General features: G+C 38.5%; 1 protein-coding gene and 2 long non-coding RNA genes across 5 annotated transcripts; 1 reads left to right on the top strand and 2 right to left on the bottom strand.

Moving 5' to 3' along the window:
- Positions 1-7,961: 7,961 nt before the first annotated feature.
- On the bottom strand, positions 7,962-11,555 carry LOC130721382 (uncharacterized). The gene is made up of 3 exons (XR_009013431.1): positions 11,161-11,555; positions 9,683-9,759; positions 7,962-8,136 (listed from the first exon to the last, which is right to left on the bottom strand). It is a non-coding gene; the product is annotated as an uncharacterized LOC130721382 (long non-coding RNA).
- A 25,902-nt stretch (positions 11,556-37,457) lies between these two features.
- LOC130716900 (L-arabinokinase-like) lies at positions 37,458-52,632 on the bottom strand. Its single transcript, XM_057566937.1, has 29 exons — positions 52,142-52,632; positions 51,793-51,900; positions 51,589-51,657; positions 51,413-51,496; positions 51,003-51,079; positions 50,505-50,571; positions 49,526-49,583; positions 49,348-49,415; positions 49,201-49,263; positions 47,280-47,333; positions 47,071-47,173; positions 46,885-46,994; positions 46,681-46,800; positions 44,605-44,661; positions 44,300-44,466; positions 44,064-44,205; positions 43,770-43,853; positions 42,948-43,073; positions 42,593-42,723; positions 42,427-42,508; positions 41,549-41,636; positions 41,271-41,314; positions 41,070-41,165; positions 40,910-40,986; positions 39,733-39,930; positions 39,339-39,504; positions 38,868-38,939; positions 38,189-38,392; positions 37,458-37,786 (listed from the first exon to the last, which is right to left on the bottom strand). The coding sequence occupies exons 1-29, from the start codon at positions 52,247-52,249 to the stop codon at positions 37,592-37,594; spliced, it is 3,018 nt and encodes a 1,005-aa protein (XP_057422920.1). The 5' UTR covers positions 52,250-52,632; the 3' UTR covers positions 37,458-37,591.
- A 7,180-nt stretch (positions 52,633-59,812) lies between these two features.
- LOC130718843 (uncharacterized) lies at positions 59,813-62,162 on the top strand. Of its 3 annotated transcripts, none has more exons than XR_009012843.1 (4): positions 59,813-59,952; positions 60,055-60,135; positions 60,827-60,903; positions 61,252-62,162. It is a non-coding gene; the product is annotated as an uncharacterized LOC130718843 (long non-coding RNA). The 3 variants fall into 3 exon arrangements; XR_009012844.1 differs by having other exon boundaries at positions 60,827-60,953; XR_009012842.1 differs by having other exon boundaries at positions 60,827-62,162.
- Positions 62,163-72,089: the final 9,927 nt, after the last annotated feature.

Below are 72,089 nucleotides of genomic sequence, written 5' to 3'. Positions count from 1 at the left end.
ACACATTTTATATATATATATATATATATATATTATATTGTATAGTTAGATTGTTAGTGCGTATTTGCCTATTCCGACTTTCTAGGGTTTCGTATCTCCTATGAGGTCGTTACCTGGTTGGTGGGATGTTATAGAGCACAGAGCGTTGAAGGAAAGTTGAGAATGAGAAACCATGATGCTAGTAGAAGATGAATTCACTAGCGGTTGTGGAAACACTATTTGCCTGTTGGAGGTAGTTATGGGATGAGTGAACCATGATGTAATCTTCTATCTGCTGATGTCACAACGGCAATTAATGATGATATAAATAAACTAGCCGTTAACACAATATGACACGATAATTGCTATGCCTCAAAAAGGCAAATCCCAAGACTTCCTCTTAATTTTTCAAAAGTGCTTGCATCAAGGGGTTTTATTAAAATGTCAGCCAATTGCTTGCAGTTGTAACATGCTCCAAATTGACAATTTTATCCTCCACCAAATCCCTAATAAAATGATGTCTAATGTCAATGTGTTTGGTCTTGCTATGTTGTATGGGATTCTTGGAAATATTGATTGCACTGAGATTGTCGCAGTACGATGTCATGACATCCTGTTTAACATCATACTCCTTCAGCATTTGCTTCATCCACATGAGTTGAGTGCAACTGCTTCCTGCTGCAATATACTCTGCTTCAGCAGTAGATAAGGAGACACAATTCTGCTTCTTACTAAACCATGAGATCAAGTTATTCCCTAAGAAGAAACACCCACCAGATGTGCTCTTTCTATCATCTGCACTTCCTGCCCAATCTGCATCACAGAATCTAACTAAAAAGGAATTTGTATCATGAGTATATAGAATACCATAGTCACTTGTGCCACTTATGTACTTGATAATTCTCTTCACTTGTAACATATGACTTGCCTTAGGAGCTGCTTGATATCTTGCACACACACCAACAACAAAGGTGATATCTGGTCTACTAGCAGTAAGGTACAACAAGCTTCCTATCATGCTTCTATAGAGACTTTGATCAACATCTTCTCCTTGATCATCCTTGGTCAATTTAATATGTGTAGCAGCAGGAGTTCTCTTGTGACCAGCCTTTTCTAGGCCAAATTTCTTGACTAAACCTTTAGCATACTTACTCTGTGATATGAACATAGAGTCCTCTATTTGTTTGACTTGTAGACCTAGGAAATAATTCAACTCACCAACTAAGCTCATCTCAAATTCAGATTTCATTTGTCGGACGAAATGCTCCACCATCGAGTTCAACATCCCTCCAAATACAAGGTCATCCACATAAATATGTGCTATCATGAGCTTACCTTTGTCATTCTTCACGAACAAAGTTTTGTCAATTCCACCCTTGCAGTAACCATTGCTGACAAAAAACTCAAAGAGCCTCTCATACCAAGCCCTAGGTGCTTGCTTCAACCCATACAAGGCTTTCCTCAGTTTGTACACATGGTCGATCTGAATGATGTGGATCTATGAATCCTTTAGGTTACTCAACATAAACTTCTTCACTCAAATACCTATTTAGAAAAGCACTCTTCACATCCATCTGATAGAGTCTGAACTTCAAAAGACAAGCAACACCTAACAAGAGTCTTATAGATTCCAGTCTAGCTACTGGAGCAAAGGTCTCATCAAAATCAACTCCTTCTATCTGAGTATATCCTTAAGCAACTAGCCTTGCTTTGTTCCTTGTGACTGTTCCAGTTTCATCTGATTTGTTCTTGAAGATCCACTTGGTGCCAATGATGTTTACTTCTTCAGGTCTAGGCACTAAATCTCACACTTCATTTCTCCTGAACTGCTCTAGCTCTTCTTGCATAGCATTTATCCAGTATTCATCAGTGAGAGCTCGTTGTCATTTTTGGGTTTTATCTTAGAGATGAAACAACCATGAGCAATAAGACTTCTGGATCTGGTAGTCACCCCTTCTTGAAGATTACCAACGATGTTTTCTTGAGGATGATTCTTCTGAACTCTGATTGATGGAGCTTTGTTTGATGTGGTCTCTTTGTCTTCTTGTTCATTTGCACTTGTCTCATAATCATGGTCGAGGACGGTTGTTGAAGCATCAGCTGGAACATCTGCACCATCATCATATTCATTCATATTTGTTTCCTCCTTCTTACTTGGTTCATCATCCATAGTCACATTCACAGATTCCATCATGGTTCTTGTGCGTGAATTAAAAAACCCTATATGCTTTGCTGTTCATAGAATACCCCATGAAAATCCCTTCATCACTCCTTGGATCAAGCTTCCTCCTAGGATCACGATCTGCAAGAATATAACATTTACTTCCAAATATGTGAAAGTTTTTTACAGAGGGCTTCCTACCTTTCCATAGCTCATACTGTGTAGACGATGTCCCTGCCCTAATGGTGACCCTATTATGTATGTAACAGGCAGTACTCATAGCTTCAGCCCAGAACTGGTGTGGAATCTTCTTAGCATGTAACATTACTCTTGCTGATTCCTAGAGAGTTCTATTTTTCCTTTCAACAATTTCATTCTGCTGTGGAGTGATGGGGGCAGAAAACTCATGACTTATAACTTCTGATCCACAGAACTCCAAGAATTTTGAATTCTCAAACTCTCTTCCATGATCACTTCTGATTCTCACAATCACACAATTCTTCTCATTCTGAATTCTCAAGCATAGGTTCTTGAATATCTCAAAAGTATCTGATTTTTCTCTCATAAATTCAACCCATGTATATCTGGAAAAATCATTTACACAGACGAACACATACCTTTTTCCTCCCAAGCTTTCAACCTGCATAGGGTCATCCATGTGAAGCAATTCCAGAACCTTTGTCGTGGTCTGATGTTGGAGCACCTTGTGATACACCTGGGTTTGTTTTCCAATCTGACATTCTCCACAAAGCTTTCCTTCTCCCCCCCAGTTTAGGCAGACCTCTTATTGCTTCATCAGCAATAACCTTTTGCATGCTCCTGTAGTTGAGATGTCCTAGTCTCTGATGCCATACATTCACCTCATCTTCCTTGGTTATCAAACATCTAGAAACTTGAGCTCTTTCCTCTGATGTCCACATGTAACAACTGTCTTTTGATCTGACTCCTCTCATCACAATTCTGTCATCATCAGTAGTCACAACACATTCTATTTTATTGAACTTCACATCAAACCCTTGGTCACAAAGTTGACTTATGTTGATCAGATTAGTAACACATTATTCAAGTTAGGAGATTCTGTGCTCAAAAGCTTTCCTACTCCCTTGATCTTCCCTTTAGCTCTATCTCCAAAAGTGACGTAGTTGCTGGAGTGACTTCTGATGTCTTGCAAGAAGCTCTTGTGTCATGTCATGTGCTTTGAGCAACCACTATCAAAATACCAATCTTCCTTTGATGATGCTTTGAAAGATGTGTAGGCTACCTGATATCTGACTTCACCCTTGGGCTTCCATTGCTTGCTCATCTGAATAGGCTTTGAAGGCTTGATATTATCATGCATCTGAGGATAGCCATATAACTTGAAATAATAGGGCTTTATATGACCATTCCTACCACAGTAGTGACACTTCTAAGGTACAGTTTTGCAAAACTTAAGCTGGGGGTTTACATGCTGAGGCACATGTCGGGGCAATGGATCTGGCAACTGATAATTCCTGGGCTTCTTGAATTCAGTTTGTTTTGTAGCAGCAACAAATTTCTTTGATCCTCTCTGATCTTCTTTGTTTGATGTCCTGTAGTCAAAACCAATTCCCTTGAAACTCCCTCCTTGCTTGCTAGTTTCTTTCAGAATTTCATCAAGCATGTCAGAACCACTGTTCAACATCCTAAGAGATTTGTGAGTAGCTTCAAGCTTTCTTGTCAGAGTTGCCACTTCCTCTTGAAGTCCTGCATTAATCAACATCAGGTTAGCCTTTTCCATAATGTCATCATTATTAAACTTACTTTTCCATTCCTCTAGGTCTTCCTTCAGCTTACTTTCAACCTTTCATTCTGAGAAACAAGTTGTTCTATGTCACTTTGCTTTTCTCTCACAAGTTTACATGCTTCTTCCCACTTGTTATGCAGCAGCTTGTAAGTCTTAGCCAGTTCCTCATCTGAGATGTCCTCATCACTTGTCTCAGACTCAAACAGTTCTGGAGAAAGCATTGACTTTGTTTCCAGATATCTCCTCCTCATCTTCAATGTCTTCATCTGACCAAGTTACCATCATACCTTTCTTTTGCTTCTTCAGATAGGTAGCACATTCAGTCCTGATGTGTCCATATCTTTCACATACATGACACTGCACTCCTTTATTCTGACCAGATCTTTCTTCTTCCTTGGTCCTCCTCTTTGAATTAGAAAACTTGGGTTTGTTGTCGAACTTCATGTCCTGGACATTAGGCCAGGTTCTTTTGTCAATCTTCGTTAATGCTCTGTTGAATTTTCACCCTCACAGTCTTCATCATCACCTTCATCAGTGTTAGAAACAAAAGCAATACTCTTATTCTTCTTTTCAGACTTCTCACTCAGTTTCAACTCAAATGTCTGCAAAGAGCCAATAAGTTCATCAACTTTCATGTTCTCAATGTCTTGAGCCTCCTCAATTGTAGTAATTTTCATAGCAAATTTCTCGGGAAGGGATCTCAAGATCTTCCTTACAAGCTTCTCATCTGACATAGGTTCTCCCAAAGCAAATGAAGCATTAGACAAGTAACGGACACGCATGTGGAATTCTGAGATAGTCTCTTCTTCAGGCATCATCAAATTTTCAAATTGAGTAGTAAGCATCTGAAGTCCTGACATCCTTACTCGAGTAGTTCCTTCATGTGCAGTCTTCAAAATTTCCCAAGCATCCTTTGTCACAGTACACGTATTGATAAGCCTAAACATATTCTTGTCAACTCCATTAAAGATAGCATTTAGAGCCTTTGAGTTTCCAAGAGCAGCTTCATCTTCAACACTGGTCCATTCTTCTTCAGGTTTCTCCACAACAGTGGTAGAGGTGCCTTCAACCTGTGGCTTAGTAGGGTGCTTCCAACCCTTGAATTGCTTTCCAAGCCTTGTTGTCAATTGACTTGAGAAAGGCTGTCATGCGAACCTTCTAGTAGTCATAGTTAGTACCATCCAGAATGGGTGGCCTATTGACTGATCATCCCTCCTTGTTATCCATGAGAACTGAATCAAACTCCCTGGAGCTCACCCAACCAGAACAGGGTGCCTGCTCTTTTGCCAATTGTAATTTAGTTCCCTATAGAACGAATGCCCTGCATGATGCTGAGACAACATGTTCGACAATCGCTTAACGGTGAAAGCAGAAACATAAAACAGAAATAACAATACACAGGAATTGTTAACCCAGTTCAGTGAAAAACTTTCACCTACGTCTGGAGGGTTTGCACCCAAAGAAAGGAAATCAACTATCTCAAGATTTAGGAATTACAGACACTCATGAACACGACAGTTCATAGTTCACTTCCTAATCTACCCAGTGTATTTCTACTTAGTATCTCAACCTAAGTATGAGAGCCCCTCACTTTCTCTCAATCACTGCCACAGTGATTGGTGAACACAATCAACAATCAGAGTTTGAAAGTAATCAAACACACATAACCCTTCTTTGCTTTATAGAATTAGTGAGCAAATAGGATTCACAGCTAACAAAGGACAAACCACAATGAACAATCCTAAAACACTTGATCTCTCTCAATAGCTTCGGTGATCTTCAAGTTTTAGGTCTTCATCCTTTTTATAGACTTCAGCAGCGGCAGCATGGGCTCTGGGGTTAGTGTGGGCTGAAGTAACAGATTGCAGCAACAACAATTCAAAACACAATCTTGATAGATCTTGTTACGTATTGTACAAGAAAAGATAGAAACCACTCTTTTAACAAAGATTGTTTCAACAAATAACAACCCACATATAAACCCTTCTGGTACAGCTACTTGATCCTCAAGTAACTACAAAAAAACATGTCTTCATATAATCTTCAAGGGCCCACAACTAAAACTCAAGCTGGGGATTGATGCCCTAGCTTCACAGAATCAGATGTCACGGCATCTACTTCGACAATCGGTTGTTTTGACAAAATGCAAGACAACATGTAACAACAAAGATGAAAAAAAGATGAAGATCTGGGAGTGGATGAAGAAAGATGAAGATCTGTGTCTTTACCATATTATTTTTCTAGAATTTGGGGTTAATTTATGGACTTGGAATTAATTTGGGAGGGAAATGAATTTGTTATTTTAGTTAATTAGAAACTGACATGTATTTTTTTAAAATTTTTATTTCTTTTTTAAATTCACATCACCTCATTAAACCCAGTCAGCATGCCATTTAAGAACTCACCGGAGCTCCAGCCTCCGGCGAGGATCCGCTCCAAAAAAATTTCAAAGATGAGGACCATTTACAATAAATTTTCCGGCGAGGGACCTAGATCAGACGGCGACACAAAGATAGGGACTAATATGATGCTTAACCCTTTTTTTTATATGTCGGTACCTGACTGATCAAGAATATCTATTTGATATGTTCTTGGTTGCTTCTTTACTATTCTTCTTCTTCCTTTGCATGAACTTTCGTTTATCTCAAACGCCTTTTTTGTTCACTATATCTCTACATCTCTTTTTTTTTTCTCAGTTTTCTTGATTTAGTGCTTACCATTTTGATAATGCCAAAGGGGGAGAGTTAGAGAAAACAACAAGCTAGAATAGTATATAGTTAAAAGGGGAGAGTGTATAAAGAACCAAGTTCTGTTTTATAAAGTAAAAGCATTTCTTTTTGGCTGGATTGAAAATCAATATCTCACAATCTCCTTTTCATAAAAAGTTAATGATGTGAGGGGGAGCACATAAATAATAAACTCAGGGGGGAGTCTTGACTTGTTTTCTTTCTTATGGTCTACTAGTTTGTCTTAGATTTCAAAAGGACAGTCTAAATAATTAGTCTTCCGCTAAGACGATTCCTTTAAGGAAAAGCCATATGTTGTGTTGGTAGGCATGCTATATAGCCATAATTGTGGAATTAAGTTGAGATATTGTGATTATAGCGGTTGTAAGCACGCAGTGGTTACGAAAGTTAGCAAGTAGAATCTGACGGGGTGTCTGAGCTACTGCTGACGTTGAGGATCGAGGCTTTCTCGGGAAGACTACTTTGGGAAAGAGGGGATATTTTCGAATGTTAGATTTTGAAACAAACAAAGGGATAAGACTTCAAACTTTGAGAATAAATTCAATAGTGAAACTAAACCAAGATAGAACGCTTTTAAATGATAAAGGGGATCTTTTGGAAGAAGACTTAGGAACTGAAAATGAGTTTTGAAACCAGGAAAGGTCGACGATCCGAGTTTCGGGGAAAGAAGAGAACTTGAGTTGCGGGCATCAACAGGATGAGTCGTTGTGACGATAGAAGTCACTGAGGTGCGGGAGGCACTCCCTACTAATGTTTGTTCAGTCAAGGACCAACTCTTACCTAAGGGTACCATGGAGATGATGAATGTTCTCTAGACGCGCATGCTCTAAGAGGACCATTCTTGGTTTATACTAACCTTCATGACATGTTTGTTATTGATCGGTTAAGGCAATAGACCTTAATCGTGTTTGTTGATCGGTTAAGGGGATGTGTAACACCCCAACTTTTAGGGGTCACAAATAGTAACCTATTAAATAAAATGGAATTATTTTCCAACAAGGATTTAATAAAAGCGGGTATATTTTTTTTTTTCGTTTGCTTGATTTCCAAAACATTTCCAAAACCTGATATGTATACTCTTACCCAAACCCTTACATCCGGCCTCGACAAGGCAAGCACCCGTGAGTGACGACGGATGTTCAAGACATATAAAATATACAGTGAAGTAATGTCTTAACCGACAACAAAGTTCAAAATGCGATAACACCCTAAGTCCAATATACTTCCTACAATCCCCTCACTGGAGATTCGCAGAAGAGTAATGCATCGGAACCTACCCAAGACCAAAGTAAGTAATACAATCATCCCTATGAGCTTCAACCAATGACGGTAAGCTTCTCTACCCAAGGCTCTAGCCTTACATCTAACTATTACTTCCACAAGTCTTCAGTTGGTTCACTCACTCCAAGGAAGTCTCATCGTCAATTAGCCCAATCACCTTCTTGCAGCAATCAACAGCTCCTCAGAGACACACCTGTTAGGGCCTGGCAGTTTGCCGACCGCCCAAACACAAACAAAGCAAACAAGGCAGAAAGGGTCAACTTCCTAGAGTAATGTAATATAAGTCCTAGCTTGATTTAGCATAGTTAAGTAGCGTGTGAATAATAATTAGACACAACATAAGTCAATCTCTATCCTTTGAACGTCAAGTCATCAATCCATCACTCGCCGTCTACGCCTAGATGTATCTTCATTTCCTTGCTAGGGTAGCATCACGTCTCACTAATGGAAATGCACGACTCAACGGTCAATCATCTAGCACGATGAGCTCTATACTCTCTAATCAACAAACAAATAACAGGATCAAGGACTAGCCCCTTAATCGATCCAAGTAATAGGAGTTAAGGTCTAACCTCTTAAGCAAATAACAATTAGTATGACTAAGGTCAATCCTCTAAATCAACTAACACATAATAGGATTAAGGTCCAACCACTTTAATCCAAGGACAAATAATATGATTAAAGTCCAACCACTTTAATCAAATAGCAAAAATAGGATTAAGTTCCAGCCATTTTAATCCACAAGCAAATAATGGGATTAAGGTCCATCCTCTTTAATCCATAAGCAAATAATAGGATTAAGGTCCATCCTCTTTAATCCAATAACGAATAATATGATTAAGGTCATACCCCTTAATCAAGAGTAGTTAATAGGATTAAGGTCCAGCCACTTTAATCCAGGGGTAAACAATACGATTAAGGCCCATCCTCTCTAATCGATGGATAAATAATATGATTAAGGACAAACCTCTTAATCAAAGAATAATTAATAGGATTAAGGACAAGCCCCTTAATCAAGTCATGCAGGTATGCAAGAGCTAGCAAACCACGATTCGTCCTCACCCGGATACGTGTCTAGCTATGGTTCATGTCTCTATCGTTTTTCCCTAAGGTAAACGTCGGTCCTTTGACCAATCAGTTCACAACAAGGAGTAGCACCTGCACTTAATGGCGGTTCTACTCATAACGGCTCCTCTTCATGATGTTCACAACTCGAATCATTATCTTTCCTCGAACCTCGAATCTTCGACCCTTCCCATTTTCGAACTCATTTCATATCCTAAGTTTTCCTCAAAATGGGTTATCTTTATTATTCGAAGTGTTCTATTTTGAGTTAATTCATTATGGAATTTATTCTCAAATCAAGTCTTATGCATTCATTTGTTTCAAAATCTAACAAGTCAAAAGATCAATATCATCCCCAAGTTCTCTTTCCTGAGGAAGCCTCGATCCATCACGTCAGCAGTAGCTCAGACCTTCCGTCGGGTCCTACTTGCTAATTCTTATAACACTCCGCATTTACAATCGATATAATCATAAGGTTTTGGCATAACTTCATGTTTATGCACATACCTAATTCAAGAAATAGCAAATGTCTATCCATTAAAAGAAATAAGACTGAAATCTCAGTAAACGGCCGAAGCCTCAGCAGTCAACAGAAGCATAAGCCTCACATATCAATATCATTTAACAATTGCCGATTCTTCGACACCTAAGCATATAGCTAATAGCTAGGAGAGTTGCCCTTACCTTGGGTTATTCTCCTCTATCCTGAAACTTCACAGCTTGTTCTGAATCTTCCTTCTTTAGCTCAACTCGATCCAAACCTTAAGCAAAATATTCATGCTTAGTCGCTAAGAAACAATTCGATCTAAAAATGCTCACTAACGTCGGAAAAGGCTTCCTAAACTTCAGAGTTAGACACGTAGGCACGAATGGAAGAGTTACCCCAAATGGGTGAGTTTGACTCTACTCAAGTTTCACACATAAGCACTTAGCACATAATAAAGTAAGGTTCTGACTCCATCTTAAAACACAAATCATATCATCATATTCATGGAATAAACCTAGTCATGTTCCTAGTACATGCTTAACCATTTAGCTTGCCTAGAACATAAGAAAACACTTGGACACATTTCACATATTCAAGTTTAGACTCAACCCAACAAATAACCAAATACTAGCAACTCATTTTAGCATATAATTTCATCTTCATTTTTACGCATGCCATCACCGAAACATGGTAAACAACAACAATAAATAGCAACAGTAAAACAGCAACAACAGTTACAGCAAAACAGCAACAAAAACAGCAATTACAGCAGATCAGCAATAGGAATTACAGCAAAAACAGAAACAGTGACAGCAACAATAAAAACTGAACAGCAACAGCAATTACAGCAAAAACAGAAACAGTACAGCAACGTTAAAAACAGAACAGCAACAACAGAACTTAAAACAGAACAGAAACAGCAGCAATTAAACAGCAAAGTGCCATTTACTTTCTCATTAATGTACAATTCATGCAACTTGATTATGCTTCAAACCTGGACAGGTCTCTATAATTTTTCCCAAAGCTTCAGCTCATTTTTAAATCACCATGCTTATAGTTGAATCTAAATTCCTCATCATGCATTCATTTATGCCATAAAATGCACTTACTTAAGAAACAAGTAGCACTTAGCATACCCAATCATTTAAACACAAAATCAACCTCAAGCTTACTCCAAAACATATCCTAAAAACATGCATCAATTGATTCAATTCTAATCTTCAAAGGAGGAATTTTCCTCCCATCAACACACAAACAAGCTCACGGCCCCCACTCCAAAAATAGGGTAATCCAACTTCTCTTTTGAATCTAATTAATTCTTAAGCATATTTATACCCTAACTAGGGTAGGAAAACCATCCAAACACTCATACAACTTCATTTGTGAATTAACATTTTTCCATGCCCAATTAAAACCTAAAAATCCAAAGTTGATGTTTTCTCAAAATTGATTGCACATAGCTCATTCTCAGACATATACTAACAACTAATGTGAAGACCCTAAGCATGAATATGACTCTAACATAATTAAAGCTTAAGAATTGAGAAAAATGGGTATTTCTATCCCTTTTCCACATAATCATCAAAGAACATAGCATCTATGCATATAAGTTATCAATTCGAACACTAGAGCATGCATATAAGCTAATTGAAGCAAAGTTTGAAGCTAAACCAACCTCTAACTCAAAAGCTCAAAATTGAGATGAGAAAAGTTGAAGGAAATGGAGGTGGTGGCTGCCTTTGGTGGCTTGCTCCCGGTGGTTGTGGTGCTTGCGTGGAGTAGAGGAAGAAGGAGTAGCAGCTTGGTGGTGGTGGTCTCACGGCTTCCATGAAGAGGAGAAAGTGATGGTGAGTGTGTGCAGCAGAAATAAATCAAGAAGAAGAAGAAGATATGTTGGTGGTGGTGTTTTAATGGTGATGGGAAGGAGATGAAAAGAAAGTGGTGAGGGTGCTGTAGGGACGTGAATGAGAGAATGGGATAGTAGTAAATAAGAAGAAAATGTTGGTGATGAGAAGGAACGGTGGCAGGTTGTTGCTGCAACAAGAAGGAAAATTTGAGAAAGGAGAAGAAAAGAAAGGAAAATGAAGAGAAGTGGGGAGAAAAAAGACGTCGAGAATATATATATTATAAGATGATAATTACCGGTACGAATTGGTTTAGACACTGTAGTATTTAACTCGTAGAGTTAAGAGAAAAATATAGAGTTGATATATTATTATCCTAAAAATTATGAGGATCTTTATGAAACAGTAGAATATAAATTATGATCACTTTGAGCAAATTAAAATGATCTATGAACCAAGAAATGAGTAAAAACCGAGTTAAATAATAATGGTGAGACAATTGGAATAAATATGATGTTGTCACATTGGGCATCTAAGCTAAGTATCTCCCCATAAAGGTCGATACTTATTTCAAGTTTATTTCAATGGCAAGATGGCTTGAACGCAGTCGGCATCAAAACCTGCCGCAGAACTACTTTTTGCGATTGACATCGGATGAGAAAACTTCCTTCATAAGAAAGATTCCTAGTAGCGAAGGAATTTAGACTACGCGGATGGAAACTTCGTTAGAAGCCCCGAATAGAAAAGCCTTTTGTTAGGGGTCTCACTTAAAGTCCTTGCGGAGATAAAGTCTAACTTTATCGAGTTTCCGATAAGTGAACACTACCGAGTTTACAACCGAAAGTTCTGTAATGGAACACGGGTCCAGGGAAAAATACCCTGAAGGTCTTATTCTCTTGCCGTTGTCGAACTACATCTTAAACAGTGCTCTAGTAGCGAAAATAACCTTTTTCGAACATTCTCGAGCCTAGTCGGGTGTGAATACGGCCTGTGCTATATTTTAAACTGACTATAGTGGCATAATTAAACATATATTGAGTAGTCTATAAAGTTTCAATCGACAAATCATCAAACTCTAGTTCAAGTTCCTCTCAAGCTTACACAGCATCCTAGGCGTGAGTCAGAATTTAATTAATTATTCTAATTCTAAAAATGTGGGTCTTACAGGATGAACCTTAATCGTGTTTGTTGATCGGTTAAGGGGATGGATCTTAATCGTATATGCTGATCGGTTAAGGGGATGGACCTTAATCGTGTTTGTTGATCGGTTAAGGGGATGGACCTTAATCTTGTTTGTTGATCGGTTAAGGGGATGGACCTTAATGGTGTTTGTTGATCGGTTAAGAGGATGAACCTTAATTGGGTGTATCTGATTTGTTAAGGGGTTGGATCTGAATCGCATTTTGATGGATCAGTTCGGAAAATATTTCTAATTGCGTTAAATTAATCGATTAACCATTAGGTCTTGCATTTACTGTATTGGCACACGGTGCTGCTCTTATGAGTACATGAATATATATGTAGATGACGAGCTTGTGAGCTGATGGCATGATTTATATAGTTTACCGGAAACGAACATATGTTGTTTATAATTACCTTTACATGATGTCTATTACTCTACTAAGTTATGTCATGTATTATACATTACCCTAGGAAGTTGGCCCTTGCATGCCTTGTTTGTGTTGTTTGTAGTTGTGTGGTCAGCAAATTGACAAGCCATGACAGGTGGTGCTGTGAGTAGATGTTGTGTTGCTGAGAGGACATTGCATTTTGGATTAATTGTCAAACCAAACTCTATTTTGTTGTACTCCTTATGTTATGGGCATGTGTTGCTACCTCCGAGTACTTGCCTTGTCGAGGCTTGATGTATGGTAATTTATGGGCAGGTGTATGCAAGACATGTTTTGGAAGTGTTTTGAAAAGAGAAAAAAAAAATATCCCCGTATTTATAAACTTTTTGTGAAAATCATGACATATTTTCTTCAGTAGGTTAATATTGTGACACTTGAAAGTCCGGGCGTTACATTTCCCTTCCTCCTTCCAACCATGACATACATGTTTTAACGGTATTCATAAATGGGATAGTTGTAGCTTAAGTGTCACTTTTTTTTTTCTCTTTTTTGTTGTTTTCGACATTTTCTTTCCTCTAAACGTAACATTTTCTTTGATATATACATTACTTTCGATATTTTTTAGGTTGTATTTATACTATTAGTATCGTGAGTTTGTCAAGAGAGGGTACGTCCCTAACCTACGGGCCAATTGATTTCTTTCCCTCATCGACACACACACATTTTCAGCATTCTCAACGATTTACCGAAATAAAGGTGCACGATTCACAAAATTGTATCCTCTTACACCAAGTTACCACACAAAATTTACACTCACATACATCAAGGTTTGAAGCTCAATTTAATCAAGTCAAGAGGTGAGGCTTGACCTTCGTTAGTAATCCAACCTCACATGTGGATTTTAAACCATGAAGCAAGTGTGTTTTCTTGTACTGAATCAAAGCGATTGTGGAGAGTCGTGGTAGCAATGGTGGAGGGTTGTGGTTGAGGCTTATACGTCACACTATTATCATGCCTTATCCATCATTTATGGGGTGGTTAAATAATCCATAATTTTAATGTATAAGAGAGGATTGATGTATAAGCTTATACAATACAATATTACCACCAAACAATGGATAAGTCCACAATGTATTGTATAAGCTTATATTATTATGCCAAATACGGTGTGTCAAACGAGCCCTGATAGTTATTGGGTTTAAATATCCAAGATGCTGCCTAGTTCTGCTTGATTCAACGTTGTTAGTCTATACGCTTAGGGTCATGATGATTTTGGTGCCGTCAATAGCGACAAAAGCCTGAAGAACGATGGCACTAACTTTAGCATTTGCAGAGTTCTCTTCAGCATCTGGAATGAATTCAACAGTGTCATTTACTCTTTTTTCTTTCTTTGTCTTCTGGAAGAGGAATGATTAGATTTTGTTTGGTTTGAGAAAAAAATTTCAATTTTCATTTTAAAAAATTTTAAATTTAGAAAACATGTTTGTTTTGACATTTTGTTTTCATTTTTACCATCATCATCACCGCCACCAATGTCACTTCCACCACCACCTCACCTCCACCACCGCTACCACTATCATCGCTACTGTAATTGTCAACGCCACCATTTTCACAACCTCTGACCTCATCATCGCCGCAGCCACCACCACCTCCACCGCCATTACCAACGTCGTAGCCAGTTGTAGCCACCATCACTGGCGCCGCCACCGCATGCCATCGGCGCCGCTATCGTTGCCACCGCCACCGTTACCACTACAACAACCAACTCCCGCTTTTCATCTCTCGGTTTGGTGGTGGTGGGTGCGGAGGATGCAAGACCCTGAAATAAATAACTAGTTTATTCATTTGATTTCGTTATATTAATTAATTAAGTGTTTATATTATACTCTTTTTATATTATTTTTCCTGACTCGAATTTAATTGCGAATCACGGAAATGATTTAAATGATAATTAATTTTAAAATATTCTATTTAATAGAGTTTCTTTGAAAATAGAAATAATCATATGGCTTTCTAATTTTAATAAGCCATAAAACTCTTTGTTTTATTTGATAAGCTCAATTCAACGCTTCGTGAGTTATCTAAAGTTTGTCTTTTCCTCTCAAATGATAATAATTATTATTGTCATTTTCTTATAACTTATTCTAGCTTAGACGCACAATATTACAACGTCATATTTGTTCTAATTGCCTCACAATTATTCTTTAGCTTAATTTTTACTCATTTCTTTGTTCATGAATCATTTTAGTTTGCTCAAAGTAATCCTAATTTACATTGGCAAATTCTGTGGTACCCTGAAATTCTTTTGGGTACGGTACCCTGACTAGATGAAATTGTGAAATTAAAGGGCAGAGAAAGAGAGAAGATTAGACCTTTTAACTTTTGTTGGAATCTTAGACGTCATGTTGGTTGTTGCAGCTCTTTTTAAGTCAGAATCTAGAGGTGGAAGTGGAAATGTATGCGATGTAAGAACAAGAGAGTTATTGACCACAATAAGATTGAGATATGGAAATTGGTGTCTGGCGAACGACAAGATAATGAGATAATCTACTAAAATGTTTATGAATGATGGTGCTAGAGGCTTTTAGGAGTTAAAAAATTGGAGATAAAGAGGTTTTACATCATTTAAGGTATCATACCCTCATTTAAATTAAGGTACCATAGCAAGCACCATTTACATTTTACTATTTCATAGAGCTCCCCATAATTTTTGGTATAATAATATAACATCCTTATATTTTTTTCTTAACTCTTTGAGCAAAATCTATCAGTGTCTAATCAATTTGTACTGATTTTGAAAATATCTTCTTCCCTCAACTACTCAAGTTGTGACACGTGGCTCCCAAAGGATGGGAAAACCACGACCACCACTTACTAAAGCTAGAGAGAATTGGCCACTGTTCATACCGGGTTCTGGGTCGGGTTTGGGTCGGTTTTTCCGGAGCCTATTCAAAGGATCTGATGCAGCTATCAGGTACGACCAATCTTCTGCTGCATATTGCAATCTTCACCTCTACTGATCCTCTCTATGCAACAAATGTCCTAGGGTTTATATGGTCATAGAATTTGTACCCTAATTACCTCTCTCATTAAGGTTAAATATCTGAAATTGGTTGATGATGGTTGCAATAAAAATTGGTTTGAGCTTCATTTACTGGCACGTTTGGACCAATCTAATTCCCTTTTCTTACAACACCACCACCATGACCAAAGAATCTCCGCTCAACCTTTTCTCCAACGCATCCAAAATTTCTCTAGATTGCATAGATGCATAGCCTTAGATTTTTCTCTCTCTACCAAATCATCTTCCTGATTCAAGCTTTAGAGAGGGAACCAGGAAGATGATTAACCAAAACCGCTTCCTAATTTTATTCCGGATCATCGTAGGCCCTCATGCTTTTGATTAACCTAGCGGCGGCGGCGAGAAGAGGAATGAAGTTGAGTGGTTAAAGCACCTCAGCCGTTTTTCTTCAATGTTATGTGGCTGATTCTCTGCCTCTTTCACAGGTTACAATTATTTCTGATAATGTTTCATTCTAATTAAGATGGTGCACACAACATGTTCGATAGTTTGCTTCACTGAAATTCAATTTGTCAACTGTTTTTTTTTCTTTCAGGGATCAGATCGTGTTTTCATTCACCACTCTTCACCCAAAATGAGTAGCTCAAGGGAAAACACGCCAGATTGGTTGTGTTCTTTTCTGAAACATATGGAAACATAAGGTATGTTGCCTTTAACTATGTTAGCTGGTTGTTTGATATCACTATAATTACTCATTGGAGCGGGTGGGCTATCACAAGCCCATAACCCCGCCCGGTAAAGAGGATGCCCGCCAGGGGAAGGGACAACCGACCTGGTGATTATAAGGACGGCGAAGGGATACACAGTAAAGATGTGGTCCCAAGCCTATTTTGTCTTATTTGTACTTGTCTTATATGTATTTGTCTTATTTGTATTGGGATTTGGACCTTGGTTGTAAGGCCGAAATCCAAGAATATTCTACATAAGGACCATACCCACTATAAAACGGGGTCCTCACCTTTTACTAGGTGTTTTGATGATTAATGAGATAATTCCCTTATTCTTACATCATTCTTACATTTCATGCTCTGCTACCGTTTGATAAGGACATTGCATATTCCCTTAATAGACCTTAGACCAGAACATTGGTGTTGTCTGTGGCTCTAACTCAGCGGTTTCTTCCACTGATGTGATAGAGGCGGACTTAAGGTTAGATGGAGACGCGTTCTTGCGGTGGACGTGCACCACGTCGACGTGTTGGTGGACATCATAGTGGAGGTAGGAGTCAAGTTTAGGAGATCCAGCATGAATCGGAGGGGGAGCAGGAGGCTTCCTTTGATGGAGCCTCGGTGGAGATGCGATCGCATTCCACTACGGTGCTGGAGATTCCGGTCCAGCACTCAGGTTTGGCGGAAAGGTCAGACTTGGATCTTAAAAGGAAAATTTCTACTCAGGACAACGTTGGTTTGGGTGACCAACAGGTGGAAAGCTTGTGCAAGCCCAGGACCAAGTGCATGGATCACACTCGACAGAGCTGAAACATGTAATGGACACCATCCAGGCGGTGCAATGTCAGAACGAGCATTTGCAGGCTCAGGTAGAGTATCTTAATCAAATGAGGGATCTGAGACGTGGCCAACGTGTGGATGCAGAGGATGTAGTGGACTTTCAACCTTTCGCGCCCATGGTTGCGGCGGCTGAAATTCCAGAACATTTGCAGACTTTGACACTAGATATGTATTCGGGCGACTCTGACCCAATAGATCATTTACGGTATTTCAACACCAAAATGGTCATTGGCGGGGTGACTGATGCAGTAAACTACCCTCCACATTTAAGGGCGTGGCGATGACATGGTTTATCAAGCAGCCCCCATATTCCATTTCTAACTTTACCGATTTGTCAACAAAGTTCTTAACTCAATTTTCTGCCAATCAAACCCAAAAGGCGACCCATGCTGGCTTGTTCAACATACGTCAGCAACCGGGCGAGCGCATTAAAACTTATATGGCACGACTTAGTAGAGTTTCGGTTCGATTGGAGGATGCCAGCCCTGAGGTGTGTGTGGCGGCTTCAAAATGGGGCTTAGGTGTGGCTCATTAAACAAAGACTTAACCAGAAGGCCAACCAAGGACATGATGGATTTACGCGCTAGAGCGAAAGAATTCATCTTGGTCGAGCAAGATGAACAAACAAAGAAGGATAGAGACAACTAACGCAATCAACCAGACTCTACAGTGGAAAGGGGGCTCGCATCCAATGAACAACGGCCAGCTCAAACGCCACGATCAGCACCCTACCAATCTGCGAGGCAAGAACCGCAAAGCAACACTTGGCATAGGAATGCCCAAGCTATTCCGAAAAATCAGGCGGCACAGGGGGGAAGCGCTGCATACAGGGGAAGCAAACAAAGTTAAACACCCCTCTTAGCGCGATCTTGTGAGCAATTGGGCAAAGAAACGCAATTCAGTACCCAAGGCCACCCAGGCGACCTCTGGCGAATGTGGATACAACAAAGTGGTACGATTTTCACAAAGCTATGGGACACACCATAGATAATTGTTGGACTTTACGCAAGGAGATCGAGCGGTTGATTAAAGTTGGACACTTAGCAAATTTCGTGTCAAATGAACCCGCCCAACTTGAGGTAGCAAAGGCCACTGAGGTGAGAACTTCAAAAGGCAAGGAGATAGTTGAAGATCTGGGCATACCTGCTAGGTCATGCTCATCAATCGCTGGAGGATTTGGTGGTGGGCGATTATCTAGCAAAGGAAGGAAAAGATATGTAGAAGCAGTGAATTCGGTGCACAAGACCTATGAAGAGGAGTGTTGGTTGAACCACACCCCTATTACTTTCACACCCAAGGACTTTGATCATGTTACTCCACATGATAATGATCCTATTGTGGTGACAGCTTTCTTCACTCCCTCGCCCCCGACTTCTTCTTCTTCCTCTTCATCTGACTCTTGCATGAAAGGAAGGCTACTCACATCAGGATCGGCGTGCCCCATGACCTAGCCGTCAACGATCATATTCATGAACCCAAACTGAGAGCAGTCGAGCTTAGGGCAGAGTATTTGAAGCTGGGCCTTGGCATCCAAAAACCCTAGAATATACTGGCGAGAACTCTTCTCCAAGAGAGTCTTGTCAGATTTGTAAGACCTGGATTTGCAGAACAAGTTAATTTCCGACTCACGCGTAGAATCAGGGTAAGCGTGACAGGAGCTTGATGTTTGAGGAAGATCAATGAAGAAGAAAGTTCAGGAATTGCTTGAGGAATGTTGCGTAGTCGCTGGAGGAATTAGTGCGAGTCGTCTGCACACCTGCCTTATGGCAAGCGTGTCCAGAATAGGCTAATTTCGCTTTTAAAGCAACGTTTTAAGTGAGATTTTAAATCCTTGGAAAATTTAAAGGTTCTCTTTATTTTTCCTTCGACCAGCGTTTCATTTCGGAACTCTGGACTGTACGCACGATAGTATTCACTTTTCGGAAGTCCGACGACGCTAATTTCTTTGCTTCGAAACCCTAGATTCGAGCGATGGATGAAGACTTTTTTTATTCGGGACTTCTAACGAAGTTTCCGTTCACGTGGCCAGATTTGTTTCGACATTTCCAATCTTTCTTCAGAAGGAAGTTTTGTCGTCTGACCATCACAACAAAAAGTAGTTTTTCGGGACAGATTAACTTACACCGCTTTTGGGATTTTAGATATCGTTTTTCCCAAATGTCAGAGATTTGTTTTGAGTTCTGGAATTCTGACGCCAGAATCTCTCTTAGGATTCATCGGTGAATGTGCTGCAAAAATCGGAATCACGAAATTTTCATTTTCCCGCGATTTCACCTGCCTATAAATAGTCGAAAAAGCAAAATATCTCACATTTCCACCAAAGGGAGCCGCGGATTGAGGAGAGAAAAGGGAGAGAAGATTTTCGCCGAAACTCGACCGATCTTCGCGCAGTTCGTCCCTACTTCAAGGTACCGAGGTAACTAGCTTGATACTTACCTCTGATCGCTGTTTCTACTGCGTTTCTGTAGTCGTTTATGTGCTCAAAGTTTTGAGCTTTGTGTAAAACTGTCCGTTTTTCCTGATTTCTCTGTTGGGGTTTGTTCTCTACGTGCCCAAGAGCCTAGAACCTTTGTCGGTATTCGCCGATATGGATCGAGTTGTCCAAGATCTGAAAAACTGTTTCAAAACCCTTTTTGCACACATTTCGAAACTTTATTGTCGAAAAGTCGTAATCTGACTTTGTGCCTTTAGGATTAGTTGTTACGGATGTCGTTAGGATCATTGCTGTCAAATTTGTTTTCCGAACTGATAACTTTGAGGTTTTGAGCTTTTATTTTGGACCAAAACGCCCCTGAACAGCCGTATTTTGATCGGATTGTCCGAAAATTGTTCCGACAGTTTCTTTGCCTTAGTTTTACCCTAAAACTACCTTGTGAACTGATTAGATCGAAGAAAAAGAGCTTTTTCCTTTTTGGCCGAGAGCTATGTTGTGAGGGGGGGAGTTTTCGTTTTCGAAAACTTGTCTTTTCGTATCCGATTGTTGTATTCTGAAGCTTTAATGCTTTGTCTATCATTTATGTGTTGTATTGCGATCGAACTAATCGATTTTGTTTGGATTCTGCTTTTTTTCTCCGAGGTTCAGTTGAAGGAACTTTGGGTTTTGCAGAGCAATCGTGTGAAGGGAACTTTAACCACGAGACTGGAGCAGCTCGAGGTTAGGGCAACTTACTATTAGCTATGACTGCATGATAGGCGTCGATGAATTCGACTTATGCTTTATCTGATGTTGATTATGATGATGAGTTGATGTTATGATGTTTTTCCATAACTTGTGATATTGTGATATTGTTGGATTGTGCGTTTTGACGCGACTTCGGAGTGGGGATTCATTGATCTGGTGATCTTTGATATTTCGGGTTGGATGAACAACCCTAGGCAAGTTCAAACTTGAGTTTTGAGACTTAGCCATTTGTTCGTATTCTTAGACTTTCCCCGGGAAATTTCTTTTGGGTGGTTGGTCTTTGGAAACTTAGAATGATTAGAACTTCGAAAACTAGAGACTTTGGGAGACTTAGACTTTGAGAAATAAACTCATAACTTGACTAATTCAATCCGAAACGTTTTTACTAAACGAATAATCATAGGAGAACTAAAGGGGAAAATAATTGCGAAAGACGGGGAAAAGTCGACTTTTGTTGTGGATTTTGGAATTGGGGAAAGCCACTGAGGTGAGCTACGGTGATGATTGAAAGTCACCGAGTACTCTAGTACTCTTGTTATTCGAGTTGTGTTGTATTGACCGACACTAACTCTGGGCTTTGGGTGTTGGGGTTGTGTTGTACTGACCGACACTAACTCCGAGTCGTGTTGTATTGACCGACACTGACTCTGGTTTTGATCTTGGGTTTTGTTATGGGAGTTGTGTTGTATTGACCGACACTAACTCCGAGTTGTGTTGTATTGACCGACACTAACTCTTGGGTTTGTTTTGAGTTTGGGTTTGAGCTAAACACTTATGTGGTGAGGATGATTCGATGTTTGGCTAACCATATTGCATCAATCGGGTGAATAACGGGAATGGTTCACCCGTGCATCTCATGGTGAATAACGGGAATGGTTCACCAATGCATTAATGATGAATAACGGGAATGGTTCATCATACGGTGAATAACGGGAATGGTTCACCAAGGATGAATAACGGGAATGGTTCATCCATAGTGAAGAACGGGAATGCTTCACTTGTGGCGAACGGGAACGCGTCACAATCCGGATCACATTCATTGCATTTCACGCATACATTCATTCTGACTGGAATCGTGTGCTGTTTGATTTATTGAAGCATTGTTAGAGCCAATAACATGCTAGGATTGTTTATATATATATATATATATATATATATATATATATATATCAACATATATATCTATACCCCATATCACATGTTGAGTGTATATCTACTTATTTCCGTGAGTTGACCCTAGCGCCTTGGCTTTGGTTTCATGTTTGTGTTTGGGCGGTCGGCCTGCTGCCAGACGTCGACGGTGGATTGGGTTTCGATGGTCTCTCCCTCGGGGGGATCAGGTTTGAGCTGGTTGATCGACATGCCCCACCGCTTGGGTGATCTATCTTGTCGGTCATAGAGCGACGTACCGGGGAAGGGTCATGGAGGATCGGATTGACGAGCGTGGACGTCTGACGAAAGGAGTTCTACGACGCATGGAGCTGAGCTTCAACTTGCCGACTTCAGTTCACTGTGGACTTCGTACTGGAAGGGTAGGTTTAGGCAGGCGTCATGGTTTGTGTAGAGCTCTGATTCGTTTTGCTTTTGGGACAGGGTAGGTTCCCGACCCGTGTGGTTCTCTTACTGAGGGATCACAGTGAGTCAGTCGGACCGTAGGAGTCTTTGCTTAGGCCATTTTGAGGCCGACTTTCTCCTAGTGGGTTGTAATTATAAACTTTCTTACTCACACTTCGAGATCTGTATATATTTGCCTACGGGCACACTACTTTAGAGTCACTGCGAGTGCGTGTGACGTGGGAGTGCAGCTGAGGCTGTACGTGTTTATATTTGATGTATATTGGTTAGTTTAGTGGTTGGGTTATGCCTTTATTTTCTATTGCTTTATCTAAAAGGAATCAAACGGAAAAAAAATTACCTGTTTTCCACGTAGAGTTTATTTTTGGTTACTAAAGTGGCACCCGGAAATCGGGGTGTTACAAGATTCTTCCAAGCTTAGGGCAGAGTATTTCTGCTCGCGTGTCTCTTATACCACACAAAGCGTAGTCAGATCAGCAGTGAACCCGAAGGTCTGCCATTTCCGTCTGCTACTAAGAATCACCGCAGTGTTCTTATATGGAAATCCGGGTCTTATGACCATTTTGGAATCCACCGAGGTCCGGTATCCCGCCATGTATTAACCTCAAAATGAGTGCATGAATGCAAAGTGATTAGCCAAACAACGTCTCCGACCTCACTCGACACGTCGCCACGTGTTCTAGCTAACTTATTGTCTCTAAAAAGAATACCCTAAGGTGAATGTCGATTCTGCGACAAAATACAATTAATCATAAAAAGAGTGCAAACACTCATGATAACTCTTCGAATCATCGATGCTTTCACGAAGTCTCACGCTTCAGTGAAGTCTTATACAATCACGAAGTCTCACGCTCCAGTGAAGTTTTATGCTTTCACGAGGTCTCACGCCTCAGTGAATTTACACACTTGCACGAAGTCTCACGCTTCAGTGAAGTTTCATGCTGTTCACGAGGTCTCACGCCTTAGTGAAGATCCATGCTTTTCACGAGGTCTCACGCCTCAGTGAAGCTTCTCGGCTCATCCCTTGGATGGCTAAACAAACTGCTCCAAGAGCGAAGGAGTATCAACATACTCAGAACTTACAATTTCCCTAAAACTTGGATTCGACGACACTTCTCATTTTCCAAAACTAATATTTCAGTCCTAGGCTTGCATCCGAGATTGTTATCATTATTTAAAGGTTTAGAGGTTGTTTAATATCTTATGAATTTTCCTTGTAAAAATAGTTTCCTTTTAGTCTTATCGTATTTCCTATGAGTTTCAAAGATCCCATAATCCCAAGTAATTCCCAGAGAATGTCTCGATCCACTAAAACATAACAAGGCCCGAACTCCGTTCGTCCCGTCAAACTTTCTCAAAATCTCATAAAAATTTGGCATGACCTGCCCGTTATCCTCACTCTCTAGTACCACAGATATATGTGTAATAGCATAGTTAAAGTAGCACAGTCCAACAATCATAGCTCATATATCAACACATCCTAGATTAACCACGTAGCACTTAGCATATATAGCAGATATCACACATCCTAGATTAACCATTTAGCACATAGCATGTGATTCAAACTCAAAAACAGTTAATAGATGACTAATCATCATTGTCAGCCGAAGCCTCAGAAAACATTTTCCCAGTCAAACACAAACAAGTGCATAAACAGTAAATCAAGTCGAATGCGTCGACACCTAAAGCATTAGCTAATAGTTCAGTGAGTAGCCCTCACCTGTAGCTCCTCCAGGGTTCTCTTCAAACGCTCCTTCACAATCAACTCCTTGTTCTTCGGGAAATTCCTCAAAAGAACCTTTAGAGCAAAAACCACAGAAATCAATCATAATGAGTCAGAAACTCAGCAAACAATAGATACTAGGGTTACACGAAGTAGCATATACTCCGAGGTACGATAATCTAACGAAATCGGACAAGTTTTCGAAAAAGAAATTTTCCCCCTCCCCTAGGTAGCTCACGGCCACACACAACAATTGTGTGCGCCGACTTTTCTTCGATCAAACTTGGTTCCTAGGTTATTATTAGTCGTAACTAAGGTGAATCTAAACTCGGAAAAATTATCGGATCGAAAACTGCCGCAGGGGTATTTTGGTCATTATTTTCAGCTCAGAATTTCAAAATTGAAATTTCGAAAAACAAATTTTAAGTCGATAGTTTTCAGCTTAAAGGTTGCAACTTTGCTTAAAAATGGGTATTTCTCATAGAAATGGATTCCGGCGACATTTCGGCGACATTCGGCAAAATGTAATCCGCTAGAAGTACTATTGGGCACGTAGGGAAGGAGTTTAGACACTAAAATCAAGCTATTTGGACAGTTTTACAAAAAGCTCCAAACTTTGAGCACATAAAGACATAGAAGAAGTCGACAGAATTGACGATCAGAAGTGAGGGATAGTAACTATACCTCGTAGTCTTCAAGTAGCAACGAACTGTGAAGCAATCGGGCAAGAAACGGCGAAAATCTTTTCTTCCTCCTCCTTCCTCCAAGCTCGCGGGTTCAAGAGAGAAAATGGGTAAGTTTTGTGAAAATTTCTCATTTTCTTGCTATTTATAGGTTTTGGAAAATGCGGAAAAATGAAAATTTCGCGATTTCGATTTTTCCAGCTTCATTCTCCGTGAATTCTAAGATAGGTTTTGGCGACAGAATTCCAAAACTCAAAAGAGGTTTCTTGGAATTAAGGTAAACGATTCAAAGTCGGTGTAAATCTATTTTACCCGAAAAACTACTTTTTGCAGTGAATGTCGGAAGAGAAAACTTCCTTCTGAAGAAAGATTGGAAACATCAAGAGAAATGGGTGTGCGCGTGTGGAATCCTCATTTGAAGCTCCGAATAGAAAAAGTCTTCATCAACCGTTCATTTTAGGTTTCTTGAACTATTAGTGATTCGGTTTCGGCAAACTTCCGAGTATTGGAATTTGATGTTCGTACATTCCAGGGTTTCGTATCGAAACGCTTGTTTATAGACGAATAAGAGAAGTTCTAACATTTCTCTGAAGATTTTTGGAATTAGTTTCCATCGTGTCTTAAAGTGTAAATTAGCTATTTACTAGTGTTCTTGACCTAGGTTTAAGCGAATATTAGTCGTGCTATAACTTCTATCGATTTTGATACAATACTTAGACTTTTTCCTGAACTTTCTCCTTCATAAATTTATTCCATTCAATAAACTCTTGTTCAGGTTTCCCTTCACGATACATCAAACCTAATCGTGAATAAGAATTTTATTCACTTATCCTAAACTTAAAAACTTGGGTCTTACAATTGAAGAAGGGATTAGAGTGGGAGGCGTATATATTAGATGAATAACTTTTAGAGGATTGATGTTTTGGAAATAATTTGAATAAGAAGATGGTGATGTTTGGATGATGAATGTTCTAGAAATAATTTGAAGAAGATGGTGTCAGGATGTTTGGGGAAAATGAAGAACCTGATTAATTTGGGTTTTCTGGGTAAAATCATGAAGATGATGATAAAGGTTGTTTGAAGAAGATGAACAATCTTCATTTTCTAGAGTTTTGTTTTTTAATTAATTTTTTATTAATTTAGGGTGTTTAATTAGTGTGTCTTAATATTTTTTTTTTAATAAAAAAGAAAAAAATCCAGCGAGGCTCATTAATTGATGTGGCAAGGGCCACATCAGCTGGTGGAGCTCCGGCGTTGACCCAATCGGCCGGAAGGACCAAAGCCAATCATTTTGCCAAAAACTAGGGGACCATTCCCCACCTTTACTCCAACGAGGGACTAAAGCCATATTTATGGTAAAGGTTAGGGACCAAAAATTGGATTAAGCCTTTATATAATGATGATAACCTCTTGGAAAAGACTTAGGGTCTGAAAATGGTTTGGAAAATGGGAAGGGTCGACGATCTAAGTGTGAGGAAAACCTTGAGTGCGATAGCACCTTTTGCTCCTTGAGCAGTTTATCTAGCGATCCAAAGGATGTGCCAAGGTAACTAAGACAGTACCTTAATGCGATTAGCACTCTTTCTTGTTGAAGCTTCGTCGATAAATCGACATTTACCTTAGGGTATTGTAGAGACAATGAACTCTAACTAGACACGTGTGAGTCTGTAGGTTCAACCGGGCAAGGTTGAATCGACTTGACGATGTATTGTAGAGACAATGAACTCTAGTTAGACACGTGTGAGTCCGTAGGTTCAACCAAACAGGGTTGAATCGGCTCGACGATGTATTGGAGAAATAATGGAATCTAGTTAGCCACGTACCTGGGTGAGGATGAATCGTTGTCTGACTAACCATATTGCATCATGCATTCATCCTTTTGGAACGTACGAATCTGTGTGTTCAACCCGATGGGTTGGATCGATTCGGCAATAGTTGTTAAGACACGCGCGAATCAGTATGTTCAACCCAATGGGTTGGATTGATTCGGCAATAGTTATTTAGACATGCGCGAATTCGTGAGTTCAACACGATGGGTAGGATCAATTTGGCGATGGTCACCTAGACACGTGCGAGTCCTTATGTTCAACCTGATGGGTTAGATCGATTCAGCGATAGTCATTGGATGTGCGCAAGTTCTGTGTTTGACTCTAGTGAGTTGAATCGACTTGACATTGTATATTTTGCGTGTGCGAGTCCGTGTGTCCAATGACAATAGGTTGGATCGACTTGACATGCCTATTTATCAGGATCATCTTCTTAGTATAACATATGTAACACCCCGATTTTCGGGTGTCACTTTAGTAACTCAAAAATAAAATAAAGCGGAAAAGCAGGTATTTTTTTTTGTTGTCTTTTTAAATAAAAAGACTTGTCGAAATAAAGACTCAACCCATTCGCGATTAAAAAGGCTTGTCGAAAAAACAAAATAAAAAGATTTTTTTCAGTCTGGGTCCTCGTCGAAACTTCAGTAATGGTCATTACGCTCCTGGTCCTCCCTGAGTGATGAATCATCTCGAACCAGCTGTCGAACGTCTGGCAGCAGGCCGACCGCCCAAACACAGACATACAAACAAAGCCAAGGCGCTAGGGTCAACTTACAGTATACAATAGATAATACAAGCAACATGTGAAGAATAGGGGGTATATATATATATATATATATATATATATATATATATATATGTTGTATCTATAGATATAAGTTATGTATTGCCTACCCTAAGGTATATACATAGCATGTTATCAATCTCTAACAACAGTTCAATATGCAATATCTCAACAATTCAATCCTCAACAACTTAAACAATTCAATATTAACCAACTCAATAGTTATAGTCAGGGTGCATGATGTATCATGCAACGTTAATTCAAAATGTTTCGGAAGAAGTAGGCTGGGCACGATCGAGTCGGTCCTAACACTGGCATTGGGTCGACCATAACCCTCGGGTGTCACTTATAGCCTTGACATAGCCGGATCAGTCCCAACCCTGTGGGTCGACTTTTCCCTCCGCTATGCCTGACATCAACAGGTCGATCCTAACCATACGGTCGATCATATCCCCCATCGAATGCCCGAGTTACCCGAAGGCATGCTGTACCCGAAGGTATATACTATACCCGAAGGTATATACTGTACCCGAAGGTATACTGTACCCGAAGGTATATACTGTGGTTCTTGTGAGACCCAAGTTTTTAAGTTTGGAATAAACCGAATAAAATTCCTTTTCACGATTAATTTGGTGTAACGTGAAGGAAAACCTGAACAAGTGTTTATTGAATGGGATAGATTTGTGAAGGAGAAAGTTCAGGAAAAAGCTAAGGATTGTATCAAAGTCGATAGAAGTTATACCACGATTAGTATTCGCTTAAACCTAGGTCAAAAAGGCTAATAAATAGCTAATTTACTCTTTAAGACACGATGGAAACTAATTCCAAAAATCTTCAGAGAAATGTTAGAACTTCTCTTATTCGTCTATAAACAAGCGTTTCGATACGAAACCCTAGAATGTAAGAACGTCAAATTCCAATACTCGGAAGTTTGCCGAAACCGAATCACTGATAGTTCAAAACCCTAAAATCGACGGACGATGAAGACTTTTTCTATTCGGAGCTCACTCTAATCGACGTTCCGAATCTTTCTTCAGAAGGAAGTTTCTGCATCCGAGGTCAAAACCATAAAGTGCATTTTTAAGCCGGTAAACATTAAAAACAAGCCTCGAAAACCAAAAATCATACTGATATTTCTTTGGAGAATTAGAAGATTCAGCGGGAAGAATATCATGTCTAAAATACGTAGGAATCTGTAGGAAAAATCAGAATCGCGAAATAATCATTTTCTCACGTTTTCAATTTCCTATATATACTTTGAAAAACGAAAAAAAAAAACAAAATCTTCACAACACACACACACGGCCGAGGCATTGGAGAGGAAAAGGAGGAAAAGTGATTTTTGATTATTCTTGACCGATCGTCGTTCTGTTCGTTGCTACGTGTAGGCCTCGAGGTACTGATATTATTTCTTTCTTCTGATCTTAAATTCTGTCGTTTTTCTCTATGTCTTTCGGTGCTCAAAGTTTTGAGCTTTTTGTAAAACTGTCCAAATAAGCTGATTTCAGTGTCTAAACTTATTCTCTGCATGCTCCTGAGCGTGTTTAGCGGATTACATTTTGCCGAATGTCGCCGAAATGCCGCCGGGATTCATTTTTGTTGGAAAAACCCATTTCTGGGCAAAGTTTCGTTCTTTAAGCTGAAAATTCACGACTTAGCTTAGCGCTAGTAGGATTAGTCGTCATAAATGTCGTTGTTGACATCCCCATCCAATTTGTTTTTCGAAATTCCAATTTTGAAATTCTGAGCTGAAAATAATGACCAAAATACCCCTGCAACAGTTTTCGATCTGAAAATTTTTCTGAGCTTAGAACCGTCTTAGTTACGACTAATGATAACCTAGGAACCAAGTTTGATCGAAGAAAAATCAACCCACCTATTTATGAAAAGTGGCCGAGAGCTCCATCAAGGGGTGAGGAAATTTCGTTTTTCGAAAATTTGTCTTAACGCGTTAGATTGTCGTACTTCGGAGTTTGAAATGTTTCGTGTAACCCTAGTACGCATTGTTTGTTGAGTTTCTGACTCATTGTGATTGATTTCCGTGAATTTGTCCTAAGGTTCTTTTGAGGAACTTAGTGGATTCGAGGAAGAAGATTGTGAAGGAAAGTTTGGGGAGCAAGCTGGAAAACCTATAGGTGAGGGCTTCTCACTGAATACTAGATAATGAACTAGGTGTCGACGATTTCGACTTGATTTACTGTTTATGCACTTGTTTGTGTTTGACTGGGAAAATGTTTTCTGAGGCTACGGCTGACAATTGATAATCTTTTATTGCTTGATTGTTGTTGAGGATGATTCACATGCTAAATGCTACCTAGTTAATCTAGGATGTGTGATATCTGCCTTATATGCTAATTGCTACATGGTTATTCCTCAGTGTATTGATATATGTGCCATGATCGTTGAATTGTATTGTGTTGAATATGCAAATACACATATCTGTCTGTTGGTTCAACAGAGTGAGGATAACGGGCTGTTACGCCAACTTTTATTGTGAGATTTGAGGAAGTTTGACGGGACGGACCGAGGTTTGGACCCTTGATATTGTTTGATGGATCGAGACCTTCTCTGGGAATCATTTGGGATCACGGGATCTTTTGAAACTTATAAGACTTGAGATAAATCCAAATGGAAATTATTTTACAAGGAAAATTCATAAGACATTAAACAACCTCTAAACCTTTAATTAATGATTACAAATTCAAATAAGAGCTTAGGATTTGAATATTAGTTTTTGGAAAATGAGAAGGGTCACCGAGTCCAAGTTTGGGGAAACGAATGAGTTTCCGAGTATGTTAATACTCTTTCGCTCGATGAGCTGATTTGTTGTTTGGGCTATCAAAGGGATAAGCCGAGAAATTGATAAGTTTTCGGGTATGTTTATACTCTTTCGCTCGATGAGCTGATTTGTTATTTGACTATCTAAAAGATAAGTCCGGAAACTATAAGTTTCCAAGTACATTGGTACTTTTCGCTCGCTGAGCAGATTTTGACCATCGGATGGAGATGAGTCGGATGATTCGCGAAATCATCATGAGTTACTTTTTATAATTAATTGTCTTTTGTCGCAGAATCGACATTTACCTTAGGGTACTTTTTTAGAGACAATTAGTTAGCCAGAACACGTGACGACGTGACGAGTGAGGTCGGAGACGTTGTTTGGCTAACCACTTGCATTCATGCACTCATTGAGGTTAATACATGGTGGGATTTCCGGACCTCGTTGGATTCAAAAAATGGTCATAAGACCCGGATTTCCATGTAAGAACACTACGGTGATTCTTAGTAGCAGACAGAAATGGCAGACCTACGGGTTCACTGCTGATCTGACTACATTTTGTTTGGTATAAGAGACGCCCGAGCAGAAATGGTCCCACCTTGGCCGGTGTTAGGGCTGACTCGATGGTGCCCATCCCTCCGGATTGCATCTTGTTCCTTAGCATTTGCATTTCATGCATCATTCATGCTGATTTAGTTGCTGGATGTGTTTGCTACTTGTTATCGTTGTTTGAGACATGTTAAATGCTTGCAACTGTTATTTATTTATTTGACAGGATATACAATTTATAATGTTGTTATACATAATTAAGCCTATGGGGCTACTACTTAAGTTTTGCCTATTGGATGTACTATTATGTAATTCTTTGAGTTGACCCTTGCGCGTGCTACCTGTGTATGGGGGGCTATGTTTTTGTCAGATGTCGTTGACGGATCGTTTCGTGATGCTTCGTCGTTCGGGGAAGACCCGGAGCGAAATGACTACTACTGAGCCTTCGACGTGGACCCGGATTTCATGCAGGATCGGATGAGGGTCGATGTTAGGGGTGTAGTATATAGGGTTTCGTTGTCATAGCTCTGATTTCCATTTCTTATTTTGGGGTAGGGTAGGTCCCCGACTATTAGCTTTTTGTGTGGTTCTCTCCCACGAGGATCACAGGGGGTTTGTCGGACGTAGGAGGTCTTTTGGAAGCCGTTATGGGCTAACTTACTTTTTGGAGGACTGTATTTATAAAACTTATGCCTCTATCTATGGGTCGCACTTGTTTGCCGTTGGGCAATACTTTTAGTTACTAGGTGTTACTTTCCGTCACTCGAGGACACTCGTGACGATGATTTTGGTTGCAGCTGCTTTTATTGTATAATAGTCGCTGTTAATCGCGATTGAGTTGAGTCTTTAAATTCGACAAGTCTTTTTATTTAAAAAGAAAACGGAAAAAAATACCTGTTTTTCCGCTTTATTTTATCTTTGGTTACTAAAGTGACGCCACCGAAATCGGGGTGTTACAATTCTTGACCATAAGCTTGCTTAATCAACAAAAGTGTTAAAGTTTGTTGGCTCTAAAAATATCCTGAGATAAATGTCGATTCTGCGACAAAATGCAATTAAAACAAAAAGAGTGCAATCACTCGTGATGATTTCTTTGAATCATCTGACTCATCCAATTTGATGGTCACAAACTGCTCAGCGAGCGAAAGAGTACCAATGTACTTGGAAACCTATAACTCCCCGACTTATCCCTTTAGATAGTCGAACCATAAAACTGCTTATCGAGCAAAAGAGTATAAATATACTCAGAAACTTATGAGTTTCCCCAAAACTTGGATTCGGCGACACTTCTCATTTTCCAAAACTAGTATCCAAGCCCTAAGCTTTTATCTGAGATTGTTATCATTATTTAAAGAATTCAGAGGTTGTTTAGTATATTATGAATTTTCCTTGTAAAATAGTTTCCATTTATGTTTGTCTCTAATCTTATGAGTTTAAAAGATCCCATCATCCCAAGTAACTCCCAGAGAAGGTCTCGATCCACTAAAATAATAATAGGGGTCCGAACCTCGGTTCGTCCCGTCAAACTTTCCAAAATCTCATCATGAGTATGGCATAACTACCCGTTTTCCCACACTTTGACGGAACACAGATATATGTATAATTGCACAATCAAGTTAGCACAATACAACAATCATGGCACATATATCAACACATCCTAAGATTAACCATTTAGCACATAGCATGTGAACTAATCAACAATCAATCAAAGCAATAAGCAAATCCCAATCAACAATGTCGGTCGAAGACTCAAAAAACGGAGACACGCGTCTCAATTAGTTCACTCGGTCGAAGCCTCCAGAAAACATTTTCCAGTTCAAAGCGATAAACAATATTCAATGCAATCCTCAATATCAAACAATATTCAAGTCGAAGTTATCGACGCCTACAATACAAATAGCTAGTAAGTAAGTTGCCCTAACCTCGAGTTGTTCCAGTCTCGCGGTGCAGGTCTCGCTCACAAGCTTGTTTAGTCAACCCCAAAGTTTCCACAATTGAACCTTTGAGCAAACAAAGCAATAATGAATCAAAACAAGTCGATACAGTCGAAACTTTCCTAACTAATAATCGACAACACTCATGAAGATTCTTTGTACAACATTCTAACGCGAATGGAAGAGTTTCCCCGAATGGGTGAGTTTTGACTCGTGAAACCAAACAAAAATTCTAATACTTACCTTTGCTCACCAAAATGTGCATAACTCGAGCTACAGAACTCGGAATTACACGAAACCAAAGCCAAAATTTAGGCGACTCGAAGGGCTACAGTAAGCATAAGGCCAACCTTGCCCAGATTTGAGTTTCCTCACTGTCCTAACACAAATAGGTCTCGGCCACTCTCCAATTTAGCGTTTCGGCGCTTTTTCTTCGATCTAATTTAATTCCTAGGTAGTTTTAGGGTAAAACTAGGGTAAAGAAACTGTCGGAAAAATTTTAGAACGAGCGGGTCGATATACGACTAGTTAGGGGCACTTTGGTCCAAAATTAAGGTTCAAAAACTCAAAGTCGAAACTTTGAAAAACAAATTTGATGGGGTCGTTCACAACGACATTTATAGCAACTAATCCTAAGGGAACTAAGTCGGATTGTGGCTTTTCGAAGATAAATTTTCAATATGTGCGTAAATGGATTTTGTTACACCGTTTTTCAGATCTACGGCGACTCGATCGAAATCGGCGCGAAACGGCGAGAGATTCAGCTTGTTGGGCAATTATAGAAGGTAGTTCAAAAGAAAAATCGAATAAATCGAACAATTTTACGAAAAGCTCGAAACTTTGAGCTCAGAAAGAGATAAAGAAACGCGATAAAAAGAACGATCAGAGGTAAGAAGTGAGTAGATTACCTCTGTGCCGTGAAGTAGAGACAAACAACTCGAAGATCGGTCAAGAAACAACGAAGTTCTCTCCTCCCCCTCTTCTCCTCAAGCTCGCGGCCACACACACAAGGAATGACAAGTTTTTGTGTTTTTTTCCTATTTATAGGAGAGTGAAATCGCGGGAAAATGAATATTTCGCAATTCCGATTTTTGCAGTACGTTCATCTGTGAATTCTAAGCGAGATTCTGGCGACAAAATTCCAGAACTCAAAACAAGTCTCTTGAATTTGAAGAAAACGATCCAAAAGCGGTGTGAGTTAAAAATACTCCGAAAAACTACTTTTTGCTGTGAAAGTCGGAAGACAAAACTTCCTTTTGAAGAAAGGTTGGAAACGTCGAAAGAAATCTGGCCGCGCGGATGGAAACTTCTTTAGAAGCTCCGAATAGAAAAAGTCTTCATTCAATGTTGGAATTTAAAGTCTTGAGAGAATAGAATTTAGCGTTGTCGGACTTCCGAGAAGTGAAACCTATCGTGCGTACAGTCCAGAGTTCTGAAACGAAAGGCTGGTCGAGGAAAAAATAAAGAGAACTTCTTATTTTTCCAAGGATTTTGAATTTCGATTAAACAGTGCTTTAAGAGCGGAAATAGCCTTTTTCGGACACTCTTGACCTTAGTCGGGTGTGGAAATGGCTCATGCTAGCTCTTATACTGAACACAGTACTATCCTCAAGCAATTTCCTGAACGTTATTCTTCATCAAGTCGTCCAAAACAGCATTATCCTTTACAAGGTCATTTTGCGGTTAAACCGGTTCTACTCTTGGGTTGGAAAAATAATTAAAATAATTATTTAAATCCAAGTCTGAAATTTGGGTCTTACAATATTGCATTGGCACGTTGTGCATTTAACTACATTTGGATGTGATGATGATATATCTGTTGACTGCAAATGATAACATGTTAGGAATATGCATAGGACATAACATGTTATACCTATATATATATATATATATACATATATATATATCTCCATTTTTTACATGTTGTTTGTATTATACTGTATACCGTGAGTTGACCCTCACACTGCCTTGTTTGTATTGTTTGTGTTTGGGCGGTCTGCAAACTGCCTGACGATGATAGGTGACAATATGAGCAGATGCTACTCTACATGGCAGGACAGTGGAAGACTTGAAAAATAGAGTCGGGTGTAAGGCTAGAGCCTTTTGGGTAGAGAGCTTACCATTGTTGGTTAAAGCTTACAAGATTATTTTATGAGTATTGTTTGAGGATTTGCACAGGTTCCGATGCATTGCTCTCTTGCGATCCTCCAATGTGGAAATCGTAGGGAGTATATCGGATTTATGATGTCATTGCATAATAGATTGTTTGTTGAATCTAATTCTATTTGTTAGGTTTGTAAGTTGTGTTCTTCTATTGTTACCTTCTTCTATTGTTACCTTCTGGTACTTGCCTTGTTCATGGCTAGATGTAAATTTATTTACAATTGAGAGCATGCATGACATGTTTTAGAAATATTCCAAAAAGAAAAAAAAATATACCCACATTTATAAATCCTTTATGGAAATCATTGCATATTTATTTTAACGGGTTACTATTGTGACCCCTGAAAGTCAGGGTGTTACAGTGGAGGCGGCTGCAGTGGTGACAAAGATGGTGATGGCAGTGGTGGCGGTGCTTGGGACAACTACAGTGTTGATAGCGAAGACAGCAATGATGGTGGGGTGGTAATAGTGGCAGCAATGGTGGCGATGAAGGTATCGGTTGTGGTGGTGGTTACGACGACAATGGTGACGAAGGTAGCGACGACGACAGTGCTAGTGGTGAGGTGGTGACAATAACAATGATGGTTTCGGTGGCGATGATAGGTAGCTCGTTTTCATTTAGAGTGAAAAAGTATGTTTTAATCATCTTAGAAAAATGTATCAACCAAAGATTTTTTAGCTTTATATTTTATCTTTTTGGAAAAACATTCGTTTTTCTCCTTCTTTTCCCTTTTCTTATTTACTTTTGTCTCTAGTTGTTTACTAGTATTTTATCCTCTTTCCTCTTTTCTTCCTCAATTTTTTTCCAAATATAATAAAAATAATAATAATAATAATAATAATAATAATAATAATAAAAAAAAAGAAGAAGAAAGAGGCTTAGCACGGGAATAATATGGTGAGGATAATAAAATACAAAAACCTCAACAAGAATACACAAGTACTTAACTACCTTATAAAATATAAACAACAAAAACATCCTTGTACACAAAAAAACAAAGGAAGTAAAGCCAAAAACCTAAACCAGATCCAAAAGTCAAGACTAAGAGCAATCCCGTCACTCAGGACGAACATCACCTCCTCTATTTCCTGTTTCAAATATCCTCTCTTTCTACCTTTATATGAGTTTCTCATATAGTATTGATTATTAAAATTAATATCCAACTTCCTTATATACTCTTTTGTTTGTCTTTTAAATTTTCAATATGTAATTTTTTTAATCACAATAAAGAATTAGTTTAAGTTAATGGTATAACTAGCTGGTAAACCATAATTAAGGGTTTACAAAAATTTTAAAAGTGATAAATAAATAGGAATAAGAAAATGTCTAGTTGTGGCGGGGTTGTCCAGGACCATGAAGGCGTCTAGATGAAGGGGTTTGCTCGTAATCTTGGTCAGCTGTCATCAGCCAATGTCTTCCTCACAGAACTCCTTGCAATTTCGACAGCACTAGAGTTGATCATGGGCTTAGACCTTCCCAAGGTAATTGTGGAGTCAAATGCGTTGGAGGTTATTCTCCTCTTGAACTCTCGGGATATATTGGGAGATAGATGTGAGAACTTGGCGTCGGAAATTCTGTGTATTCATTAAGCCCATGGAGCTTTGACCTTCCAATATGCACCAAGGGAAGCTAACGGACTTGCCGATTATTTGGCAAAATTTGACCTGAACCTGAACTATGGTGAACACTGGTTTGATTCTCCTTTTGGAGAATGCCATTCTCTGTTGTTGAAGGATATGAATCCAGACACCCACCTTCAGGTGGTTTTGTCTTGCCTTAGTGCTTGTGGTGTTTTTTTTTTTTGTCTTGACCAAGTATCCCCACAGTCGACAGCCGTGAGACTAATCCCTCGCCCCACGGTCAGTGCACTAAGCGGTAGGGGGCTGGCCAATGAGTTTTTTCTATTCGCAAGAGTTGGGATTCGAACCCCCAACCACTTGCTTAAAGGATGAAGTGCTCAGGGACGGAGGGAGTGGGGTGACTGCCTCATGCTCCAGTCACCCCCCAAGTTGGAAAATTTTCTAACCAGTACTTAGTGAAAAAATATTTTTTTGCACCCCTCACTTTTAGTTTATCTAATAGGTGAAGTAGAGAATACCTTTCCATGGCATAAATTCCTGATGGCTGATGCATGATAGATAAGTTCTAAATTTATAGTCCAATCACTTTTGCTAGTCACACTTATAAATTGCAGGTTAATGTGGTGATCGATTAATGGGTGTGTTTCAGTGTTTAGGTACTGCTTGTGACTTCTCCACTCTGATGTACTCAAAAGAAATTGAAGTAATGTGGTGCTAAATATAATAAAATTGGACTATGATTTTCTACATGATAATGAGAAAAAAAATATTCTTTGAAATAGCTTCTTTCTCTGCGATTTTCTGCTATGAACTTACTGTGGGCTACTTTTTCTACTACCTTTTGAGAGGGTATACCCAACTAATGTCTTTTTGTCAAGTCTTATTTTTTGTTGTTGTCAAAATCCTTATGAGCTGGTTAGTATCTCTTGTACTCAAACTAATTATATATTTCTCATGCTTATAAAAAATTGCTAGTTATATATGATTTTTTTCACATGCTTTGTGAGAAAAATTAAAATTTTCTTATAAATTACATTCCTTTAAATCTTCGTCACTCCCTTATAAAATTCCTGTCTCCGCCCCTGGAAGTGCTGAACCACTACACCAACCCACTTGTGCTTTTGCCACTCATTGTAACAAAAGAAAAAGTCTAAAAATAATAAAATAGAGAGAAATAAAAAGGACATAATGGAGTTAATAGTTCATTTACATTGTTCAAAATAATATCTGTACAAGTTCTGGTGAAATATAAATAAAGAAATGCAAATTCGAGCGGTCCACAAAATGAAAGAGCAAGTATTAAAAAAATGAAATGCACACAGTTCACGTTGAAACTGTAGGGGATCCTGATGCGTTATTCTCCTCCAAAACTGCACTAACATCCCCGTAGCTGTTACAATTTTTTAGGGTAGCAGCTCGCCGGCGTAATTTCAGGTAGCCAAACTTTCCTGCACCTGGTGATGAACCCTCAAAAATAAACGGCAAATAACCTGTAGCTTTTTTGTACCTTTGCTGAATCTGAAATCACAATTAATTGCACGCTTCAGACTATTAGTATTTTAAGGAAGCCTAAATCACAATTAAGTGTGTTTGGGTATTAGTTCACACATGTTACGAGACGATATCAATGGAAAAAGACGACTTCTAATGGAGCAAATATGAAAGTAACATCTTAGGTTGTTTGCAAATTGAATATGAAAACATGTTTTGCCAACTAAACTCAATAACTGGTTTCACGTTTTACCTTCTGTGAAGGTGTGACTGTGTTGGACTAAAATCAAACTCGCTTACAAAAAATCAAGAATCAGAACTACAGAAAAACTAAGCCTACAGCAAACAGGTTAGGATAAAAAAAAAATCCCTCCTTCCATTTAAAGGATATGTGAAAGATTCTTTAACTATGATAAAATGAAATAATACCTCAAAAATTTGTTCACTGCTCTTGAGACAATTTCTTCCGATTACGCAAACCGTTCCACCTGAACCCCCACCAGTGATCTTGGCTCCGTATAACGTCCCTCCTTCAGATTTAGATGTTGCACTATGCTGCAGTTCTTGCACTAAGTGCACAAGCCTATCTGTTCCATCAGAGCCAAGTCCACAAGCACTGTAGCTATAGTGGCACTGCAAATTTTAGTTAAAATCAATTATTTTTTCCTTTTACATGTTGGTTTTCTACAATTACAATACCAATGTTTATATTGAAGAAAGAGGTTAGAAAACAGCTCCCTAATAAGCCTGTTAAAACTGGATCTGAGCTAAATAACAAAACTGGATATTAATTTCATATGGGACGATAACTTTGACAGGCTATTAATTTGTATTTTGCCCTAATTAAAAGTATAAAAAAGAAACATCTAACCACTATTGTTTAATCTCCTGCTATACATAACAGGTTAAAGCCAGTGTATGTCTTTTCATGTCAAGAAAATTGCTCATGGCATGCTACAAAATCAATAGTTCCAAATACAAAATTTAGGAACCGAAATTAACAAAAGGTTCATACAAAATTGTTATTTCAGATTCATTCATTACAAGTTTTGAAAAGAGCACTCAAAAATTAAGACAGCATGTTGATCAACTGAAGCTGTACATGTACCTGATACAACAATCCTCCTAAGACTGTAAGTTGATCAGTTGAACTTGCCGATGTTAGAAGCGCCTTGAAGGTCTGCAAAACCATATGTTATGGTGGAAAATTAACTAAATTAAAAATAACTGCTGCATAATAACAGGTTAAAGTTAATATATATGAATTTTTTTTGTCTAAAACTCAGGTAAACATATTTAGTGTAACATATGTTTTGATCTACAAAAATAAAATGGCAAATATGATATATCCACAAAATTGAGCAGTAAAATCTTATAGACTGGCTCGAGCATATAATTTACCTTGAAGAAAATAATACTCGTAACCAAAATTAAATTTCTTAAACAGCATTAGCCACAACAGCAGTGTTGTACAGAAACAGTTATACACAATAATGGGGGAAAAACATGCAAGTTATGCAACAATTAGAACAAACAATCAGTTACTCATAACCAACTTGATTCTTAAAAGAATCCTAACCTTGACTCGGAAATTTTCATAGATAGGATGTACTGTGGGAGCTCTCACTCCATAACTACACTTCTCATCAATAATAGTGACAGGATCATTGTGATTTTTATATTGCGCTAAAAATGTCTCACCGACAATGGAGTCAGGAATCGTCTTAGCATATAGAGCCTCAAATCTGCCAAAAAAAAGTAAAATCAAAAACTAATTTTAATGGAACTCTATATTTACGTTAAAATATAAAGAATGGTACAGGCACCTAAAAGAGCAAGGTCAGGGAGTAATGTATACATGTTGAAAAATATATGAAGTATGATACGATTATAAGACCCCTTTATCTTCTTACCCCTAAAAAGGTATTACGACAACATTTTTCAAATAAAGGAAACAAAAAAAATATATTTACCTGTGAGGTGACAAATTACACAAGTAATCTAAGGAGGCTTCTTGTTTGAGCAGTTCTATATCATCTTGTTCCACTTCTTCATAGTTCAACCCATTAGCAGCACACATCTGAGACAATTCCTCAGAAGCCTTGGACTTTATCATCTTCATACCCATAAAGGTGCCTATTCTGACAGATCCATAGTCTGCACCTCCAACACTGAAAGAGACAACATTTAAGAAAGCTAAAGAACATCATGAAGGTAATAGACGCAAAATACATTACTTTCTCATAAAAACCCAGAAAACCATTATTTTATATCGTCTAGTACCACAAAATATTATTAAATAGTCTTAATATTAAATGGTAAAACCCTAATTCCAAAATAGGAATTGGGGGAAAGATACAAGGAAAGGATCCCAAACACCCTCCCAAGAATCAGAGAGACCCAAAGCTCTCTAAACCCTAATTCCAAAGTGAATACCAAGATACCCAATAGTCTCTCTAACTCACTTATTTATACTCACTCTCTAATAATGCTAAACCTAATAAAATATAAAACCTAATGCTGACTGGATAAAAGATACTAATGATAAAATCTAATACTAACTAGCTAACCCCGTGTACTTATCAATACTCCCCCCTGATATTGAAACCAGCCAAATCTGATATTATTAAATGGTAAAACCCTAATTCCCAAATAGGAATTGGGGGAAAGATACAAGGAAAGGATCCCAAACACCCTCCCAAGAACCAGAGAGACCCAACGCTCTCTAAACCCTAATTCCAAAGTGAAAACAAAGATACCCAATAGTCTCTCTAAATCACTTATTTATACTCACTCTCTAATAATGCTAAACCTAATAAAATATAATAATAAAATATAAAACCTAATGCTGACTGGATAAAAGATACTAATAATAAAATCTAATACTAAATTACTAACTAGCTAACCCCGTGTACCTATCATATTATTTGTTCCTTGATATTAGGATATGGGCTAGATCCCAATTTCATCATGACAAACCTCTTCACCCTTGTAAAACTCATACGATCAAATCGAAGACTATTAAAGTCGTATTTGGGTTGCTGCATCGTAATTTCTTGAAATGTGGAAGGAATAATTAAAGGAAAACACTAACTAATGGCTGTAAAGAAGAAAAGGATATACAGTTGCAGATAATGATAGGTCACCAACCTGTGTCTTATTCCAGAATCAATACCCCAGACCCGGATATGGCTGGGAATTTCAACAAGTCCAACAATCTCTGCAGGCTGCATCAATAACAAGCAATACCATGATATTGAATCTAAAGAATAAGAAATCATTATTTTTTATCGATTTAAATGATGCACACCTGGCAAATCATAGCAAGAAGTTTGTTGGCTTCACCACATGCTGAAGTCATCTGGTCCATGACACCACATGGAGCTCCTACAATGTGATTTTCCACCTGATGAAAATTGTAAGAGGGAAGGAAATTAAGTGGACAATGCATAATAGACATAAAATATACATCAGCATAATAAATCAATATTGATCAAAATGCTGCATATACCTTCTGGCAAAGCAAAGCCAGATCCCTTGGGCTGATATTTAATCCTGAGTTACAAAGATAGAAATTGACACAATCAATATTCTATTGGAGGAAAACTGGACATATTAAGGTTTCCTTAAGTATCAAAACAAAAGTAAGATCAGAAAAATGGAAACGATTGTCTGTTTATTCTGATAAAATAGCGAGAATGGTTTTAAAAGCAATCTCCCTTGTTAGCTTGGTCTAGCTGAACCTTTACTTTACTCCAAGAGAAACAATCCAAAACGAAGCATGATTACCATGAGCAGCTGCAATAGCAGACATGCTAGCAACCTCCACAGATGCAGAAGATGATACACCTTTCCCTTCTGGGACTGCAGACGAAACCTGCACATATTTTATTAAGGTATCTAAATCTTAGCAAAAGAGATGGAGATGAAGTAAGAGCAGTAAAGCACAATTATAGGGCTGGATAAATGTTTCCACATTGCACTAAAAGAACCATGATCACTCCATCAATGGCTGACAGAAATAATTCTTCTGATTAAGGTATTATCCAATTCAAAAATAATCCCATACTAACTTTTTTCACTGAAAGACAAATATAATGTAAGTGGTATACAGGAAACCTACAAGCCGTATGCTTCTCAACAAGGAAATTTGAGAAACTTCAATGCTATTAGTGAGAAAAGTGTGGTAAGAGGCAAAAATGGGTAAATTAAATATGTACTGCAAAAATAACAAGCTTCATCAAGATAATAATAATAATAATAATAATAATAATAATAATAATAATAAATAAATAATGAATAATGAATATAGGAAAATTTAACATTATATCATTGCTAACACTTTCATTTCCACTCCTTGGCCACAAAATTTCATTTTGATTTAGAACAGCAGTATTTTAGTAACATTTCTTCTGAAGTGATTTTGAACCTGAGCAGGGTATCAACTTCATTTCATGTGTCATCAAAAAGAAAGAAGAAAAGAAATAGAAAACTATAGTACAGTACGAACAAGCCTGGCCTACTTTAACACCTTAAGAAACGAGTTCAAAGTGAAACACATTGGCAAGTATGTTTTCAATACTCATGGAAACTTCTTTAATGATTCAGTAAGATGTTTAGTTTACTGAAATGATGTACTAAGAGCTTAGAAAGAGAACAGGAGGTACCAGCACACTGATACTATCTTCAAATCTCACATCCAATTCAGTCATTAAGACCACAATTGCACCAGCAACATATGCTGCCCACCTGTGGAGGTTAGTCAATAGTTGTATTAGTATATTTCAAATTCAGAAAGGCCTTATGCATTTAAAACACCTAAGTGCTACTCACTTTTGAGACGGATCTTGAGCAAAGTATTTCTTTGCTTTCTCATATGAGATTGGTCTTCCTTCTTCAATAAAATCAGACAAATCCATGTCAAATGTTGGGCCACGATTGCCCAGTTCTGAACCATATGATACCTGACATGATCCAGGTTCATTGAAAACGCACATAAATAAAATTGACCAGCATCTCCAAAACTGAAGTATATCACTAAAGTAATGACGGTATCCAGATCAATGCACGCAAATTTCTCATTAGATTATTCACTCATCAAGCTTCATAACTATACAAATTCCAACCAATAGCTTTCAATGTTAATTAAAAGTAGTATTTAGAAATATTTTCATGTTCTCCAACATACAATTTGCAAGACAGCTGTTGGATTTCCCCCTTTGTCATTCTGTCGAGCCTCAGCATGTTTCCACAGTCTATGCTTACTTGGATGGACTCTTTGCAAAGCGACATGGCAGGCTTCTTTAATTGGCATCTGTGCAAGAGCAAAAAGAAAGAGAAAAAAACACAAAGTAAGTAGTGGTCTAACAATTTCATGAATAACTTTGCTGGGTAACATGAGTCAAAAGTTTTTCTCGTACATGTAAGTTTATATTTGCATATGTTCATGTTAAGCACTGAACATCTCAATGTTTTTTTTAGAGATATAAACTTTACAAAACTCCACCTAACAACTTAATCTTTGAAAATTAGAGTAGTTTCTGATTGACTCTGAAGTGGTTCTGAAAGAAGGAAGAAGTTATATTAGACTGAAAACTGATAAATACAACTATGGATGGGATAAGATACCTTCGAAACACACACACACAAAGCCCTAGAAGCTATACTTTATTAAAAAAGCAATGCCTGATGCCAACACCCATAATCTTTTATCCTAGGGGCAGTTGACTGCTTGCCTCAAATGATGTCATGTCCTATCATGAATCATGTCTAGCAACAAACATTTCTATTCAAATCCTTCTTTATGGGTTTGACCGGTAGTTCACCTTTATTTTCTCTTATCTCTAACTATTAGACAATCCTCCATCTAATCCTCGAAACATAAAGCTTACAACATCAGGTTTATATTAAATATCATAAATGCAAACTATATGAAGCAGTTAACAGTTCGAGCCATACGGAATCAAATGCAATGAACATTAAAAACCATCAAGAGATAGAAAGATTCAACCTGCAGGACAAGGCTTCCAGAATAGTCAGCAATACCACCCATTACATCTAACCTTCCCGGAGCTCTTGTTACAATAATCTCTTCCTATCAAAAGAATTGAACAAAGTCAAAAGTGAAAGAATAAATTACCAAAAGAACAGCTATTTGAATATAATAGATTATTTAGTGGTGTCAAAATAATACTGTTTCTTCAGCATTCCTATCTTAAAGATGGTTGCACGTTACCATTAAGAGATTGCAGTCCAGAGAAAAGCGGTTCGTAAAAAAAATATTTTAATATGAAATGATTACGACCTTCCAGTTGAAGAGATTAGCTGCAGCTTTACGCTCCCGCCTTTTGTGCTTCTCATCCAATTCAGATAGGCTCTTTAAGAATGCTACAGTATCTGGAAGACCTTGAACATCTCCGTGAAGAATGTCAAAGTCTTCGATTGCTCTAAAGGTATAAAGAAGCAAAGTTAGAGGCAGTTTATTCTCTATTATGAAACAAACAAGAAAATTATGCTGATAAAAAGTAAAGTGATACTCACGAGTAGAATGCAGAGCTTCCTTCATCCACAGGGGAACTAGGTGATGAGTGGCCAAGTTGGTCTTCTGCAGTTGCATACCATTCTGGGATTGCAATATCCCGACCAGGGGCCCTTTGGAGTTGATACCCAAGAACTATCGCATCCCGCAATCTTCTTGCCCCACTTAGCTAGATATTATAAGTCAAAATTGAAATGACAATCCAAGTTTAATCACTTCCAGTATCTTCATGAAACAGCAGTAACCAGAAGCTTGACAGAATTAACAAAAACCAACCCTGTAGCTAATAGCAATCAAAACCCTTTACCTTATCTGATGCATAGTTTTTTCCAAAAGCTGTCTCCTGCAGGATGTGGGCTGCCACCTACATTTTGAAAATGTTAAATGAAAATAATTATCAACTCTTTTGGAAATAATAAAAATCCCAAAGATGACATAGAACTCCCTAAATGTAAATTCACAATACGCTGTGATGAGTAGATGATGATAAGTTGGTAACCCTTCAAAGAAAAGATGCACATTTAAGTGATTTAGTCCAATTCAAGGCTTGGCTTGGGCTGAAGGCAAAGAGGAGGGATTTTTCTGCATCCACTTCAGATTGGAGTTTGAATCCTATTCTGTGCATTAGGTCGCTGTGAAGGGTATTTAATATCCCTGTTGGTGGTCGGCTTCCAGTGGGATTATGGAAGAATGGAATGCTTTCTTGGTATCTATTTTGGAAGGTGAGCCTTGGTTAAAGGCATATAACTATATAAAAACAAGTAGAGAATGGGTGCTGGTTTAGTTTTCTCTGGTTTGGTACCTACTGGTGTCACTCCTCTTCTTTCCTTATCATTTTATTTTCTGCATTCATGTTTCTGAATCTTTCTTTTTGTATCTCTCTTACTACTGTATTTGGGCTAGCAGCCCTTGTGCTAATTTGGAATACAATTGCTTGGCTTATCAAAAAAAAAAATGAGATGACATGTGAATATCCATCCCAAAAATTAAAATTACCAGTATACACAATGCTAAGTTAAATATTATTAGTGTTACTTCTATTATTGATTGATCAGATAAATTCAAAATAAGCATAGCTTTCAAGATTTCCATTTTCCGAATACATTGTATTATTAATTGCATATAGAGAAGAAATTCTTTCAGGATGAAGGAAGAAAGATAGTTGGAGAATATATGTTGTTAAGTCAGTCAGAAATATTCATCTAAGAATAATTATAGAAGTTTGGGTGGTTAGAGGGGATATAATATCTAAATAGAATAAATACTGATTCATTCGGTGATTTTGATAGTTTATGTGTCAAAGGAGAAATTCTTTGTGAAGGGGAAAGCCTTGGAGGAGAGATATTCTCTCCTATTCTGATCAACTTTCATTCAGTGATAGTAGATTCTTTATTTTTCATTCTATTTTCCATTCTTTTCCTCAATTATGGTTTGTGGGATTCTATCAGCTTCTCGTTTGCAATACTAGCGTGTGTGTGTGGAAGTAACAAATAAGTGTCAGAAAAATCCATATACAGGATCCACAAGAACAGGAATGACATGTGCCATCGCACACAAATTTCTGCATTATATCAGGGCCCTATGCACTAGAACATTTCAAAAGATACAAATAGATATATAGAACATTTGAGGAGAAGATCTGGCCATCAAATATCAAGCTCTTTCCAATTTAGTTGATTTGAGGTCACCTGTTACACATTTAGTGCGTGTTTGGAAATCTTTCTACAATTGTTTCTAAAGCCAAAATCAATTTTTCTAAGTAGTTTCTGGTTTCAGAATTGATTATGGGGAAAGATAAGTTGATCCAAACGTGCTATTACACTGATTCAACAATTCAATGATTCACCAAACTTAGAAAAGTACTTATAGCTGATCCAATTAATCCATCAAGCAATACCAGCAAAAGAATGTCTAAGGCTTCTACAGAGTGCAGTATAATATCTGATGATAAGTATAGAAGATATTTAGCCAGAAACAAACAATATTTAACAACTACTTTATCAAAATTTAAAGGTCCATTGCTTGTGATAACCTCCAAGAAGGGCCAAAAGGTGAGTGCAATGGAATTGTATGAGCTAATTTGATTTTGCTCAAGTTAACTAAAAGCAGCCCGATTACAACTGGACCCTATGAGGCCAAAATCATCTCTATCATTCCTAATATAATTATTTAAACATAATATATTGGTTTTTATACATTGTATTTCATCGACATGAGCCTATCCACTACTTCTATTGCTAATCAATCACTCATTCATTTATTCCACACAAATCATTGAATTACAGAAGGATCAACTAATAAAGTTTTATAAAAATACCTAAGCAAACCCAGTTATGCAAAATAATGTCTATAAGAGTCTGTTAATGAAAGAAACAGATAGTACCTCACCACCATTAATGCCTGCTTCATAGCAGGGTTTTAAACTTATTGCACGTTCAAGATAAGGTCTCCAGTGACCAGTGAGTAAATCCCTCCTAATCATTTCAACGCCGCATTGAGAATACTAAACAAGAAAAACACAACCATTACTTTATCGTAAGTCCCTCAACAAAAAACATTACATGAAACAGATAATTCAGTACAGTACCTCAAGCATATTTCTTAAAAAAGGTTCTTCATTGAAATAATCTCTACGTACAAAAACAAAAGGACACTTGTATGCCAGGGCTTCACTAACAGTGCCATATCCAATTTTTCCTAAAATAACAAAATAAAACTATTAGTACAACTCTTGTTAAATCCAGATTTGCAGTTACGCAAATTTCATACTGACCAAGCATACAGTCAGATGCTGCAATAATATCAGGTGTGTATGCATCTTTAGCAAGTTTTATGAAGTTTGGTGGAAGGTCCACATTTTCAGAAGCACCACAAACCTGGACCATAAAAGCAAGATATAACCAAATAACTCATGACAACAATAATAATAGAAGAACATTTTAAATAAGACAACAATAAAAAGCAAAGTAGTAGAGGAAGTACCAGGCACAACCAGCCAGAAGGTAAGAAATCTTCCTTTAGCTTCCATCCTGATGGCTGGAGATAAGACACAAGAGTTAATAGAGGCAGAAGTCAGATGGTGGATGCAACTCTGTTTAGAGTCTTTAGACACAGATTTCCACAGCACAAACACCAGAAAATATGAAGTTTATAAGTATAGGGTCATCGATGACCAAAGAACAACAACAAACTAGAATTGAAAATAAAAAATCCAGTGATGCAACAACAAACTCTAGATTCTATAACAAATTCAGGTGATGTGACTGCCAGAGATCATAATTACATCGCTATATGAATATACCAACTGCTGATTTCACAGATTGTGAATGACTACAATATACAAGACCAATGCATTGGAAGATATCGTAAGTTTGCCAGGACAAATCCATGGTATACTAATATGACTCACATGAGTTGATATTTTGTCACAGATGATTATGATAAATGATAAAGATACAGTTGTAAAACCTTAGTAATCCCACTTAAAATAATGTGTTCAATAAGAATACAACATAGTCATTGTCTGGTAGGATTTGTATTTTCATTCCCACTAGACTAGGAATTAAGCTAACCAAAAGTCCACATGAACATTTGGGAAACTTGAAGCAAATACAAATATGCCATCACCTGTGGCAAAGAATTTGATGTTCAGTTGCACATTGGTTCCTCTTTTGTCATAGTTTCTGCTAATTCCCTTAGCTTAGTACATTGTTGTTTCCATGATATATGTTATTAAGCTAGATTCACTTCGTACAATTCTAGGCTAACAATAATTAGCATTATGTAGATCAGACCAAGAGATAGTCAAGACATATGTAATGAGTAAAGGTAATTAAAGCCATTTACAAATCTTAGAATTCGAGTTATGCCTAACTTAAACCAAAAGCTAGCTAAGAGGTGAGGATTTCTCTACCCTTTATAAAGACATATTCGACCATATTTCTAGTCAACGTGAGACCTAAACACACCCCCTTACGCCCAAGGATGGATATTTGGAGCATGGAATTTGCAGGAATTGACATTTGTGGGTGGCCCAGGTACGAATGATCTCCAATGAACAGATCTTGGATAGGCTCTTATACCATCTTAGAATTCGGGGTAGGCTTAACTCTACCCCAAAAACTTCATCAAAGGTGAGAATTGTTCTATCATTTTTAAAGACTTATTTCACCATATCTATAGTCAATGTGAGACCTTAACAACAAATGTTCTTTAAACCGTTTAATTCTAGCAAGCTTCTAATAGATTTGGATTTTGACATGATATTAGAGCCTCTGACCAAGTGATCAACAAGTCAAATCCCTTACTCCCATTCTTCTAAATAAAGTCAAAATTCAACATATAGTAAAATGGGTCTATCCATTGTCAATTTACGCCCAAAAGGGTTCTTGATGCGTGAGGGGCACGTTAGATATATAAAACCATCCATAGGCTCTCAAGGAACAGCTTCAGCTTTTGTCCTCATAATATATTAATGTGTGAGAATCAGAGTGAGTAAGTGATTATGCATGGAGTTCATTTTATACGAAGCTGATCAACTGACGTAGGGCATAAAAGGGTCAAACAGATGGAGGCTTATCCAGTTTAAAAATATGCTTCAAAGTCAACCTTGGTAGAGTTGAGCATAGAATGATATTTATAATCATAAGAATGTAAACAGAACTTATACCGTAACAAAGTGATAATGGCAAAAGAACAGAGTGATAGCAAAATTGGAAGAAGGATCATGGAAATCAGGGCATCACATGGTTTTAGGTTAGATAATTAAGATAAAGGAAATAGAAGCACCTCATATGAACAAAATACATCATTACAGAATTGCAGATTTCCAGAGGTCAAATAAATTTCAAATATAATAATACTATCAAGTTCTTGTTCTTAAAGAGGGGATCTAGGTAATCACCTGCCCACCAAAGTTGAGAATAACTAGCTTCACATCATCAGCTACCCCAAGTTCCTTCCTCACCTTCAACAAGGAAAATTACAAACTCATAGTTTAGGAACTAACTCCTCCTATGGAATAGCTTCATAGAGGATTGAGATGCAGTACCTCTTTTGCAGATTTGTGCAACCTCCTCACCACCAGAGGGACATCAATAACATCACGAAAAGCAGGCACTGCAAAATTAGACAATCCAAAATTTTATTTAATCATTTTCAACACCAAATTAGGAGATCATTCAAATAATTCTAGATCATAAATTTAAAATTATATAAAAGTCACATACTTGGGCAATATCCCGGGAGGCGGATAAGGAACTCACAATGGGAATAGTCCTCAGCTATCTGCATCAGGGTATATGAAACAACACGTATTTATTATGTTTCAAGCACAAAACATAGTAAATGGAAAACACCAAAACTACACCTACTGTTATGCTATATGATTATTACATTAGCTAATAAAACTACGAGCATAGTTAAAATCCAATTGTTCTCATTAGCACCAGTTTTGTTTGGAATTTTCAAACTTTGGTCAATGCAAAATGGAAAAGAGTTAAACATTTAATTTTGAGAGGCATTTACTAATTGTAGCATGCAAGAAAGGTAGAGCATGCAAGAAAGGTAGAGGAAGAGAAGAAAGGTTACAACTAATTTTCACTCATGCTCTTCTTCAAACCTGATATCTTAGAAATGTTAACAAGATTAAGTAAAATCTAGATATTATTCACAAGTTTCATAGAATTGACTAAATGCTGAACGGGAGAAACTTACATCAAGTTCCTTAAATCCATTTCATCAAGTTTACCAATTATGTGATGACACATGTGCAACTATTTCTAAAAATAATTAAGAATTTATTGTCAAAATTTGAAAAATTACACATAAACTTGATGAAATGGAGGTAAGGAACTTGATTTAAGTTTTACCCATGCTGAACATAACAATTTCAAAATCTTGGATAAATAACATGAAAACATAATGAATTGCGTCTAAACAAATATTGACAAAAACAATCAACAATGAAACACTCAGAGAGCAAATAACCATTTCAGTGATAGGCCACCAATGCCTGAAAGAGAATGGACTCAGGATCACGACAGTAGACATTACTAGTATTAATGTCATTCAATTCATTCATCAGTCATAAAAAAAGATCAACAAAATAGCATTGGATATGCAGTACTCAATCAGAAACTTTTAACATTTCTCTAAAAATTAAATATATCAGTCAAGATAATTTCCTATGAAGTAGATTGTCTTCACCTGCCATACTATTGAACGATGATGAAGTCCAGCAGCCATGACATACTCTGCATAGATGAAGTCCCAACTGAAATAACAAAGATATGGAATGAGGGTATTAACGGAAGGAAAGAAGAGAGCGCAGAGAGATTCATTTATCAAGTCATGAATTAAAACAATTACTCTTGGACATCCATTTACATTTAGAGTTTTGATTTCTGCTGGTACTGACTAATTAAGACATTGAACTAGAAAGCAAATGCATATCTCCAGAAGCAAATGAAAAGTAAGACCTAAGATGCATTTCAAAGAACATAACGATGAAGAGACCAAGACTCGAGATGAAAGGATATATAAAGCTCATGAAAATATTTTTGTTTGCTAATTTTTTTTGTCACAGTGGCATCATTGGAGAACAGCATCTATGTTCCTACTTGTGATGGTTTTGCATCACCAATTACAGTAACTAACTAAAGAAAATAGCATGATGAGTGGAAAATGACGGTTTATATAAGTCACCTGAAATTAGTCACACAAACAGAACGAATGCCAGCATCCTTTGCCGCACGGCATGCAACTGGGACAACATCAGACACCTGTTTTCTCATATTAGCTTTCCAAGGATCCAACATGCATAATGTTCTCAATTTGAAAATACTCTAAGTAGAAATCAAACTCATTCCCTTCCATTCCACTTTCATCCATCCAAAGAATATGAATTACTTATCAGTTTATTTATACATTTTTGGCTTCCCAATGTATCCCCACAGCCGACAGTCATGAGACTCTAGTCCGTCAAGGCTCGGAGATCACTTTAAGTGGGTCGGCCTCTCCAAACAAATAGTTAAGGAGCCCAACTATCTACCAATTGTGCTACATCTATCTTTACATTTATTTTCCAATAGAAAAGGTAAGAAAATTTCATTTACCACTAAGTCAGCTTTGATAGAGTGCAGCCACTCTGTTTCTTTTGCCAAGATACTCGCACGGGGCTTCACTGCTGTTTCAGAATACTAGCATGGCCAAAGACAAAGCAACAGATCATCAGACACAGAAAGATATAACGTTGAATCATGAAATCAAATAAGCCGTGAAGATTCTATACCTTCTCCAATGAAGCCAGACGATCCACAGTTAAAGCATCTGCCTGAACAGCTCCACAATCCAAAAGCACCTAATTTGTAGAAATCGATAAAATATGTGTTTTGAAAACAGTCACTTTATTAGTATGTAAATAAAGCATTGTACTCTGTCAAGTGAACAGAAAATTAAAAGCAAAAAATAATATAGAATAAATAAATAAAATCACCTTTCGAATGAATAGGCGAGGAGACTGTATTTCAGAGGTGAATACAAAATCAGGAGCACCAGTGACCACATGCACATCATGCCCCGCATAGATCAAATGCCGCACCACCTACACATTCAGTCCAATTCAAAACCCACATCGCCCAACAAAACAAAATTTATCCCTTTCGGAACAAAAAGATTTATAAAAAAATTCAAACTTTTTCTTCTTTCATCAATTAACAAGAAGCCAAAACTGAAAAGCCAGAAACAACACATCAATATTTAAAAACAAAACAAAAAGCGTGATCGAAACCCCAAAAATGCCGCAAAATGTGAAAAGGAGATGAATTGAGAAAGGGGAAAGAAACCTCGGTGACTCGGGTGGCATGGCCAAAACCGTGACCAGTGATGTAATATGCAAAGACGAGGTGCTTTGTGGAAGCGGAGACTACATCACTTTCTTGCTCGATCCTCATTCTGGCGTTGATGACGATGGTGGTGAGATCGTTACGTTTATATATAATTATTGAGGAATGGATTTGGAAGATGATTGATGATGAACCCAAATATTATTGTTAATTATTGTTAATAATAAGTTTTTACTCCATTTATATAATTGGTGAATAATCCTTATCCTGATAATAGTACTAATAGTAGAGAGAGACATGTAACAAAAAAATAATAATAATAGAGAGACAAAGGATAAAGGATGGTGAATTGATAAAGAGGATAGAGACGAACGGGTTGAATTGCGTGCAAAACTTGTCCAAAAAAAAGATATCGCGATCAGTTAGTTAGTTAAGCTATGCATCATGCATGTGTTTGAGTTGAATTGAAATTGAAATTAGAGGTGTGGTCCTTGTCCTTTTTTTATTTTTTTAGTGTTAAAAGACTTAAGACTTAAGTGGGTCGAGGTTGAGGGATCAGGTGAATTTCCTTTGTTTATAACTTACTAGATACTAGATTACACCGGGGCGATGCCTGGAGGTATAATCTCTAATTTTGTTTGATTAACAAAGTAATTTGGTTTAATTGCAATTTTAGTTCCTAGTGTTTACAAAAACCATGATTTTAATTCCTTATTTAATTTAATTACAAGATTATTCATTCACGTTCCCTTCCGTTCGCAACGTTGGGCCTTCCGTCTAATTATTAACGGAGAAGGTTTATGTGGCAATGCACATGCCTCTCATGTGACCGATGAATTTTAATTATACTTTTGATCCCCTACTTATACACATTCTGTAGTTTTGGTCCTTAAAGTTCAAAAATTGGATTTAAATTAATAAAAAATACAAAAAAAAAAACCAAAAAATAATTTGTTTGTTATCAATTTAAATTAAATAGGATAAAAACAGAAACAATTATGATTGTTATCAAAACATTACTGAATAAGAATTGAAATAAATACTTTATAAAATCATAATGAGGCATAACAAAATAAATTTTAATTTGAATGCATTTTTTTGAAGAAGATGAATAGTTTAATTTTCTTTTTTTTTTATTAATTTGAATGCAATTTTTGAGCTGAACCAAAACTACACAATATGTAAAAGTAGAGAGGTGACAATATGTGTCTAGTCTGTTGGGCCAGCCTGCCCCGCTACAGTTTTGGGGCGGGCTGGGCTGAAAAATGTAGCCCAACAACACGTTGAACCCGCCCCATTCCATCCCTTTTTTCCTTAAAAAATTGCTAGGAGTGGTTCGGGCTACCAATTAATTATTTTATTGGGCTCAATTTCACTCCTTTTGGGTTCTGCACACACAAATATATATTTGGTACTATATGTATACTCCTACTGCTTCTGAGTTCTTAGCATAATCCTTTAATGCATGTAAATGAGAATTTCTTTGTTTTTTTTTGTTGAGAATTTCTTTGTTTCTCTACCCAGATTTTGGTCCTTGCCTCAATATAAACTTCTATGGAAATCATCCGCTGGTGCTCGGCCAAGTGTACTATTAGAGGATTAGATAGTCTGATTTTTTTAAAGCTTATCATACTCTTGTTTGTGATACTAACGTGTTTTATTTGAAAGGGATAAGAGTGGGTTTGCATGTTTCTTTAGTTTAGTAAAAGATTGGGTAGAATCATTTGTGTAGTGTTACATTCATGTAGTGTATGTTTACTTTCTTAGTCTGCAATTATATTTTGCATTGCTTGCAATATTTCATATTTTTTTACCAAAAATTTGTTTTTATTTCTCTTAACATAGTGGCCCATGGGCTGGCCCGCCAACCCGCTAGCCCGTCCTTTGGTGGGGCGGGACACGATTTAGAGCCCACTTTTTTTGGCGGGCTAGCCCAACCCGTCCCGTTTATGGCGGGCTACAGGCGAGGCGGAGCAGGTTGGGGCGGGCCAACCCGTTTTATCATCCCTAAAGTAGGGGACCAAAAGTGTAGTTTAACCATTTTCCTTGGTCACGTGAGAGGCATGTGCGTTGTCACTTAAGTCTTCTCCGTTAATAGTTAGATGGAAGGTCCAACGTTGCAGACAAGAGGGACTAGTCTTGTAATTAAATTAGGAGAGGGACTAAAATTGTAATTTTTGTAAACTTCAGGGATTAAAGTTGCAATTAAGCCAAATAATTTTATGTGTATGATGCATGTTGGAATTGATAACACATGAACTTAACAAAACTAGGGATTTTGACTGCAGCTTCCAAACAAAGCTCCAGCAGTCTCGGTGGTGCAGCACCATCATTTAGATCTGAGATTACACTCAGCGCCACCATGGAGCCATTGAGATGACACTGGCGTCCTCTGCCTCATCATGTGTAACACCCCGACTTTTAGGGTCACAATAGTAACCTAAAATAAAACAAATGCGAAAATATGCGAGTAAATTTTTTTCATTTTCTTTTCCTTTTCAAAACAAATCATCAAACACCTGTGATGCATAACCTGACAGAATATATATTTAAAACCCCAAAGTCTGAAGGGAGCCCGAAGGAAATATGTACAAGTCCGGTAACTAAAGTAGTGTGAAAGAAGTGTGATTATATTACAAGTTCTTCAAAAGTGGGAGAGTTAGCCTAAAACGACCTCCTCCAGACCTCCTACCACTACAAAAAATTCGGGTTTTAGCGGCGGTTTATTAGCGGCGGTTGGTGTAGCCGCCACTAACGTTTAAAACTAGGATTTAGGAGCGTGGTTTAGCGGCGGCTGTAACCGCCGCTAAGTGTTATAATAACAAATTCAGGAAAAAAATCGCGTTTTGCACAAGAGCACGATTCACTGCCTACTCGAATTCACTTCCCACCTTTTCCTGCTTACCCTAAAAAACTTACCACCATTTCCTCTCCAAGTGAAAACATGTATGAAAACCCTAAACCTCGGTACGTTTCACCCGCCTCAATCTTCATCGCTTCACTTAGATCTGTCTTCCCCTCATTTGCACCGCTTCACCCACCCTCTTCACTCCCTCTAATGTAACCGTCATCCCATGACCTTGGTGTTGCGCCCTAGCTTTGCTTTGCATTTGTTCCATCGAACTGTCGTCGTCCTTGGAACTGGGCTCCACCGTTGTCGTAGTGGCGTCATGGTTTGCCGTCGTGGTATTTGTCGATCTAAATCCTTTGGAAGTGAGATCCTCCAACTGTTTTGCTAACTCCGCCAACTCTGCTGGTGCCATCCGATAAGGCGCCATTGATATCGGTCCTGTACCGGGCATAATATCAATGGAGAACTCTGTTTCTCTCACTGGCGGTAATCCAGGCACATCCTCTGGAAACACATCCACAAAATCTTGCACCACCAAAATGTTGCGTACGTCGCCGTTGTTCTTCGCCTCAGCTACGATAGAGTTCACGAATGCTGGTGAACCCCTTCCCAAATTGTACGAATTCAAGTAATCCGTAACGCCAGAATCCGGAAAGACTACGGCCTTATTAGCACAATCCAACAGAACGTGATACTGTGCCAAACAATCCATTCCCAGAATCACATCGAGCTCTTTAAACCCTAAACAGACGAGGTTCGCAAAGAACTTCCGATCCTCATAAATCAACGGACATTGCAAGCATGTCGTGCGCGTAACTAATCGATCGGCGGCAGGGGTCGACACCACCAAATCGAATGTAAATCAGCAGTTAGCAATCCTAACTTTTTCACACACTCCTCAGCAATGAATGAGTGTGTAGCACCAGAATCAAATAACACCATTAAAGACTCAAGTATCACGGCAATGATACTAATTTCAGACAATCTCACAGTCAAGCAAACATCTTAGCACACAAGTCTACCCAATCTCACCGCGAAGCTTTGAAAACATCTTTATCAAAAACAAAAACATCAACGAGTTTGGAAACTCGTAAGCCCAAAAGCCTTAGTGCTCTGGTTTCTCAACCGGAGCTCTGATACCACAATGTAACGCCCCGATTTCTCGGGTGTCACACAGTAACTAATCACGTGTATTTTTACAAAGAATTTTCGCCGATTAATTAATTAATCTTCAATTTACGAGAAAGGTTCATTCAACGTAAAACTCTTGAAACTGTGCGGAATAAATAAACCATGTAATTTCTGAATGAAAATAACTCATTAAATAAAAGGTAGCAATAGACCCAAAAATACAATAACCGAATCCTTGGGCAAAAGCCCTACAATAATGTGAAATCCAAAAATAAGAGAAAATAAATTGATAACCCGATACGGTCTCCCAAAACCCATAGAAAGGAAAAACCCTAGTCCAGATTCCGTTCAAGAACAGCAGCTTCAGCTTCTCGTGCCCTCTTCCTAGCCCGCTCTAGCCTGATCACACTCTTCCGAGGTCCCACAACGTAACGCCCAGGAGCGTGCTGCACACGACCTTCTGGCTTGGCCACAGGTGGTGGTGGTTCCACTACCTTTTCCTCCACCTGCAAGCGTGACTCCACCGTCTCGTCCTCAGAAGGATCTTCCTCCGTGTCCTCCGAAGGGTCTTCTTCTTCTTTGTCCTTCTGAAACCTAGCTGGAGGATGCGGACACATCACTGACCCATCCTTGAGAATCTGGCTCCTTATGATCGTTCCTGTACTATTCCTCTCCAATAGTACCGCACCGCCGACATAGATCCTCCGAACTCCGGAATTGTCGGTCTCCCAGAGTCAGTCTTCTTCTGGTCTATCCAGAATGATCTCCCACCTCCTGATCGCCTCCACTGTCGAAGAGGCCGGCATCTACCCCCCCCCCCCCAAATAAACACATAGACAAGTAGCGTAAGGGTCAGGTCTCATATTCTCATAAAAACATTCACATATACATGTACAAGGTATAATAAGCATAATCTTTAAGTTATATCTCAGTCAGTCACCTAAGTTCAGTTAGGCTAGCGACCTCACCATTCACACAACCACCTCAACACCAATGGCCATATTCACGATCATCCGCAGATGAACAATTCTCGGAGGGGACACACCGTACAACCCTCATTCATGTGGGGGGACACACCGTCCGCCGGACACACCGTCCGTCCACAGAATCACAAGGTGACCGCAGTCAACAAAATCATGTGGGGACACACCGTACAACCCACAAAACACCCTCGCGTGCAAGTAACCGTTTGTCTCTAACGGTACCATCGTTCTCATGGCCCATAGTCTTCACTAGACCTATGTCCAATTACATCACATTTTACTTGCAAGCGATTAAGTTCTCATTTCTCTTTGTTAGGGCTCTAATAGTCAACCTAGAGTCTTAACATTTTCAACAGCGGGTAATGCAACTTAATGACAGTAATAATCACAGCACCAAAAGGAATTACAGCTGGATGAGCGACCTTTTTTACAGAATAATCCAGCCAGTAACAAAATTCATCAATACCATACAAGTAAATTAGATATTCCAAATTCAGAAAACATCCAACCCAAAAACTAGTAGATTCAAGTTTTATGAAACAACTGTCATATTCATTTTTAAAAAAAAAACAGCAGTAACAGCGATCACTAACGACGATCACCCGAACTCAATTCTCAACCGAATATGACATACTATACATGCCTGGAAAGCTATTTCGAAAATATACCACTTTCTAGTTTAACACTTTTTCTTTTGAAACCCAGAACTTGGTGATATTAGGCTCTGAAGCTCGCTGTCCGGTACAGGGAAAACAGCAGGCGTATCAGTCACTAAAACCGATCTCCAGGCCTCATTACTAAACCAAAATTTTTGTTCTTTATACGCCTAGAAAGCTAATTCGAAGATCTATAACTTCCCAGTTTACCACGTTTTCATCTGAAGACCAGAAACAGGTGATATCGGGCCATGAAGTCCGCTGTCCAGTACAGAAAACTGGAAGGGTCACTTCTGCCCTAGATTAAAATTTTGAAGATGCAAGTGCAAAGTTTCAAAGCCATTTTCCAGCAACAAAACGTCATATATTCATGTGGAATCACCCTATGAAAAGATTTCAGAACCTAACACATCTCAATCATCACGTTGGACAAATAAATTTCATGTCAAACTTAGCAAGTATTGCATGGGATCTTCACAAAGCATCAAGGTCTAAGGCAAGAATAGCAAATAGGGAAACAATAACACATGGTATCTCATGGCAAAATCCAGCAAGCATCATGATCATAAAAGTCCAGCAAGCTATCCCATAACCAAACCCTCATGCAAAAACCCTCCAACAACAAAACCTTTCACAACAAATCATGGCAACAATTCCCTAACAACCTACCCAATCCTAGGACCAGCCCTTACCTTGCTAAAACCTTGATGAAAGAAGAAAAAGATGAAGTTTTGAAGAAGCTTTTCCTTGCTGTCCAAGTTCCCTCCCTCTTTCTCCTTCTCGAATCCTCTCCCTCTCTCTCGTGATCTCACTCTCTCTCGCTCCCCTTCACGATGGCGGCCGGCGGTAAGGGTGGAAGGCGGCGGCTCCTCTCTTCTCCTCTCCTTTCTCTCTTCTGTTTTTACGTGATGGAGGTGCTTCCCAAGGGTTTCTAATTCAGATTTTGTGTGAATGAGAAAAACTCCTCCCCCCAAACCCTATTGAACCCGCGGCTACACATGCATGGGCTAGGGTTTTGAATTTTTTTTCTTTCCAAGCCCAAACAAGTAAAAACCCTGAACCCAACTAATTACTCACTTAAACCGGTCTGACTTATGAGAAAATCAAACCACTTTTTAATAAAAACAAGATTAAAACAGGAATTAAAAGGAAAATTCTCCAATTAGCCCGCTGGTACTGTACAGCCAAAACCATCGTCACTAAAACTACAATATCTCGAGGTACCGATATCGGAATGACCTGATTCCACTTCGAGAATTTTCTACACTTAAAGGGCTACAACTCTCATGAAGGAAGTTTTCCCAAATGAGGTTGTTAAGACCCTCTAAAAATTCACACAAGTTGACAGTTGAAATCTGCCAATTTCCAAACTTGAACAAAACCCTCATTTTATTCAATCTTTCTCAAAAACAAAACAAACTAAAATAGGGCCTTACAAGTTCTCTGTTGTTGCTTTTTTCTTCTTGGTACTGTTCGGTTCTTGCCTTGGAGTAGGTCTTTCTACTGCTAGCACTTCTGTCTAGTGCTCTTTGCTGCTTCCCCCTTATAGTTCGATAGATATTGGTTTCTATTTGGCCTTAGGTCAGATCGCAAGGAAGAAGACGATCTTCTTCAGAGGTGCGAAAAACGAGAGACGGTTACATCTGATACCATATTGAATTCTACGTATTTGGGAGAAAATAATTCTCTGTATATTTCATTTAACAACTAAGTATATATACAAGTGTGATTGTGTATCAATATCTATTCTAACTGAATAAAACTTAACTCTAACAACCTAACTGCTGGCACTTATTTACCGCTGTCACTAAATTAGAAAAAAACTAATTTCTCTATTAGGTTTTAGTGGGATCCTTTTGTACATTAGGTTTCCCACTTTTTCTTTTATTTCTTTCTTCTCCTTTTGATCTCTTTTTTCTCTTCTTGTATTAAGGGTTGGAGTACCCCTTGTACTCCTTTTTAATACTATACTTTGGCTTAAAAAAAAAAAATTTGCCTATATAACAGCCTTAGTTTATTGAATAATACACATTCCTTCTGTGCAGTTTAAGCTTCTATATTTAATAGTGGCTGCTAACAGGACGACCACACTGGGGTTTGCGGCGACGACATTCGTGGAAGCTTCCAGAACCTTAACGATGGAGGTTTCCGTCGGTGCTGGTTGTTGGGACTGGGTTCTTTCCAGTTCAGGTTGGTTCTTGATTAGGGAGTGGTTCTGTTCTAGTCTTTTTTTTCTTTCTATCTCATTCAACAACTTCTTTGTCTAAAACTTGTTTTAACTTGCAATTTCAGAAGGAGCTCAAAACAGTAGAATACAGAGAGGCTAGAGGAAAGATTCGTGGCTTATGCATTCTTTCGGTTTTACTTTGTAAGGTAAACATTGTAACATTCATGAGTTCATGATTTGGTGACCATTATTTAATAAGTGGAGCGTTGTTCTTCTTTTGGGTTCGTAGTTATGTATGCTCTCTTTGGTCTTCTCTTGAAATATGCACTTGTTCAATTTGTGGCCACAACTCTGTTCTGTTTAAGGCCAAATAAACCTCCTTTTGTTGTTCTACTTGCTCAATCATGGCATTGAAGAGCATCCCGATCACTTTCCAAGTTGTTGGGGATGTAAATCATGTAACATTAAGTCAGGTCAAAAGAATTAATTAAAAATGCAACCTAGTCTTTAAGCAGGAGATGTACTCAAGAATAAAACAAGCAATGTGTCCAACAAAAGTTTAAAAGATTACATTTTGTAAAGGACATCCAGATCAGATGAAACAAAAAACAATGTGAAAGTTATCGCTCCAAATGTAAATAATAGATGGCATCTGAATGGCTATGATCAATACTCCAAAATCGGTAATTGACTACATAGCATTGTTTTTTCAAAAGAACAATGATGGATCTAATTTTTTAAAATGTTTGGTTAGTTTCTTTGTTGTGTGCATGCGCATCTTATTTCATATTGATGCTTCTATACCAGTTGCACTTGGGTTGGATGATTGGTAGGGTGAACTTCTGATGGTGCTATTTTGATAATAGTCACTCATGCTTGTCTATATCATCCTTGCAGGTTTTTATGCTTTCATTGAAATCGTTGGAGTCATAAGCAGAATATCAAGATCTCCTCTCACATAAAGTATCATCACAGTATGGACTCGCAACAAATTTTCAGTTTCTTATTTTGGCTTTGCAATTATGTATGCTTCCTTTGGTCTTCTCTTAAAATATTTTGATAGTTCAAAATGAAACATAGCTAAATGACACATGAAATAAATGAAACATTAAACAACCAAATGGTGATATTAGAGTCTATAAACTTAGCAAACTGGTAAAACAAGAAAGGGTACCTGTTTGAAGAAGTTTAAGTTTGAATCTTAGTGTAAGATCAAGTTTTGATCGAGTAGTACAACTCTATATTTTGATGATTACAAGTTAACATTTTAGTATGAATAATTATGGTACTCTAACATGTTTTTCTGAGTGTGCTATTTACAGGCTCTGACCTCTATTTTATCTCACACAAATCAGAAGCACTGTGCATAAAGAGTGACCCAAGCAATGCTTTCGCAACATCTATGTTCACTCTGAACAGAATAAATGCTTCAGAAGTTCTGAAGTCATACAAACTTTGATATGGACTCAGTCACTTGAAGTTCTGAAGATCCAGACGTTCTGACAACCCAGACACTCTGAAGGTTCAGATGTTCTGACGGTGTAGAAGACTCTGAAGATCCAGAAGCTGAAAAGTGGAAACTCTGATGTCCAGAAGCAAGATGACTCTGAAGACCATGTACTTCCCTCTGAGTTCAGAATCAGAAGATACAACGGTCAGAGGATCACTGCTTCCCTCTGACTCTGATCAACGAGCTTCACAAGTTCCAACATGAATCATTCCCCTGATCAGAAGTCTACTAGATTTAAAGGTCAAGTCACTATCCAAGTACAAAAGCAAATGTACTATCCTGACGACCTACCTAACATTCTCAGCCACAACAGAAGCTGGAATTTCCAGAACTGCCCTCCAACGGTAGCATTCCCATGGAGCGTTCAAACCCTAATCTTTGGAGTATAAATAGAGGCTGAAGATTGAAAGATGCGGTTGGAAGAATCTCACACGCGCAAGCTATATTCAAACCTTCTAAGCATTCTTTCATCTGAATTCATTGTGTTTACTATTAGCTTTTCAGAAGCAAATTATTTGTAAACATACTTTCTTAAACAGTTGTTTAATTACCTTTAGGAGATCAAGGTTGATCGGATCCTAGAGAAGACTAAGAGAGTGAATCTTAGTGTGAGCTAAGTCAGTGTATTGTTAGTTACTTGTAGGTTTCAAGTGCAGTTGTAACATTTACCTGATTAGTGGATTGTCTTCATTCTAAGAAGGAAGAAATCACCTTAACGGGTGGACTGGATTATCTTGAGTGATTTATCAAGTGAACCAGGATAAAATCCTTGTGTGCTTTTCTATCTCTTATCTTAAGCACTTCGTTCTCGAAAGATTTGTTAAAATCTTTAAGGTGGAAGTTTTATTCTGAAAACGTTATTCAAACCCCCCCCCCCTTTCTACCGTTTTTCATACCTTTAATTGGTATCAGAGTGCAAGTTCTGATTACCACACCTAACAGTGTTCAGTGATCCGGGCCGGTGTGAAAAACAATGGCTTCCACCAGTGAAACGCAAAAAGATGGTTACAATGCAAAGCCTCCCATGTTCGACGGTCAAAGGTTCGAATATTGGAAAGATAGACTTGAAAGTTTCTTTCTGGGTTTCGATTCAGATCTCTGGGATATTATTGTGGATGGCTATGAGCGACCAGTTGATGAAGAAGGCAAGAAGATCCCAAGGTCAGAGATGACTGCAGATCAAAAGAAGCTTTACTCACAACATCACAAAGCTAGAGCAATTCTTCTAAGTGCTATCTCTTATGAAGAGTACCAGAAGATTACAGATCGTGAGTATGCTAAGGGCATCTTTGAATCACTGAAGATGTCTCATGAAGGAAACAAGAAAGTCAAAGAATCAAAGGCGTTGTCTTTGATCCAAAAGTATGAATCCTTCATCATGGAGCCAAACGAGTCCATTGAAGAAATGTTCTCCAGATTTCAGTTTCTTGTAGCTGGAATACGACCTCTCAACAAGAGCTACACAACAAAAGATCACGTCATAAGGGTCATCAGAAGTCTTCCTGAAAGTTGGATGCCCTTGGTGACTTCAATAGAGCTTACGAGAGATGTTGAGCGTATGAGTTTAGAAGAACTCATCAGCATACTGAAGTGTCATGAGCTGAAGCACTCAGAGATGCAAGATCTGAGGAAGAAGTCAATAGCCTTGAAATCCAAATCTGAGAAGGCTAAGGTTGAGAAGTCAAAAGCTCTCCAAGCTGAAGCAGAAGAATCTGAAGAAGCATCAGAAGATTCTGATGAAGATGAGCTGACTCTGATCTCTAAAAGACTCAACCGTATCTGGGAGCACAAGCAAAGCAAGTACAGAGGCTCTGGAAAGGCCAAAGGAAATTCTGAATCCTCAGGCCAGAAGAAGTCATCAATCAAGGAAGTCACATGTTTCGTGTGCAAAGAATCAGAGCACTACAAAAGTGATTATCCAAAGTTGAAGAAGGATAAGAGGCCAAAGAAGCACTTCAAGACCAAGAAAAGTCTGATGGTGACTTTTGACGAATCAGAGTCAGAGGATGTTGACTCTGATGGTGAAGTCCAAGGACTCATGGTTATTGTCAAAGACAAAGGAGCAGAGTCAAAGGATGCCGTTGACTCTGACTCAGAATCAGAAGGAGATCCTAACTCAGACGATGAAAATGAGGTATTCGCTTCTTTCTCAACCTCTGAACTGAAACATGCCTTGTCTGATATCATGGATAAGTATAACTCTTTATTGTCTAAGCATAAAAAGCTGAAAAAGGTCTTATCTGCTGCTTCTAAGACTCCTTCTGAACATGAGAAAATCATTTCTGATTTGAAAAATGATAACCATGCTTTGGTGAACTCTAACTCTGTGCTTAAGAATCAAATTGCTAAGTTAGAAGAAGTTATTGTCTGCGATGCCTCTGATAGTAAGCATGAATCTAAGTATGAAAAATCTTTTCAAAGATTCCTGGCTAAAAGCGTAGACAGAAGCTTGATGGCTTCAATGATCTATGGCGTAAGCAGAAATGGAATGCATGACATTGGCTATTCTAAACCGATTAGAAATGAGCCTTCTATGCCTAAAGCTAAATCTTTGTATGAATGCTTTGTTCCCTCTAGTACCATATTGCATGATCCTTTACCTGCTGAAGTTGCTAAACCCCCTCTCATAAAGGGATCCTTCTCCATGTCTAAATATCATGCAAAAATTCCTTTACATTACCATGTTGAGAAACCCAAGGTGATCAGAACCTCTGGGGTAACTAACAAGAGAGGACCCAGAAAGTGGGTACCTAAGGATAAGATTATCTATGTTGCAGATATCCTTGATAGCTCCACTAAAACACCAATCATGGTATCTGGACAGTGGATGCTCGCGTCACATGACGGGAGAAAGGCGTATGTTCCAAGAGCTAAAACTTAAGCCTGGAGGCGAAGTTGGCTTTGGTGGCAACGAAAAGGGTAAAATTGTTGGTACTGGTACTATTTGTGTAGATAGTAGTCCATGCATTGACAATGTTTTATTGGTAGACGACTTAACACATAACTTATTGTCTATAAGTCAATTAGCTGACTAGGGTTATGATGTTATCTTCAATCAAAAGTCCTGCCGGGCTGTAAGTCAGATCGATGGCTCTGTTCTGTTTAACAGCAAGAGGAAGAACAACATTTATAAGATCAGATTATCTGAGTTGGAGGCTCAGAATGTGATGTGCCTTCTGTCTGTTAATGAAGAGCAATGGGTATGGCATAGACGGTTAGGGCATGCCAGTATGAGAAAGATTTCTCAACTGAGCAAGCTAAACCTTGTCAAGGGCTTACCCACTCTGAAGTTCTCTTCAGATGCTCTTTGTGAAGCATGTCAGAAAGGCGAATTCACAAAAGTCCCTTTCAAGGCAAAGAATGTTGTCTCAACCTCAAGGTCGTTGGAACTTCTGCATATCGACCTGTTTGGACCAGTGAAAACTGAGTCTATAGGTGGCAAGAGATATGGGATGGTCATTGTTGACGACTATAGCCGCTGGACATGGGTAAAATTTCTAACCCGCAAGGATGAGTCTCATGCTGTGTTCTCTACCTTCATAGCCCAAGTGCAAAACGAGAAGGCTTGTAAGATTGTGCGTGTCAAAAGTGACCATGGTGGAGAGTTTGAGAATGACAAGTTTGAGAGTCTGTTTGATTCCTATGGAATTGCACATGATTTCTCTTGTCCCAGAACTCCTCAACAAAATGGTGTTGTTGAGAGGAAGAACAGAACTCTTCAGGAGATGGCTAGAACCATGCTCCAAGAAACTGGCATGGCTAAGCACTTTTGGGCAGAGGCAGTAAACACAACGTGTTACATTCAGAACAGAATCTCTGTGAGACCAATTCTGAATAAGACTCCCTATGAATTGTGGAAGAATATTAAACCCAACATTTCTTACTTTCATCCTTTTGGTTGTGTTTGTTATGTTCTTAATACTAAGGATAGATTGCATAAGTTTGATGCTAAATCGTCTAAATGTCTATTACTTGGTTACTCTGAGAGATCTAAAGGTTTTAGATTCTATAATACTGATGCTAAAACAATTGAAGAATCTATTCATGTTAGATTTGACGATAAGCTTGACTCTGACCAGTCAAAGCTAGTTGAGAAATTTGCAGATTTAAGTATAAGTGTTTCTGACAAAGGCAAAGCTCCAGAGGAAGCTGAGCCAGAGGAAGATGAACCAGAAGAAGCTGGTCCCTCTGATTCACAATCTCAGAAGAAGAGTAGAATCACTGCAACTCATCCTAAGGAATTGATTCTGGGCAACAAAGACGAACCAGTCAGAACCAGATCAGCTTTCAGACCCTCTGAAGAGACCTTGCTTAGTCTGAAAGGATTGGTGTTGATACGCCCCAAGTTGATGCAAGGGCTGAAATGGATCGTCTAGGATTGATCTTGGATGATGAGAACTCTGAAATGTGAGAAAGAAGAAGAAGAATTTCGTGATAGAAGGGAAATGGACAGAAAAGAGGGGAAGTTTTAGTGAAATGGAAGATGAAGACTTCACACAAAGGTGGTGGCAAACCCTTGATAAGCCTAATTCTTGAATCACTCAAGAACTATGAGAATCACTCTCACAAATCTGAATCACTCAGAAAAAAATACTAATTCATTCATAATCTGTCTATTACATTGAAGGAGTGGTCCTTATAAAGAAGAAGGAAATTCAGCCTAGTTACAAAAAATGATGAGGTGTAATTTCTCTAGAAGAATCCTAGGCTAGGAGTTACAAATTAAAAGAGGAAGATAGTGATATGCTTCAGCCCTGAACGTGTATTTAGTGGCTGATTGCTTCATGTAACTCCCTTTCTTGACTGTTATTCTGACCAGGGAACATAGCATTCAATGCTCTTTATGCACTTAATTTCGTTGTCTTTGTAACTCCATTCTTGCCTTTGAAAGCTCTTCAATCCTTTGACTTTGCTGATGTAACTCCTCCATTCAGAACTTATTCAAATTCAAACACATTCAAAGAGTTTTAAGAAAGGAATGGGTCCCTCCCTTTAAGCCCTTCATGCGCCCCATGCACACACACACCACTTGAAGTGGATTAAACACACTAAAATAAAATTCAGCAACATAATGCATTTGGATCCAACTTATTCAATTGGTCATTTGCATCTTTATTGAAATAAAATAAAACAAAGCATCACATGGCAGCCCCTATGCGTGGGCTGGCTCTTCTTCTTGGGCCTGAATGATCATCATGATTTTTGGTTCCATCTCTTCTACCACTTTGTCTTCAAGAATGGTTGCCACTACTTGCTGAAGAGTCTCTTTGGCCTTTTTAGCTCTAGCCCTTGTCATTGGTCCTCCAAGTCCTTTTAGTGCTCCATGACCCTTGTCCTTGTCCTTGTCCTCATCAGGTGTCCTTAATTGAACCCAAGTCAATTGATGAAGCTCTTCAGGACAAGGACTGGATTCTGGCCATGGAAGAAGAATTGAATCAATTTTCCAAGAATGATGTTTGGAGCCTAGTGATGAAGCCTCAAAGTGTCCACGTAATTGGAACAAAATGGGTGTTCAGAAACAAGTTGAATGAGAAAGGTGATGTAGTCAGAAACAAGGCAAGGCTAGTTTCTCAAGGCTACAGTCAGCAGGAAGGAATAGACTACACAGAAACATTTGCTCCAGTTGCAAGACTAGAAGCAATTAGACTGCTGATCTCCTTCTCTGTAAATCACAACATAATTCTACATTAGATGGATGTTAAGAGTGCCTTCCTAAATTGATACATATCAGAGGAAGTCTACGTTCATCAACCCCCAGGTTTTGAGGATAAGAAGAACCCAGACCATGTCTTCAAGCTGAAGAAATCTCTTTATGGTCTGAAGCAAGCTCCCAGAGCATGGTATGAGAGACTCAGCTCATTCCTTCTGGAGAATGAGTTTGTAAGGGGTAAAGTAGATACACCTCTCTTTTGCAAAACTTAGAAAGATGATATCTTAATTGTGCAAATCTATGTTGATGATATTATATTTGGTTCTGCTAATCAATCTCTATGCAAAGAATTTTCTGAGATGATGCAGGCTGAATTTGAGATGAGTATGATGGGAGAACTCAAGTGTTGCTGTCTCCTCACCCTCCAGCAACTCTGAATCACTTCGTAAATTTCACGAAGTTAGGAAAGAAAAAGAGTCTGCCATTCCTGAGTACTACCTCACAGTACCAAGCCCTAGGAGATACCCTGGACCTAGACCAGAACGTCTAGTTGACCGAGATCATCCTATCCAGGCTGACCCCTTGCATGAAGCAGACCCTTTAGCCCAACAAGTTCAACCAGACCAAGTTCACCAAGAACCCATTCAACCAGAACCAGAAACCTCAGTGTCTAACCACTCTTCGGTTAGATCACCACACCCTCAGGTTGAAACCTCTGAACCAAATGTCCAAACTTTTGATTTTGGTTCTCCTCAAGGTGCCTCTGAGGCAAATAGCAGCAACCACCCCACCTCTCCTGAAACCAATCTCTCCATTGTTCCCTATACCTACCTCAGGCCAAACTCTCTTTCTGAGTGCATCAGTGTTTTTAATCATGAAGCTTCACTGATGATTCGCAATGTGTAAGGTCACACTGACCTTAGTGAGAACTCTAACTCTGCTGCTGAAGAATGGAATCGTTTGAGTACTTGGTTAGTTGCTCAAGTTCCTGTTATGATGAGTCATCTCACTACAGAAAGGGATCAGAGGATTGAGGCTGCTAGGCAGCGGTTTAACAGAAGAGTGGCTCTGCATGAACAATAGCAAAGAACTAAGTTACTTGAAGCTGTTGAGGAAGCCAGAAGAAAGAAAGAACAAGCAGAAGAAGCTGCACGTCAAGAGGCTGCACAAGCTGAGAATGCTAGATTAGAAGCTGAGAGACTACAAGCTGAAGCTGAAGCTCTCAGATGCCAAGCTCTTGCACCAGTGCCTTTCACACATCCTGCTTCTGATTCCACTCAAGCTCCTCACTCTGCTCAGAATGTTCCCTCTACCTCTACACAGCCAAGTTCTTCCAGACTTGACATCATGGAACAACGTCTCAATTATCATGAGACTCTGCTACTGGAAATGAAGCAAGCTATTCAAGAACTTCTGCGTCGCTCTGACCTAGTTTTAGGATTTCTTTCGTTTTTTTCTTTCTTAACTTATTTTTACTTTTATTTAAGATATTTTCTATGTTTGCTTACTCGTTGTTTCTTACTGCATATATATTTGACATTGTGTTTGCAAATTTTCTTTTATTCATGTTAATTCATAATCATTACATCATACATTCTTTACTAAATCTAGAATGGAGGATCCTTCCTCATTCTTCTGCATTCCCGGCGTTGCTCTGCTCTTTCCTTCTCCAGCCGCTCAAGCGCATACTCTATGCTGCCAAGCTTGATGCTCAGCTCGGTCTTCTCCAGACTATCTTCTATAGTCTTGAGTCTTCTCTCCACTGACTCCTTCTCTCCTAGAAAATTCAGTTCCAGTTGGCTGAGCTCCTGAATTTCCTCCACGAAGTCAAGGAATTCTTTCAGATCTTTCTCCATCTCTGGACCAAGATCTTCTTCAAGCAGTGTCTTCGTCAGCTCTGGTATCGTTCGTGTACCATCAGGGTGCCGGATGTTAAGGAACATGTCTTCCTCGAAGGCTTTTCTTCTGAGCTCTTCTAATGCATTCTGTATGATGCCATTTTCTCTTAATTGGTATTAATCTTGTTGTGAAGCTTACCTCGCCTTATATAAGCTTCATTCAATCCTTGGAAGTTATTGCTCCTACAGTTTCTCGAGGTTAAGTCCTTGGTAACTGAAGCTTCTCTTTACTCCCGTGGCCCGTGGTAAACGTTCTTCTTTTGCATTTAACTCCCTTCTTTAATTCGCTTAACTCTCATTCATGCATCGTTTATTTCTACATCTTTTCAAACTTAGACCTTCTCTAAGGGGGAGTACCTTGTACTTCAAGCTAAGTTTTTCACACCCCATACTTTTTGCTTATGACAAAAAGGGGGAGTACACCCAGTTTTTGATGTGTAAGCTGTGTTAGTGTGATTTATTTTTCTTTTGGAGAATTTAAGAGTTCCACCTTTATGACCATAGATGTGTCACTGGGCAAATACAAGGAATACATTTCACTTCTTCTGAAGTGATTCTATTTGACTCTGATACCCTGCTTGTGACTCTGAATACTTATGCGCTCTGATTATTTTATTTCATCTATGTCATGCGCCTTCACTCTGAACTCTTACATTATCTAGCTCAGAATCTAGACATTTCTAACGCTTTCATTAAGTCTTAGATTCAGGGGGAGCTATGCTCAGAATCAAGCTGTGACTTGGATTCAGAATGAGCAAAATAAACTATTCACATCAGGATAAGTCTAATTCTATATCTCTAAACTCTGAGTGAATTCAGTTTATTGTTTACGAATTGTTCATCAAAATACTTGGTTTTGTCATCATCAAAAAGGGGGAGATTGTAAGATCAAGTTTTGATCGAGTAGTACAACTCTATGTTTTGATGATTACAAGTTAACATTTTAGTATGAACAATTATGGTACTCTAACGTGTTTTTCTGAGTGTGCTATTTACAGGCTCTGACCTCTATTTTATCTCACACAAATCAGAAGCACAGTGCATAAAGAGTGACCCAAGCAACGCTTTCGCAACATCTATGTTCACTCTGAACAGAAGAAATGCTTCAGAAGTTCTGAAGTCACACAAGCTCTGATATGGACTCAGTCACTTGAAGTTCTGAAGATCCAGACGTTCTGACAACCCAGACACTCTGAAGGTTCAGATGTTCTGATGGTGTAGAAAACTCTGAAGATCCAGAAGCTGAAAAGTGGAAACTCTGATGTCCAGAAGCAAGATGACTCTGAAGACCATGTACTTCCCTCTGAGTTTAGAATCAGAAGATACAACGGTCAGAGGATCTCTGCTTCCCTCTGACTCTGATCAACGAGCTTCACAAGTTCCAACATGAAGCATTCCCCTGATCAGAAGTCTACTAGGTTTAAAGGTCAAGTCACTATCCAAGTACAAAAGCAAATGTACTATCCTGACGACCTACCTAACATTCTCAGCCACAGCAGAAGCTGGAATTTCCAGAACTGCCCTCCAACGGTAGCATTCCCATGCAGCGTTCAAACCCTAATCCTTGGAGTATAAATAGAGGCTGAAGATTGAAAGATGCGGTTGGAAGAATCTCACACGCGCAAGCTATATTCAAACCTTCTAAGCATTCTTTCATCTGAATTCATTGTGTTTACTATTAACTTTTCAGAAGCAAATTCTTTGTAAACATACTTTCTTAAACAGTTGTTTAATTACCTTTAGGAGATCAAGGTTGATCGGATCCTAGAGAAGACTAAGAGAGTGAATCTTAGTGTGAGCTAAGTCAGTGTATTGTTAGTCACTTGTAGGTTTCAAGTGCAGTTGAAACATTTACCTGATTAGTGGATTGCCTTCATTCTAAAAAGGAAGAAATCACCTTAACGGGTGGACTGGATTAGCTTGAGTGATTTATCAAGTGAACTAGGATAAAATCCTTGTGTGCTTTTCTATCTCTTATCTTAAGCACTTCGTTCTCGAAAGATTTGTTAAAATCTTTAAGGTGGAAGTTTTATTCTGAAAACGTTATTCAAACCCCCCCCTTTCTACCGTTTTTCATACCTTCACTTAGAACCTTTATGAATTCACACTATCTGCACTATCTTTCTCTTCACTGCTTATGTGCTTCCCCTATTTCCTTGGTGTTAAGGGCTGAAATATGCTCTAATTTTCTTATGTTTGAAGCAAATAAAATAGTGCTTTAAATTCATTAATAAAAACTAAAAAAACTGAATGAATGTGCATTGTGCTGACATATTATGCTAGTCTTAAGTCTGACATATTATAACAACTACCAGCTACACCATGTCAAATGCTCATGTTGTAAGAAAATAAGTTGTGCTCAAGTTTCAAGTTTTATTAGGCATGTATGGACTGATTTGTATCTAACTTCATTGCAGTGGTTTAGCTTGTTGATGGAGTGTTTGAAGTGTTGTCTACTTCCGATTATACATACTTAGGTGTGTAAGACCAAGAATTGGTCATGTAGTACAATTCTATGTTTTGATGATTACAAGTTATTTACTGTATATGAACAATTATGGTACTCTAACGTTGTTCTCTGAGTGTTTAATTGGCAGGCTCTGACTCTGGTCTAGAAACACACTTATCAGAAGCACAAAGCAAAAAGAGTAGCCAACACAATGTTTTCGCTCTCACTATGTTCTGTTTGAACAGTAGTATATGCTTCAGAAGTTCTGAAGATAATAAGCTCTGATATAGATTCAGATCACTTCAAGTTCTGAAGACCAGAAGCTCTGAAGGTACAGAAGCTCTGAAGGTCCAGAAGCTCTAAAGGTCCTGAAGCTAAGAAGTGAAGACTCTGAAGTCCAAGAGTAAGCTGGCTCTGAAGACCAAGTACTTCCAACTCTGATGACTAGAAGTTTTGATGAACAGTCCAGAAGCAGAAGCTACGAAGGTCAGAGGATCCAAGCTTCCCTCTGACTCTGATCTCATAAGTTGCACGCGTCCCAACATGAAGCGTCGCCAGATCAGAAGTCAACTAGGATAAGGCTCATGTCGCTATCCAAGTACAAAAGCAATTGTACTATCCTGACGACCTTACCTAAGATATTCAGTCATAGC

The sequence above is a fragment of the Lotus japonicus genome, chromosome 5, assembly GCF_012489685.1.
Source record: "Lotus japonicus ecotype B-129 chromosome 5, LjGifu_v1.2".
Lineage (NCBI taxonomy): Eukaryota > Viridiplantae > Streptophyta > Magnoliopsida > Fabales > Fabaceae > Lotus > Lotus japonicus.
This window is presented reverse-complemented; position numbering and strand designations above follow the sequence as displayed.

Coding starts and splice junctions, on each gene's coding strand:
- LOC130716900 (XM_057566937.1), bottom strand. CDS start 52,249: ATGAGGATCGAGCAAGAAAGTGATGTAGTCTCCGCTTCCACAAAGCAC. Junction 41,166..41,270: donor TGGCTTTGCTTTGCCAGAAG/GTATATGCAGCA, acceptor AATTTTCATCAG/GTGGAAAATCACATTGTAGG. Junction 39,931..40,909: donor GATTCTGGAATAAGACACAG/GTTGGTGACCTA, acceptor TGTCTCTTTCAG/TGTTGGAGGTGCAGACTATG.